This window comes from Salvelinus namaycush, unplaced genomic scaffold, assembly GCF_016432855.1.
Source record: "Salvelinus namaycush isolate Seneca unplaced genomic scaffold, SaNama_1.0 Scaffold407, whole genome shotgun sequence".
NCBI lineage: Eukaryota > Metazoa > Chordata > Actinopteri > Salmoniformes > Salmonidae > Salvelinus > Salvelinus namaycush.
Genome location: NW_024061086.1, coordinates 52,212 through 124,300, shown reverse-complemented (window position 1 = coordinate 124,300; position 72,089 = coordinate 52,212). Strand labels below are relative to the sequence as shown.

Below are 72,089 nucleotides of genomic sequence, written 5' to 3'. Positions count from 1 at the left end.
CTCATTTACGCGTGCCACAAGAGTAGAGTCCTAATGAGGGACACCTTGAAAAACTACATCTACTTGCTAATTTAAAAAAAAACAAGCCTGAAACCCTTTCTAAAGACTGTTGACATCTAGTGGAAGCCCTAGGAACTGCAATCTGGGATGAATTCTTTTGAATATCCCATAGACTAGCATTAAAATGCCATTGACCTCAAATATTTTTTCCCATATGGATTCTCCTTTGGTTTTCGCCTGCTATATCAGTTATGTTACACTCACAGACGTTATTGTAACAGTTTTAGAAACTTTAGAGTGTTTTCTATCTAATGCTACCAATTATATGCATATCCTAGCTTCTGGGCCGGAGTAACAGGCAGTGTACTTTGGGCACATCAGTCATCCGAACTTCCGAATACTGCCCCCTAGCCCAAAGAGGTTAACAAACTATAGCTTTGGCAAGTCGGTTAGGACATCTACTTTGTGCATGACACAATTATTTTTTTCCAACAATTGTTTACAGACAGATTATTTCACTTATAATTCACTGTATCACAATTCTAGTGGGTCAGAAGTTTACATACACTAAGTTGACTGTGCCTTTAAACAGCTTGGAAAATTCCAGAAAATTATGTCATGGCTTTAGAAGCTTCTGATAGGCTAATTGACATCATTTGAGTCAATTGGAGGTGTACCTGTGGATGTATTTCAAGGCCTACCTTCAAACTCAGTACCTCTTTGCTTGACATCATAGGAAAATCAAAAGAAATCAGCGAAGACCTCAGAAAAAACGTTGTAGACCTCCAGAAGTCTGGTTCATCCTTGGGAGCAATTTCCAAACGCCTGAAGGTACCACGTTCATCTGTACAAACAATAGTACGCGAGTATAAACACCATGGGACCACGCAGCCGTCATACCGCTCAGGAAGGAGACGCGTTCTGTCTCCTGGAGATGAATGTACTTTGTTGCAAAAAGTGCAAATCAATCCCAGAACAACAGCAAAGGACCTTGTGAAGATGCTGGAGGAAACAGGTACAAAAGTATCTATATCCACAGTAAAAGGAGTCCTATATTGACATAATCTGAAAGGCCGCTCAGCAAGGAAGAAGCCACTGCTCCAAAACCGCCATAAAAAAGCCAAACTACAGTTTGCAACTGCACATGGGGACAAAGATTGTACTTTTTGGAGAAATGTCCTCTGGTCTGATGAAACAAAAATAGAACTGTTTGGTCATAATGACCATTGTTATGTTTGGAGGAAAAAGGGGGAGGCTTGCAAGCCAAAGAATACCATCCCAACCATAAAGCACGGGGGTGGCAGCATCATGTTGTGGGGGTGCTTTGCTGCAGGAGGGGCTGGTGCACTTCACAAAATAGATAATTTTCTTCCTCATGATACTATGTGGATATATTGAAGCAACATCTCAAGATATCAGTCAGGAAGTTAAAGCTTGGTCGCAAATGGGTCTTCCAAATGGACAATGACCCCAAGCATACTTCCAAAGTTGTGGCAAAATGGCTTCAGGACAAAGTCAAGATATTGGAGTGGCCATCACAAAGCCCTGATCTCAATCCTATAGAAAATTTGTGGGCAGAACTGAAAAAGCGTGTGCGAGTGAGGAGGCCTACAAACCTGACTCAGTTACACCAGCTCTGTCAGGAGGAATGGGCCAAAATTCACCCAACTTATTGTGGGAAGCTTGTGGAAGGCTACCCTAAATGTTTGACCCCAGTTAAACAATTTAAAGGCAATGCTACCAAATACTAATTGAGTGTATCTAAACTTATGACCCACTGGGAATGTGATGAAAGAAATGAAAGCTGAAATAAATAATTATCTCTACTATTATTCTGACATTTCACATTCTTAAATAAAGTGGTGATCCTAACTGACCTAAGACAGGGAATTTTTACTAGGATTAAATGTCAGGAATTGTGAAAAACTGATATTAAATGTAGTTGGCTAAGGCGTATGTAAACTTCCGACTTCAACTGTACTTTCTTTAGGCACTGTAGGTAAGTCAAAAGGAGATTTTGATCAAGAGCTGTTTGACAAAACAAACCTTGTGACACAGTGTGACTAACAGATATCTCACTAGGTTGTATTACCACGCAGCAGTATTGAAAACAGGACTTTTCCATCTGTTTTCCTGCTTTAAAACTCAACAGAGGAACTCAGTCAGCAGAGCAACGCACTGGTTGAGTTAAACGCAGGCTCTCTCTCTCACACACACACATAGTGTATGTCCAGTGTATTCAGGCCAGAGCTCTAGAGTTGAATTGGCCGATTCTCTTCTCCCCCAACACCCTGGCAGGAAGTAATGGGCCTCTGGGCTGTGCCTGGAGCACGTGCATATGTTTGTGAAAAAGCCTGGAGCCTCAGCATGGGTCTTGTAATCAGATCCGTATTATTTACGCACAGCAATGTGGATGTGTGTGGTCATCTTATATGTTCACATTCCTTACAGTGTCTCTATAGCGTGCAGCGTGACACGGCAGTTCTTAAACTATACTGAAAAAAATATAGAAACTAACCCTGTTTGAACCCCAGGAAGAGTAGCTGCTGCCTTGTTGTGAGGTATAACTATTCTAACCCTGTTTGAACCCCAGGAAGAGTAGCTGCTGCCTTGTTGAGGTATAACTATTCTAACCCTGTTTGGAACCTAGGAAGAGTAGCTGCTGCCTTGTTGAGGTATAACTATTCTAACCCTGTTTGAACCCCAGGAAGAGTAGCTGCTGCCTTGTTGAGGTATAACTATTCTAACCCTGTTTGGAACCCAGGAAGAGTAGCTGCTGCCTTGTTGTGAGGTATAACTATTCTAACCCTGTTTGAACCCCAGGAAGAGTAGCTGCTGCCTTGTTGAGGTATAACTGTTCTAACCCTGTTTGAACCCCAGGAAGAGTAGCTGCTGCCTTGTTGAGGTATAACTATTCTAACCCTGTTTGGACCCCAGGAAGAGTAGCTGCTGCCTTGTTGAGGTATAACTATTCTAACCCTGTTTGGAACCCCAGGAAGAGTAGCTGCTGCCTTGTTGAGGTATAACTATTCTAACCCTGTTTGGAACCCAGGAAGAGTAGCTGCTGCCTTGTTGTGAGGTATAACTATTCTAACCCTGTTTGAACCCCAGGAAGAGTAGCTGCTGCCTTGTTGAGGTATAACTATTCTAACCCTGTTTGAACCCCAGGAAGAGTAGCTGCTGCCTTGTTGAGGTATAACTATTCTAACCCTGTTTGAACCCCAGGAAGAGTAGCTGCTGCCTTGTTGAGGTATAACTATTCTAACCCTGTTTGAACCCCAGGAAGAGTAGCTGCTGCCTTGTTGAGGTATAACTATTCTAACCCTGTTTGGACCCCAGGAAGAGTAGCTGCTGCCTTGTTGAGGTATAACTATTCTAACCCTGTTTGGAACCTAGGAAGAGTAGCTGCTGCCTTGTTGAGGTATAACTATTCTAACCCTGTTTGAACCCCAGGAAGAGTAGCTGCTGCCTTGTTGAGGTATAACTATTCTAACCCTGTTTGAACCCCAGGAAGAGTAGCTGCTGCCTTGTTGAGGTATAACTATTCTAACCCTGTTTGAACCCCAGGAAGAGCAGCTGCTTGCTTGTTGTGAGGTATAACTATTCTAACCCTGTTTGAACCCCAGGAAGAGTAGCTGCTGGCTTGTTGTGAGGTATAACTATTCTAACCCTGTTTGAACCCCAGGAAGAGTAGCTGCTGGCTTGTTGTGAGGTATAACTATTCTAACCCTGTTTGGAACCCAGGAAGAGTAGCTGCTGCCTTGTTGTGAGGTATAACTATTCTAACCCTGTTTGAACCCCAGGAAGAGTAGCTGCTGCCTTGTTGAGGTATAACTATTCTAACCCTGTTTGAACCCCAGGAAGAGTAGCTGCTGCCTTGTTGAGGTATAACTATTCTAACCCTGTTTGAATCCCAGGAAGAGCAGCTGCTTGCTTGTTGTGAGGTATAACTATTCTAACCCTGTTTGAACCCCAGGAAGAGTAGCTGCTGGCTTGTTGTGAGGTATAACTATTCTAACCCTGTTTGAACCCCAGGAAGAGTAGCTGCTGCCTTGTTGAGGTATAACTATTCTAACCCTGTTTGAACCCCAGGAAGAGTAGCTGCTGCCTTGTTGAGGTATAACTATTCTAACCCTGTTTGGAACCCAGGAAGAGTAGCTGCTGCCTTGTTGTGAGGTATAACTATTCTAACCCTGTTTGAACCCCAGGAAGAGTAGCTGCTGCCTTGTTGAGGTATAACTATTCTAACCCTGTTTGAACCCCAGGAAGAGTAGCTGCTGCCTTGTTGAGGTATAACTATTCTAACCCTGTTTGAACCCCAGGAAGAGTAGCTGCTGCCTTGTTGAGGTATAACTATTCTAACCCTGTTTGAACCCCAGGAAGAGTAGCTGCTGCCTTGTTGAGGTATAACTATTCTAACCCTGTTTGGACCCCAGGAAGAGTAGCTGCTGCCTTGTTGAGGTATAACTATTCTAACCCTGTTTGGAACCTAGGAAGAGTAGCTGCTGCCTTGTTGAGGTATAACTATTCTAACCCTGTTTGAACCCCAGGAAGAGTAGCTGCTGCCTTGTTGAGGTATAACTATTCTAACCCTGTTTGAACCCCAGGAAGAGTAGCTGCTGCCTTGTTGAGGTATAACTATTCTAACCCTGTTTGAACCCCAGGAAGAGCAGCTGCTGGCTTGTTGTGAGGTATAACTATTCTAACCCTGTTTGAACCCCAGGAAGAGTAGCTGCTGGCTTGTTGTGAGGTATAACTATTCTAACCCTGTTTGAACCCCAGGAAGAGTAGCTGCTGCCTTGTTGAGGTATAACTATTCTAACCCTGTTTGAACCCCAGGAAGAGTAGCTGCTGCCTTGTTGAGGTATAACTATTCTAACCCTGTTTGAACCCCAGGAAGAGTAGCTGCTGCCTTGTTGAGGTATAACTATTCTAACCCTGTTTGAACCCCAGGAAGAGTAGCTGCTGGCTTGTTGTGAGGTATAACTATTCTAACCCTGTTTGAACCCCAGGAAGAGTAGCTGCTGCCTTGTTGAGGTATAACTATTCTAACCCGGTTTGAACCCCAGGAAGAGTAGCTGCTGCCTTGTTGAGGTATAACTATTCTAACCCTGTTTGAACCCCAGGAAGAGTAGCTGCTGCCTTGTTGAGGTATAACTATTCTAACCCTGTTTGAACCCCAGGAAGAGTAGCTGCTGCCTTGTTGAGGTATAACTATTCTAACCCTGTTTGAACCCCAGGAAGAGTATCTGCTGCCTTGTTGTGAGGTATAACTATTCTAACCCTGTTTGGAACCCAGGAAGAGTAGCTGCTGCCTTGTTGAGGTGTAACTATTCTAACCCTGTTTGAACCACAGGAAGAGTAGCTGCTGCCTTGTTGAGGTATAACTATTCTAACCCTGTTTGAACCCCAGGAAGAGTAGCTGCTGCCTTGTTGTGAGGTATAACTATTCTAACCCTGTTTGGACCACAGGAAGAGTAGCTGCTGCCTTGTTGAGGTATAACTATTCTAACCCTGTTTGAACCCCAGGAAGAGTAGCTGCTGCCTTGTTGAGGTATAACTATTCTAACCCTGTTTGGACCACAGGAAGAGTAGCTGCTGCCTTGTTGAGGTATAACTATTCTAACCCTGTTTGAACCCCAGGAAGAGTAGCTGCTGCCTTGTTGAGGTATAACGATTCTAACCCTGTTTGAACCCCAGGAAGAGTAGCTGCTGCCTTGTTGAGGTATAACTATTCTAACCCTGTTTGAACCCCAGGAAGAGTAGCTGCTGCCTTGTTGAGGTATAACTATTCGAACCCTGTTTGAACCCCAGGAAGAGTAGCTGCTGCCTTGTTGAGGTATAACTATTCTAACCCTGTTTGGAACCCCAGGAAGAGTAGCTGCTGCCTTGTTGAGGTATAACTATTCTAACCCTGTTTGAACCCCAGGAAGAGTAGCTGCTGCCTTGTTGTGAGGTATAACGATTCTAACCCTGTTTGGACCACAGGAAGAGTAGCTGCTTTCGCAGCAGCTAATGGGGATCCTAATTGATACTAAATACTATATAAACAAAAATATGAAAGCAACATGTAAAGTGTTGGTCCCATGTTTCAATAGATGAAATAAAAGTTCCCCGAAATTTTCCATACGCACAAAAAAACGTATTTCCCTCAAATTTGATGCATAAATTGGTTTACATCCTTGTTAGTGAGAATTTATCCTTTGTGAAGGTAATCTATCTACCTGACAGGTGTGGCCATATCAAGAAGCTGATGAAACAGCATGATCATTACACAGATGCACCTTGTGCTGGGGACAATAAAAGTCTGCTCTAAAATGTGCACATTTTGTCACACAACACAATGCCACAGATGTCTGAAGTTTTGAGGGACCGTGCAATTGCAGGAATGTCCACCAGAGCTGTTGCCAGAGAATTTAATTTTAATTTCTCTACCATAAGCCACCTCCAACATCGTTTTAGAGAATTTGGTAGTACGTCTAACTGGCCACACAACTGCAGACCACAAGTAACCATGGCAGCCAAGGACCTCCACATCTTCCTCCTTCACCTGCGGGATCAACTGAGACCAGCTACCCGGACAGCTGAGGAAACTGTTTTACACAACCTAATCATTTCTACACAAACTGGCTCAGGGAAGCTCATTTTGTTCAGTATAAGTCCTAAGCTATGTCAGGGGTTCAGGGGTCTGTATAAGTTATGGGATAGGGGTTGGGGGCGGGAGGGGGGGGGGGGGGGGGGGTCCTGTCTAAATACTATAAACTGTGGAATGCATGGGCTGTGTCTGAAATGGAAGACTTTGGGGGTTGGGTGTGTTTACCACCTGGAGGAGAGGACTGGAGGAGGAGAGGAGGTATGGCTGTAATGTTATATCTGTCAGTATCTAAAGCGTTTCCATCCTGTTCTGCTTCATCAGTACGGCCTGACGCTATTTCAGATCCCCGTTCTTAACAGTTGTTTGTAAAATAATGATTGTAAAATCTTCCAACCTTCTGCACGGCTCTTGCACAACACCGAAACAGCTCTGGTGAAAGGTACTAACAATCTGTTGACTGCAGATTCGGAATCTCCCAGCATCCTCTTTTTTTTTTATTTGTTGTTTTTTCTTGAGCGGTTGGTCGGGGGGGACTGGAACATGATTACAAATCATTTGTAGACTGCAAATTGACCGCAAGAAGCCCAGACAGATATGTTTGACGAAAACATAATCATTATAAACCTTGCTTACGTTTCAATACGATCACGTGTCTCTCTATTACGCGTTGGAATACTTGGGAAAATATTTCTTAATTAAAATCACTGCTGATTTCCTGGTGTCTTTACAGTCTATTGATCATCAATTAAAAAAAGATAAAATAAATAAAACATTTGCTCAAAACTTGCGGGGATAAATAAAACGGCCCGTGGGCCACCAGTTGGGGAACCCTGCCGTAGACCACACCATCCTCCTGCCGTATACCACACCATCCTCCTGCCGTAGACCACACCATCCTCCTGCCGTAGACCACACCATCCTCCTGCCGTAGACCACACCATCCTCCTGCGGCGTCTCAGAGCACACGGCTGCTATCTCTAGACCACACCATCCTCCTGCGGTGTCTCAGAGAGCACATCCTCCTGCGGCGTCTCAGAGAGCACACGGCTGCTGTCTAGACCACACCATCCTCCTGCGGCGTCTCAGAGCACACGGCTGCTGTCCAGACCACACCATCCTCCTGCGGTGTCTCAGCGCACACGGCTGCTGTCTAGACCACACCATCCTCCTGCAGTGTCTGAGCACACGGCTGCTGTCTAGACCACACCATCCTCCTGCGGCGTCTCAGAGCACACGGCTGCTGTCTAGACCACACCATCCTCCTGCGGTGTCTCAGAGCACACGGCTGCTGTCTAGACCACACCATCCTCCTGCGGTGTCTCAGAGCACACTGCTGCTGTCTAGACCACACCATCCTCCTGCGGTGTCTCAGGAGTGCACACGGCTGCTGTCTAGACCACACCATCCTCCTGCGGTGTCTCAGCGCACACTGCTGCTGTCTAGACCACACCATCCTCCTGCGGTGTCTCAGGAGCGCACACGGCTGCTGTCTAGACCACACCATCCTCCTGCGGTGTCTCAGCGCACACTGCTGCTGTCTAGACCACACCATCCTCCTGCGGTGTCTCAGGAGCGCACACGGCTGCTGTCTAGACCACACCATCCTCCTGCGGTGTCTCAGAGCACACTGCTGCTGTCTAGACCACACCATCCTCCTGCGGTGTCTCAGCACACACGGCTGCTGTCTAGACCACACCATCCTCCTGCGGTGTCTCAGCGCACACTGCTGCTGTCTAGACCACACCATCCTCCTGCGGTGTCTCAGAGCACACGGCTGCTGTCTAGACCACACCATCCTCCTGCGGTGTCTCAGAGCACACTGCTGCTGTCTAGACCACACCATCCTCCTGCGGTGTCTCAGAGCACACGGCTGCTGTCTAGACCACACCATCCTCCTGCGGTGTCTCAGAGCACACGGCTGCTGTCTAGACCACACCATCCTCCTGCGGTGTCTCAGAGCACACTGCTGCTGTCTAGACCACACCATCCTCCTGCGGCGTCTGAGAGCACACTGCTGCTGTCTAGACCACACCATCCTCCTGCGGCGTCTGAGAGCACACTGCTGCTGTCTAGACCACACCATCCTCCTGCGGCGTCTCAGAGCACACGGCTGCCGTAGACCACACCATCCTCCTGCGGCGTCTCAGAGCACACGGCTGCTGTCTAGACCACACCATCCTCCTGCGGTGTCTCAGAGCACATGGCTGCTGTCTAGACCACACCATCCTCCTGCGGTGTCTCAGAGCACACGGCTGCTGTCTAGACCACACCATCCTCCTGCGGTGTCTCAGAGAGCACGGCTGCTGTCTAGACCACACCATCCTCCTGCGGCGTCTCAGAGCACACGGCTGCTGTCTAGACCACACCATCCTCCTGCGGTGTCTCAGAGCACACGGCTGCTGTCTAGACCACACCATCCTCCTGCGGTGTCTCAGAGCACACTGCTGCTGTCTAGACCACACCATCCTCCTGCGGTGTCTCAGAGCACACTGCTGCTGTCTAGACCACACCATCCTCCTGCGGCGTCTGAGAGCACACTGCTGCTGTCTAGACCACACCATCCTCCTGCGGCGTCTCAGAGCACACGGCTGCCGTAGACCACACCATCCTCCTGCGGCGTCTCAGAGCACACGGCTGCCGTAGACCACACCATCCTCCTGCGGCGTCTCAGAGCACACGGCTGCCGTAGACCACACCATCCTCCTGCGGTGTCTGAGAGCACACTGCTGCTGTCTAGACCACACCATCCTCCTGCGGTGTCTCAGGAGTGCACACGGCTGCTGTCTAGACCACACCATCCTCCTGCGGTGTCTCAGCGCACACTGCTGCTGTCTAGACCACACCATCCTCCTGCGGTGTCTCAGAGCACACGGCTGCTGTCTAGACCACACCATCCTCCTGCGGTGTCTCAGAGCACACGGCTGCTGTCTAGACCACACCATCCTCCTGCGGTGTCTCAGAGCACACTGCTGCTGTCTAGACCACACCATCCTCCTGCGGTGTCTCAGCGCACACTGCTGCTGTCTAGACCACACCATCCTCCTGCGGTGTCTCAGAGAGCACACGGCTGCTGTCTAGACCACACCATCCTCCTGCGGTGTCTGAGCACACGGCTGCTGTCTAGACCACACCATCCTCCTGCGGTGTCTGAGCACACGGCTGCTGTCTAGACCACACCATCCTCCTGGGGTGTCTCAGCGCACACTGCTGCTGTCTAGACCACACCATCCTCCTGCGGCGTCTCAGAGCGCACACAGCTGCTGTCTAGACCACACCATCCTCCTGCGGTGTCTCAGAGCACACGGCTGCTGTCTAGACCACACCATCCTCCTGCGGCGTCTCAGAGCGCACACAGCTGCTGTCTAGACCACACCATCCTCCTGCGGTGTCTCAGGAGCGCACACGGCTGCTGTCTAGACCACACCATCCTCCTGCGGTGTCTCAGCGCACACTGCTGCTGTCTAGACCACACCATCCTCCTGCGGTGTCTCAGGAGCGCACACGGCTGCTGTCTAGACCACACCATCCTCCTGCGGTGTCTCAGAGCACACTGCTGCTGTCTAGACCACACCATCCTCCTGCGGTGTCTCAGCGCACACTGCTGCTGTCTAGACCACACCATCCTCCTGCGGTGTCTCAGAGCACACGGCTGCTGTCTAGACCACACCATCCTCCTGCGGTGTCTCAGAGCACACGGCTGCTGTCTAGACCACACCATCCTCCTGCGGTGTCTCAGAGCACACGGCTGCTGTCTAGACCACACCATCCTCCTGCGGTGTCTCAGAGAGCACGGCTGCTGTCTAGACCACACCATCCTCCTGCGGCGTCTCAGAGCACACGGCTGCTGTCTAGACCACACCATCCTCCTGCGGTGTCTCAGAGCACACGGCTGCTGTCTAGACCACACCATCCTCCTGCGGTGTCTCAGAGCACACGGCTGCTGTCTAGACCACACCATCCTCCTGCGGTGTCTCAGAGCACACGGCTGCTGTCTAGACCACACCATCCTCCTGCGGTGTCTCAGAGCACACTGCTGCTGTCTAGACCACACCATCCTCCTGCGGTGTCTCAGAGCACACTGCTGCTGTCTAGACCACACCATCCTCCTGCGGTGTCTGAGAGCACACTGCTGCTGTCTAGACCACACCATCCTCCTGCGGCGTCTCAGAGCACACGGCTGCCGTAGACCACACCATCCTCCTGCGGCGTCTCAGAGCACACGGCTGCCGTAGACCACACCATCCTCCTGCGGCGTCTCAGAGCACACGGCTGCCGTAGACCACACCATCCTCCTGCGGCGTCTCAGAGCACACGGCTGCCGTAGACCACACCATCCTCCTGCGGTGTCTGAGAGCACACTGCTGCTGTCTAGACCACACCATCCTCCTGCGGCGTCTCAGAGCACACGGCTGCCGTAGACCACACCATCCTCCTGCGGTGTCTGAGAGCACACTGCTGCTGTCTAGACCACACCATCCTCCTGCGGTGTCTCAGAGCACACGGCTGCCGTAGACCACACCATCCTCCTGCGGTGTCTCAGAGCACACTGCTGCTGTCTAGACCACACCATCCTCCTGCGGTGTCTCAGAGCACACTGCTGCTGTCTAGACCACACCATCCTCCTGCGGCGTCTGAGAGCACACTGCTGCTGTCTAGACCACACCATCCTCCTGCGGTGTCTCAGAGCACACTGCTGCTGTCTAGACCACACCATCCTCCTGCGGCGTCTCAGAGCACACTGCTGCTGTCTAGACCACACCATCCTCCTGCGGCGTCTCAGAGCACACGGCTGCCGTAGACCACACCATCCTCCTGCGGTGTCTCAGAGCACACTGCTGCTGTCTAGACCACACCATCCTCCTGCGGTGTCTCAGAGCACACTGCTGCTGTCTAGACCACACCATCCTCCTGCGGTGTCTCAGAGCACACTGCTGCTGTCTAGACCACACCATCCTCCTGCGGTGTCTCAGAGCACACGGCTGCCGTAGACCACACCATCCTCCTGCGGTGTCTCAGAGCACACGGCTGCCGTAGACCACACCATCCTCCTGCGGTGTCTGAGAGCACACGGCTGTCTCTGGAACAACTGGTTCTCCTATCTCTCCAATGGGAAGCAATACATCACGATTGGAGAATCCAGATTGGAGGAGTCTGCAGTCACATGCGATGTCCCACCGGGGTATGTTTCTGTCCCTCATTTACATGCTCCCTCTCGGCCAAATCCTCAGAGACCATAACATCAACTTCCACGGCTGTTTTAAGCTACGCTGACGATACCCAGATATATATATTACCATCACAGCACTATCGTAAATTGGCAGCTGCCTAGATGACGTCATGGTATGGATGAAATGACTTCCTCCAGCTGCAAGACTGAGGCTTATTTGAGACACCCAAGCAGGTCAGCAGTGCTGGAAACATCTGGCCTACAATAGTTGGTCAAGACATCCATCTGTTCCCTGTCATATCCAACCTGGGAGTCAAGTTTGATCCTTCTCTGTCCTTTTAATGCTCATATTGAACATATCTGTTAAAGATAATGTTTCCATCTGTGAAATTCATCCACGCCTTCATCTTCTCCCGAGTTGACTACAGCAATGCTCTGTTCGGGTTGGTGCCTTCCAGCTCTGTTCGGGTTGGGGCCTTCCAGCTCTGTTCGGGTTGGGGCCTTCCAGCTCTGTCCGGGTTGGGGCCTTCCAGCTCTGTCCGGGTTGGGGCCTTCCAGCTCTGTCCGGGTTGGGGCCTTCCAGCTCTGTCCGGGTTGGGGCCTTCCAGCTCTGTCCGGGTTGGGGCCTTCCAGCTCTGTCCGGGTTGGGGCCTTCCAGCTCTGTCCGGGTTGGGGCCTTCCAGCTCTTCGGGGGGAGGGGCTACCAGACAAATCACTTCAGAGGCTTCTCCAGAGTCCTGACCAAGAAGTCAGCCCACATTAACCCCATCCTTTCTGAACTCCTGTGAATACCAGTCCACGATGGGATTAACTTTAAAAGCCTCCAGGTGTTGAAAGCCTTGAATGGATTGAGTCCCACCTACAGCCACCTCACACTCCCTGCTCCACTGCTTGTCTTACTGAATAGACCCCATTTTTAATGTTCCCTCTAAGTGTTTCTTTCATCTGTCTGTCATTAAAACTGCAACATTTTCTTTGCGACCCATGGCAAAATGTGTAGATTTGCAGGAGATTAACATTACAACTTATTTTTCCACCGTGAAGAGGGGGGCGACTAAAATGTTTTGTCGTGAGATGGGGTGGTGGGGGGGGGGGTATGGCTGTAATACATATGACTGGAGGAGAATCTTGCGTAGGGCCCCCAACAGACTAGGGCCGGCCCTGTCTGTGAGCTGTTTGATGGGACTGTGTTGAAGTGAAGGGAGGACAACAGCGTTCTATGCTGAACTGTGTGCAGACAGTCCTCCCTCTCTCTCTCTCTCCATCAATGGGATAAAAAGACCAGGCTGGGGGTATCCCAAATGGCATTCCATTCCCTATATAGTGCACTACTTCTCACCAGATGCACATGGGCCATTTGGGACACGTCCATTCTCGTCTTCTCTTGTAGACAGGACCACCCTGGAGCACCCTGTGTCTAGTACTGATGAGGTCACAGCCTGCCTATTATCCTGTCGCTCCCTATGGCCAGAAGAGACAGAACAAAGCAAGTGTTATCTGGTCGGAGTTACAGTTAAACACAGCCATTCCATGAGAATTCAATGGGTGAGTCCCAAATGGCTCTCTCTTCCGTATTTAGTGCACTACTTTAGACTAGGTCACAGGGAATAGAGTGGCGTTTGGGACACAGTTCCTCAATCCGCCCAGCAGAAGGTAATACATGGATAATATATATGACTGGAGGAGAGGAGGTATGGCTGTAATACATACAGTACCAGTCAAAAGTTAGGACACATCTCCTCATTCAAGGGTTTGTCTTTTCTTTAATTTTACTATTTCATTGTAGAATAATAGTGAAAACATAAACTATTAAGTAACACATGGAATCATGTAGTAATCAAAAAAGTGTTAATCAAATCAAAATGTATTTTATTTTTGAGATTCTTCAAAGTAGCCACCTTTGCATTGATGACAGCTTTGCACACTCTTGGCATTCTCTCATCCAACTTCATGAGGAATGCTTTTCCAACGGTCTTGAAGGAGTTCCCAGATATGCTGAGCACGTGTTGGCTGCTTTTCCTTCACACTGCAGTCCAACTGTTCTCAAAACATCTCTCAAAACATCTCAAATGGGTTGAGGTCGGGTGATTGTGGAGGCCAGGTCATCTGATGCAGCACTCCATCACTCTCCTTCTTGGTCAAATAGCCCTTACACAGCCTGGGGGTGTGTTGGGTCATTGTCCTGTTGAAAAAAATGATAGTCCCACTAAGCCCAAACCAGATGGGATGGCGTATTGCTGCAGAATGCTGTGGTAGACATGCTGGTTAAGTGTTCCTTCAATTCTAAATAAATCACTGACAGTATCACCAGCAAAGCACCCCCACACCATCACACCTCCTCCTCCATGCTTCATGGTGGGAACCACACATCCGTTCACCTGCTCTGCGTCTCAAAGACACGGCGGTTGGAACCAAAAATCTCACATTTGGACTCATCAGACCGAAGGACAGATTTCCACCTGTCAAATGTGCATTGCACCTGTTTCTTGGCCCAAGCAAGTCTCTTCTTATTGGTGTCCTTTAGTAGTGGTTTCTTTGCAGCAATTCGACCATGAAGGCCTGATTCACGCAGTCTCCTCTGAACAGTTGATGTTGAGATGTCTGTTACTTACTCTGTGACCCATTTATTTGGGCTGCAATTTCTGAGGCTGGTAACTCTAATGAACTTATCCTCTGCAGCAGAGGTAACTCTGGGTCTTCCTTTCCTGTGATGGTCCTCATGAGAGCCAGTTTCATCAGCGCTTGATGGTTTTTGCGACTGCACTTGAAGAAACATTAAGTTGTTGAACATTTTCATTATTGACTGACCTTCATGTTTTAAAGTAATAATGGACTTTTGTTGCTCTTTGCATATTTGAGCTGTTTTTGCCATAATATGGACTTGGTCTTTTACCAAATAGGGATATCTTCTGTATACCACCCCTACTTTGTCACAACACAACTGATTGGCTCAAACACATTAACCTTTACTTAACACCCATCCCGGATCCGGGAGCATCCTCATCAGTAAAAGCTGACTAGCATAGCCTAGCATTGCGCCACAAGTAAATAATAGCATATAAATATCATGAAATCACAAGTCCAATACAGCAAATGAAAGATAAACATCTTGTGAATCCAGCCATCATTTCTGATTTTTAAAATGTTTTACAGCGAAAACACTATGTATTTCTATTAGCTAACCACAATAGCCAAGGACTCAACCGCATATTTTCACCATGTTTCTACCGCATAGGTAGCTATCACAAAACCGACCAAATAGAGATATAATTAGTCACTAACCAAGAAACAACTTCATCAGATGACAGTCTTATAACATGTATACAATAAATCTATGTTTTGTTCGAAAATGTGCATATTTGAGGTATAAATCATAGTTTTACATTGCAGCTACCATCAAAAATATCACCAAAGCAGCCAGAATAATTACAGAGAGCAACGTGAAATACCTAAATACTCATCATAAAACATTTATGAAAAATACATGGTGTACAGCAAATGAAAGATAAACATCTTGTGAATCCAGCCAATATTTCAGATTCTTTAAGTGTTTTACAGCGAAAACACAATATAGCATTATATTAGCTTACCACAATAGCCAAACACACAACCGTATTTATTCACCGCATAGATAGCATTCGCAAAAACCAGCAAAAGATATAAAATGAATCACTAACCTTGACCAACTTCATCAGATGACAGTCTTATAACATCAGGTTATACAATACAGTTATGTTTTGTTCGAAAATGTGCATATTTAGAGCTGCAAACCGTGGTTATACATTGTGAATATGTAGCATCGATTCACCAGAATCTCCGGAGATATTTTGGACACTCACCTAATCTGACCAAAGAACTCATCATAAACTTTACATAAAAATACTTGTTGTATGGCAAATGAAAGATACACTGGTTCTTAATGCAACCGCCGTGTTAGATTTTTAAAAATAACTTTACCATAACAAACAGCTTGCGTTATTGCGAGACAGCGCCCGCCAAAACGGCAGAGAATAGGAATAACATTTTCCACAGAAATACAAAATAACATCATAAATTGTTCTTACTTTTGCTGAGCTTCCATCAGAATGTTGTACAAGGAGTCCTAGGTCGAGGATAAATCGTTGTTTGGTTTTAGAATGTCCTTTTCTTCTGTCGAATTCGTGCCACAATGCTAGCCAATGTTGATGACGTTCCCAGTTTCTCTCGACGCAAAGAACGGAAAACTCCAAAAGTCCCAATAAACGTTGAATAAACTGATGAAACTCGGTTGAAAAAACCTACTTTATGATTGTTTTTCTAATATGTATCAAATAAAAACAGAGCCGGAGATATTAGCCGTGTATACCGAACGCTTATCATAAGACAATATGGAGGTGCTTTCCCGCGCCTAGGTAGAGAAAGGAAATTCTGGACACGTCATTCCAAGAGCTCTTGTTCGACCTCAGATCAAGCTAGACACCCCATTCCACCTTCCACTGCCTGTTGACATCTAGTGGAAGGCGTATGAAGTGCATGCATATCGATAAATATTAGGCAATTGAATAGGCAGGCCCTGAAACAGAGCCTCGTTTTCAGATTTTTCACTTCCTGTCTGGAAGTTTCCTGCAAAATGAGTTCTGTTTTACTCACAGATATAATTCAAACAGTTTTAGAAACTTGAGAGTGTTTTCTATCCAATAGTAATAATGATATGCATATTGTACGATCTAGAATAGAGTACGAGGCAGTTTAATTTGGGCACGTATTTTTCCAAAGTGAAAACAGCGCCCCCCTATTGACAAGAAGTTTTTAAGAAGGAAAGAAATTCCACAAATTAACTTTTAACAAGGCACACCTGTTAATTGAAACACATTCCAGGTGATTACCTGGTTGAAGCTGTTTGAGAGAATGCCAAGAGTGTGCAAAGCTGTCATCAAGAAAAGAGAAAAGAGTGGCTATTTGAAGAATCTCAAATAATACATATATTTTGATTTGTTTAACACTTTTGGTTAATACATGATTCCATATGTGTTATTTCACAGTTTTGATGTCTTCACTATTATTCTACAATGTAGAACATTGTAAAAATAAAGAAAAGCCCTTGAATGAGTAGGTGCCCAAACTTTTGACTGGTACTTTATATTTTAAATATACATTTGACATACATTGTACTTTTCTATACAGCGATCACATAACAATAATACGTTACTGAACATAAGATCTTTATCCCAACCCTCAGTCTGTCTTTCTGTGTCCTCAGCCACTGTCAGACCATCCCACCTGTTTGGTTTCCATGTGCCATATATATATTTTTTAATTGTGCTGTGATGTTTTACATTTTTGCCAAAGATCAAAACCTTTACGAGTATTATTATATTTATTTACTATCAGTTTCTTTCATCCTCAGTCATTTGTGTCAGTGCTGAGCATGATGAGTGCCCTTTCCTATAAGCATTTTCTTTTGTGAATTACCTTTGTATTTGTTCAAATACATTTTTTCCCAAAAGTTTACTAAGCACTGGTAACGGGCTGATTGGTCGGCTGTTTGAACTATTAAAGGATGCTCTGCTATTCTTGGGTAGCTGGATGACCTTTGACTCCTTCATGTCTGAAAACACCGTTCTCTAGGCTTAAATTGAAGATGTGCAGAACAAGTACCAATCTCAGTAATTTACCAAAAAGCCTTTCGACCATCTTGAATGGCCTTTTCTATTCAAAACTTTGGAAGCGTTCAACTTTTACAACCTCAATAATAAATGTCATAAAAATATTTTATTACATTTTCCTGAAGTAAAATATACACATTTAATACATTATCTAATGAAATTGCTTTAGAAAGGGGCACAAGACAGGAATGTCCCCTCGTGCCCCTGCTGTTTGAACCGCTTGCAGAAAGAATTCGACAATACCCAAACGTAACAGGTATCAGTATTGGTAAACATTTAAATTAAATAAACTTGTTTGCAGATGATCTCCTTATATACCTGACCAATACTGAAAACTCGATATCCCCCTTGCTATAAATATTTTCAGAATACTCTAAAATCTCTCAATTTATAAAATGAATGTGGAATGTGGAAAATGAATGTGGAAAAAACAGAAATAATGGCAATAGAATTTTTTTTAAGAATAACTCACCATCTACAGCAATGATTTTAAGTGGACGACAAAAAATATCAAATACTTAGAATGCTTAAGGATCAATTTTCGCCTAAAATGACATATCCAAATCTAACTGCCTGTAGCTCAGGACCTGAAGCAAGGATAGGAATATTATTGATACCATTTGGAAACACTTTGAAGTTTGTGGAAATGTGAAATTAATGTAGGAGAATATAACACATTATATCTGGTAAAAGATAATATAAAAACTGTTTTCTATTTGTTTTTTTGTTCCATCTTTGAAATGCAAGAGAAAGAACCATACTTTGAGATGTGATTTTAGGTGTAATTTAGAGGTTGTCCACAAGATGGCAGCAGTGTGTGTGCAAAGTTTAAGACTGATCCAGTGAAGAATTACATCACTACACAATATTTTGTATAAATGTTGCACAAATGTGCTGAATTGGTCAATTTATAGATTCTCATCTACATAACTATAGAGAACATACAAACATGCTATGGTAATACATTTTTTTTTTAGTTTACACACTCCCAGGAATGTCATACATGATGGATCATTAGCTTCCCTACAGAAAATACACTAACCTTCACACATCTAGATGGGTGGGGTGGGTGTGGAGCCAGAGACAGCAGGGGTTCATACTGTAAAACCCAGTTCCTACATTTTAATGTTAAAATTGATTTTTATCAAACAAAACTATGCTGCCTTTTATCTCTGGGACCCTCAGGATGACAAATCAGAGAAAGTTTACTGAATGTACCAAACCAGTTGCCGTGACATGTGTTTTGTTATTTTTGCACCATCCCCGCATGTTATTTTTTTTTTGCTGTGAAAGCTACTGTGGACATTGCAGTTAGATTCACAAGACTTTAAGCTTTCTACCCATATAAGACGTGTCTATGTCCCGGAAAGATAGCTGTTGTTTACAATGTCATTCTAGTCTCAATATCGCATATTGAACAACAACTGTCCTGGTTTAGGGACACCGATCCCGTAGAGGACAACAAATATATAAAGATAACTTTATTCCATTTACTCAACAATATGAAAGCAGATCTAATTAAATGGAACATTCTTCCCATAAATCTTAAAGGTAGAATAAACCTCTTCAGAATGGCATGGCTCCCAAAGTTTTTATATTTATTCTTGATAATACCGAAGACATTCTTTAACCATGTATACTCGGTCAAAACATACTTTGTATATGGGCAAATCAAACTCATAGAATAAATAGGAAAGTTTTACGTCTTCCTGAGTCTGTGGGTGGTTTTAACCTTCCAGATTTGGAATTGTTTTACAAATCAATTAATAATGAAAAATTGAAATGTCTTGAGTCAATAAGTATTCCACCCCTTTGTTATGGCAAGCCTAAATAAGTTCAGGGGAAAAAATGTGCATAACAAGTCACATAATAAGTTGCATGGACTCACTCTGTGTGCAATAATAGTGTTTAACATGAATTTTGAATGACTACCTCATCTCTGTACCCCACACATACAATTATCTGTCAAGCAGTTAATTTCAAACACAGATTCAACCACAAAGATCAGGGAGGATTCCCAATGCCGTGCAATGCCTTGCAAAGAAGGTCACCTATTGGTAGATGGCAAAAAAAAATATTGAATATCTCTTTGAGCATGGTGAAGTTATTAATAACACTTTGGATGGTGTATCAATTCACCCAGTCACTACAAAGATACAGACATCCTTCCTAACTCGGTTGCCGGAGAGGAAGGAAACTGCTCAGGGATTTCACCATGTGGCCAATGGTGACAGTTACAGAGTTTAATGGCTGTGATAAGAGAAAACTGAGGATGGATCAACAACATTGTAGTTACTCCACAATACTAACCAAAATGCTAATTGACAGAGTGAAAGGAAGGAAGCCTGTATTGGATAAAAACATGCATCCTGCACTAAAGTAATACTGCAAAAACTGTGGCAAAGCACTTCACTTTTGTCGTGCATACAAAGTGTTACGTTTAGGGAAATTCCAATACAACACATTACTGAGTACCACTCTCCATATTTTCAAGCATATTGGTGGCTGCATCATGTTATGGGTATGCTTGTAACTGTTAAGGACTGGGGAGTTTTTCAGGAGAAAAAATAAACGAAATGGAGGTAAGCACAGGCAAAATCCTAGAGGAAAACCTGGAGATGAATTCGCCTTTCAGCAGGATAATAACCTAAAACATAAGGCCAAATCTACACTAGATTTGCTTACCCACCTTGCAGCAAAATATTTTATTGCCCCCCCCCCCCCCCCCTTGACGGTGGAGAAAAATTACAATTACAATTCTACAAAAACATTAATTGGGGCGAAGAGAAAATGTTGCAGTTTTAAAGGCCCAGTGCGGTCAAAAATGTGATTTCCTTTGTTTTATATACAGTGCATTTCAGACAGTATTTAGACCCCTTCCCTTTTCCCATATTTTGTTACGTTACAGCCTTATTCTAAAATGGATTAAATACATCTACACACAATCTACACACAATTCTCCATAATGACAAAGTGAAAAAATTTATGTAATTTTTTGCAAATGTATTAAAAATAAAAACATGAATACCTTATTTACATAAGTATTCAGACCCATTGCTATGACTTTGACTTATACCATGCTAATATGATATCTGAGTGAGAGGTCAGGGCCCCTGCAATTAGTATTTGTCCATGATTACTACTAACCCCTGACTCCCTAACAACCTACTGTGACTCTCTAACCTATTGTGACTCTCTCTAACCCCTGTCTCCTCTCCTCCAGACCCCCTAACAACCTACTGTGACTCCCTCTAACCTACTGTGACTCTCTCTAACCCCTGTCTCCTCTCCTCCAGACCCCCTAACAACCTACTGTGACTCCCTCTAACCTACTGTGACTCTAACCTACTGTGACTCTAACCTACTGTGACTCTCTAACCTACTGTGACTCTCTCTAACCCCTGTCTCCTCTCCTCCAGACCCCCTAACAACCTACTGTGACTCTCTAACCTACTGTGACTCTCTAACCCCTGTCTCCTCTCCTCCAGACCCCCTAACAACCTACTGTGACTCTAACCTACTGTGACTCTAACCTACTGTGACTCTCTAACCTACTGTGACTCTCTCTAACCCCTGTCTCCTCTCCTCCAGATCCCCTAACAACCTACTGTGACTCCCTCTAACCTACTGTGACTCTCTAACCTACGGTGACTCTCTCTAACCCCTGTCTCCTCTCCTCCAGATCCCCTAACAACCTATTGTGACTCTCTAACCTACTGTGACTCTCTAACCTACTGTGACTCTAACCTACTGTGACTCTCTAACCTACTGTGACTCTCTCTAACCCCTGTCTCCTCTCCTCCAGATCCCCTAACAACCTACTGTGACTCCCTCTAACCTACTGTGACTCTCTAACCTACGGTGACTCTCTCTAACCCCTGTCTCCTCTCCTCCAGATCCCCTAACAACCTATTGTGACTCTCTAACCTATTGTGACTCTCTAACCTACTGTGACTCTCTAACCTACTGTGACTCTAACCTACTGTGACTCTCTAACCTACTGTGACTCTCTCTAACCCCTGTCTCCTCTCCTCCAGATCCCCTAACAACCTACTGTGACTCCCTCTAACCTACTGTGACTCTCTAACCTACGGTGACTCTCTCTAACCCCTGTCTCCTCTCCTCCAGATCCCCTAACAACCTACTGTGACTCTCTAACCTACTGTGACTCTCTAACCTACTGTGACTCTAACCTACTGTGACTCTCTAACCTACTATGACTCTCTAACCCCTGTCTCCTCTCCTCCAGATCCCCTAACAACCTACTGTGACTCTCTCTAACCCCTGTCTCCTCTCCTCCAGATCCCCTAACAACCTACTGTGACTGTCTAACCTACTGTGACTCTCTAACCTACTGTGACTCTAACCTACTGTGACTCTCTAACCTATTGTGACTCTCTCTAACCCCTGTCTCCTCTCCTCCAGATCCCCTAACAACCTACTGTGACTCTAACCTACTGTGACTCTCTAACCTACTGTGACTCTCTAACCCCTGTCTCCTCTCCTCCAGATCCCCTAACAACCTACTGTGACTCCCTCTAACCTACTGTGACTCTCTAACCTACTGTGACTCCCTCTAACCCCTGTCTCCTCTCCTCCAGACCCCCTAACAACCTACGGTGACTCTCTCTAACCCCTGTCTCCTCTCCTCCAGACCCCCTAGCCAGCCTTCAAGATGGAGGAGGAACAGTGCTTCTACAATGAGTCCATTGCCTTCTTCTACAACCGCAGTGGAAAGTACCTGGCTACAGAGTGGAATACCGTCAGTAAGCTGGTGATGGGGCTGGGTATCACAGTATGTATCTTCATCATGCTGGCTAACTTGCTGGTCATGGTGGCTATATACGTCAACCGCCGCTTCCACTTCCCTATTTACTACCTGATGGCCAACCTGGCCGCCGCGGACTTCTTTGCCGGCCTGGCGTACTTCTACCTGATGTTCAACACGGGCCCGAACACGCGACGCCTCACGGTGTCCACGTGGTTGCTCCGACAGGGTCTCATCGACACGTCCCTCACGGCGTCCGTGTGTAACCTCCTCGCCATCGCCATCGAGCGCCACATCACCGTTTTCCGCATGCAGCTGCACACGCGCATGTCCAACCGGCGTGTGGTGGTGGTGATTGTAGTCATCTGGACCTTGTCTATCGTCATGGGAGCCATCCCGTCGGTGGGGTGGAACTGTATCTGTGACATCAGCACGTGTTCTAGCATGGCGCCGCTGTACTGTAACTCCTACCTGGTGTTCTGGGCCGTATTCAACCTGGTCACCTTCCTGGTCATGGTGGTGCTGTACGCTCACATCTTTATGTACGTGAGACAGAGGACCATGAGGATGAGCAGACACAGCTCTGGACCACGCAGGAACAGAGACACCATGATGAGCCTGCTGAAGACTGTCGTCATCGTATTGGGTAAGAACCTCTACTACCTTCACAACAGACACTATATGTTAGATACTAGTGCTGGGAAGGTTAGAGTTATGACCACGTAGGAACAATCAATCAATCAATCAAGTTTATTTTATATAGCCCTTCGTACATCAGCTAATATCTCGAAGTGCTGTACAGAAACCCAGCCTAAAACCCCAAACAGCAAGCATGCAGGTGTAGAAGCACGGTGGCTAGGAAAAACTCCCTAGAAAGGCCAAAACTTAGGAGGAAACCTAGAGAGGAACCAGGCTATGAGGGGTGGCCAGTCCTCTTCAGGTTGTGCCGGGTGGAGATTATAACAGAACATGGCCAAGATGTTCAAAATGTTCATAAATGACAAGCATGGTCAAATAATATTCAGGAATAAATGTCAGTTGGCTTTTCATAGCCGATCATTAAGAGTTGAAAACAGCAGGTCTGGGACAGGTAGGGGTTCCATAACCGCAGGCAGAACAGTTGAAACTGGAACAGCAGCAAGGCCAGGTGGACTGGGGACAGCAAGGAGTCATCATGCCTGGTAGTCCTGACGTATGGTCCTAGGGCTGAGGTCCTCCGAGAGAGAGAAAGAAAGAGAGAAGGGGAGAATTAGAGAGAGCATACTTAAATTCACACAGGACACTGGATAAGACAGAAGTACTCCAGATATAACCAACTGACCCTAGCCCCCCGACACAAACTACTGCAGCATAAATACTGGAGGCTGAGACAGGAGGGGTCAGGAGACACTGTGGCCCCATCCGATGATACCCCCGGACAGGGCCAAACAGGAAGGATATAACCCCACCCACTTTGCCAAAGCACAGCCCCCCGCACCACTAGAGGGATATCTTCAACCACCAACTTACAATCCTGAGACAAGGCCGAGTATAGCCCACAAAGATCTCCACCACAGCACAAACCAAGGGGGGGCGCCAACCCAGACAGGAAGATCACGTCAGTAAATCAACCCACTCAAGTGACGCACCCCTCCTAGGGACGGCATGAAAGAGCACCAGTAAGCCAGTGACTCAGCCCCTGTAATAGGGTTAGAGGTAGAGAATCCCAGTGGAGAGAGGGGAACCGGCCAGGCAGAGACAGCAAGGGCGGTTCGTTGCTCCAGAGCCTTTCCGTTCACCTTCACACTCCTGGGCCAGACTACACTCAATCATATGACCTACTGAAGAGATAAGTCTTCAGTAAAGACTTAAAGGTTGAGACCGAGTCTGCGTCTCTCACATGGGTAGGCAGACCATTCCATAAAAATGGAGATCTATAGGAGAAAGCCCTGCCTCCAGCTGTTTGCTTAGAAATTCGAGGGACAATTAGGAGGCCTGCGTCTTGTGACCGTAGCGTACATGTAGGTATGTACGGCAGGACCAACTCGGAAAGATAGGTAGGAGCAAGCCCATGTAACGCTTTATAGGTTAACAGTAAAACCTTGAAATCAGCCCTTGCCTTAACAGGAAGCCAGTGTATGGAAGCTAGCACTGGAGTAATATGATCAAATTTCTTGGTTCTAGTCAGGATTCTAGCAGCCGTATTTAGCACTAACTGAAGTGTATTTAGTGCTTTATCCGGGTAGCCGGAAAGTAGAGCATTGCAGACACATTGCAGACACTAACAGACAATATATGTTAGATTCTGGTACTGGGTAGGTTAGAGTTAGGACCACGTAGGAACAGAGACTATATGTTAGATACTAGTACTACGTAGGACCACATAGGAACAGAGACATCATGATGAGCCTGCTGAAGACTGTCATGATTGTACTGGGTAAGACCTTACATTTACATTTTACATTACATTTACATTTTAGTCATTTAGCAGACGCTCTTATCCAGAGCGACTTACAGTAGAGTGCATACATTTTATTACATTTTACATACTGAGACAAGGATATCCCTACCGGCCAAACCCTCCCTAACCCGGACGACGCTATGCCAATTGTGCGTCGCCCCACGGACCTCCCGGTTGCGGCCGGCTGCGACAGAGCCTGGGCGCGTACCCAGCCCAGCCTGGGCGCGAACCCAGAGAATCTGGTGGCGCAGCTAGCACTGCGATGCAGTGCCCTAGACCACTGCGCCACCCGGGAGGTCACAATAGCCTTACCCTTGACATCCCTTACCCTTGACATCCCATAATAACATAACGCAGTGTCCCTGTAAGACTAGGGTCGTGAACCTGGAGTAAGGACTAGGGATGTTGTCATGACCGCAGTAAAATTCCATGTTACCGTTGAGCCCAGGTAATCCCCTCTATTGTCCCTCCATCAGGTCCTAATGGCCTGGTACTCAGGGCTCTATTGTCCCTCCATCGGGTCCTAATGGCCTGGTACTCAGGGCTCTATTGTCCCTCCATCAGGTCCTAATGGCCTAGTACTCAGGGCTCTATTGTCCCTCCATCAGGTCCTAATGGCCTGGTACTCAGGGCTCTATTGTCCCTCCATCAGGTCCTAATGGCCTGGTACTCCGGGCTCTATTGTCTCTCCAGCAGGTCCTAATGGCCTGGTACTCAGGGCTCTATTGTCCCTCCATCAGGTCCTAATGGCCTGGTACTCAGGGCTCTATTGTCCCTCCATCAGGTCCTAATGGCATGGTACTCAGGGCTCTATTGTCCCCCCATCAGGTCCTAATGGCCTGGTACTCAGGGCTCTATTGTCCCCCCATCAGGTCCTAATGGCCTGGTACTCAGGGCTCTGTTGCTACCATCGGGTCCTAATGGCCTGGTACTCAGGGCTCTATTGTCCCTCCATCAGATCCTAATGGCCTGGTACTCGGGGCTCTATTTTCCTCCCATCAGGTCCTAATGGCCTGGTACTCGGGGCTCTATTTCCCCCCCATCAGGTCCTAATGGCCTGGTACTCAGGGCTCTATTGTCCCTCCATCGGGTCCTAATGGCCTGGTACTCAGGGCTCTATTGTCCCTCCATCAGGTCCTAATGGCCTAGTACTCAGGGCTCTATTGTCCCTCCATCAGGTCCTAATGGCCTGGTACTCAGGGCTCTATTGTCCCTCCATCAGGTCCTAATGGCCTGGTACTCCGGGCTCTATTGTCTCTCCAGCAGGTCCTAATGGCCTGGTACTCAGGGCTCTATTGTCCCTCCATCAGGTCCTAATGGCCTGGTACTCAGGGCTCTATTGTCCCTCCATCAGGTCCTAATGGCATGGTACTCAGGGCTCTATTGTCCCCCCATCAGGTCCTAATGGCCTGGTACTCAGGGCTCTATTGTCCCCCCATCAGGTCCTAATGGCCTGGTACTCAGGGCTCTGTTGCTACCATCGGGTCCTAATGGCCTGGTACTCAGGGCTCTATTGTCCCTCCATCAGATCCTAATGGCCTGGTACTCGGGGCTCTATTTTCCTCCCATCAGGTCCTAATGGCCTGGTACTCGGGGCTCTATTTCCCCCCCATCAGGTCCTAATGGCCTGGTACTCAGGGCTCTATTGTCCCCCCATCAGGTCCTAATGGCCTGGTACTCAGGGCTCTATTGTCCCTCCATCAGGTCCTAATGTCCTTGTACTCAGGGCTCTGTTGCTACCATCAGGTCCTAATAGCCTGGTACTCAGGGCTCTATTGTCCCTCCATCAGATCCTAATGGCCTGGTACTCAGGGGTTTGTTGGCCCTCTAACCTAATCTGAAAGCACTGAAATCGAAAATCGAAACCACTTATTATCAAAACAGTATTGTGCTTTTAAAACTTTGTGATTGATCAATTTGAAGGAAGAAGTGCAACAGCGGGTTGATTTGTTAAACATGGTCTTTGTGAATGTTGTTTCAAAGTCCCCCCAAATGAATTAAAAGAATGATTGTGCCTTTATACAATACATAGCCTACTGCGTATTACACACGGCAGAAAAACATTAACAAAAAAAAATACTGATTTTAAAATATATTTTGTACATAATTGGTCTAGCCTAAATTAAAAAATTCAGATGTAGCTTACAATTTATAGTGCATTTGTATTTAATTTCGTATAACCTAGTGAGAGGGCGTTGTTTTATATTTTCATAATTAATTGGGTGACACATTTACCTCTAGCTCCAGAGTATCTCTCCACCATGTGTTTCCATCTCCTCCTCCCCTCTTCTTCATTCCTTTCTCCAGAACATCTCTCCACCATGCGTTTCCATCTCCTCCTCCCCTCTTCTTCATTCCTTTCTCCAGAACATCTCTCCACCGTGTGTTTCCATCTCGTCCTCCCTTCTTCTTCATTCCTTTCTCCAGAACATCTCTCGTGTTTCCATCTCCTCCTCCCTTCTTCTTCATTCCTTTCTCCAGAACATCTCTCGTTTCCATCTCCTCCTCCCCTCTTCTTCATTCCTTTCTCCAGAGTATCTCTCCACCATGTGTTTCCATCTCCTCCTCCCCTCTTCTTCATTCCTTTCTCCAGAACATCTCTCCACCGTGTGTTTCCATCTCCTCCTCCCTTCTTCTTCATTCCTTTCTCCAGAACATCTCTCGTGTTTCCATCTCCTCCTCCCCTCTTCTTCATTCCTTTCTCCAGAACACAGAGATGTGGCTGGCAACAGTTTAATGAAATATGTGTCCTTGTGAAAACATGTTACTATTGATGTTCCCGAACAGATTTCACTTGGTTTCCCACATTAATCACTGGGTAGCTGCAGGAACAGGGTTGGAGAGCCCATGGCATACAGAGTACTGGGTAGCTGCAAGAACAGGGTTGGAGAGCCCATGGCATACAGAGTACTGGGTAGCTGCAGGAACAGGGTTGGAGAGACCATGGCATACAGAGTACTGGGTAGCTGCAGGAACAGGGTTGGAGAGCCCATGGCATACAGAGTACTGGGTAGCTGCAGGAACAGGGTTGGAGAGACCATGGCATACAGAGTACTGGGTAGGAACAGGGTTGGAGAGCCCATGGCATACAGAGTACTGGGTAGCTGCAGGAACAGGGTTGGAGAGCCCATGGCATACAGAGTACTGGGTAGCTGCATGAACAGGGTTGGAGAGACCATGGCATACAGAGTACTGGGTAGCTGCAGGAACAGGGTTGGAGAGCCCATGGCATACAGAGTACTGGGTAGCTGCAGGAACAGGGTTGGAGAGCCCATGGCATACAGAGTACTGGGTAGCTGCATGAACAGGGTTGGAGAGACCATGGCATACAGAGTACTGGGTAGCTGCAGGAACAGGGTTGGAGAGCCCATGGCATACAGAGTACTGGGTAGAGGCAGGAACAGGGTTGGAGAGCCCATGGCATACAGAGTACTGGGTAGCTGCAGGAACAGGGTTGGAGAGCCCATGGCATACAGAGTACTGGGTAGCTGCAGGAACAGGGTTGGAGAGCCCATGGCATACAGAGTACTGGGTAGCTGCAGGAACAGGGTTGGAGAGACCATGGCATACAGAGTACTGGGTAGCTGCAGGAACAGAGCTGGAGAGCCCATGGCATACAGAGTACTGGGTAGCTGCAGGAACAGGGTTGGAGAGCCCATGGCATACAGAGTTTAGGTGGAATATCACCTGTTGAGCAAGAAAATAACCAGAGTAGCCTACGCAGCATGAGTGAAACAAGGTGTCCTCCATTCACTATTGCAGTGCATACAGACAACATGTATTTCCCCCCCTGCCCCTGTTCCTGCCAATTTTGATAATCTAAACTATGTTATGGTATGGGCAGGCATAATAATTTGTTCTTAACGGACTTGCCTAGTTAAATAAAGGTTGAATAAAAAAACGTTTAATTAATAAAAGCTACGGACAACAAACACACTTGCATTTTATCGATGGCGATTTGAATGCACAGAGGTACCATGATGAGGCCCATTGTCGTTCCATTCATCCGCTGCCATCACTTCATGTTTCAGTATGTATAGGCCCCATGTCGCAAGGATCTGTACACAATTCCTGGAAGCTGATAAAGTCCCAGTTCTTCCATGGCCTGCGTACTCACCAGACATGTCACCCATTGAGCATGTTTGGAATGCTCTGGATCGACGTGAATGACAGCTTGTTCCAGTTCCCGCCAATATCCATCAACTTGTCACAGCCATTGAAGAAGAGTGAGACAACATTCCACAGGCCACAATCAACAGCCTGATCAACTCTATGTGAAGGGGATGTGTCACTCTGCATGAGACAAATGGTGGTCACAGCAGATACTGACTGGTTTTCTGATCTACGCCCCTACCTTTTCTTGAAGGTATCTGTGACCAACAGATGAATGTCTGTAATCCCAGACATGTGAAATCCATAGATTAGGACCTAATTTATTTATTTCAATTGACTGATTTCCTTATATTAACTGTAACTCAGAAAAAATCTTTGAAGTTGTTGCATGTTGCGTTTACATAGCGTTTTAGTTAGGTCCTAGCAAAGAGAGATGGACTCTTACGCTTCCTGCTCAGCGGTTAATGTGTCAGGGTTGGGGAGTTGAACAATACAGCTGGTTGTCCGGGACTACCGCAGTGCCTGACACCGTAGCCGCCCTGCTGCCAGAAAAGTTCCAGTGTCTGCATAGCACGGCATAACGTCACATTGTTGAAGCACCAGCACCAGTCGTTACAGTAGTACAGGTCATAGGTCATAGCAAAAGCCAAGCCATGAACCCCAGTATGGCGGAGGCCAGCCCCGGCGCTGCCCCGGCGGAGGCCAGTGGTTTGTCAGACTTACCATTCCAGTTTCAGCATTATCTCGGTCCCTTTCTCACCGGACTGAAGATAATTTAAAGTCAAGCACATCCAATTGTTATTTTTTGTTCTGTCAGATTTATCGCAATCAACCAACACTACAATTTGTTTTCTAAAACGACAGAGCTCTAAGATTAGATAAATTGACCACCAGGTACAATAGTGTTATCTATTGTATTTTGTAGAATGAGTTGTGAGGGTCTCAGTATCACAATATATCACTTCTCAAAGCTATTGTTTGCTTCAGCTGCCTACCATTTTACTAATGGTGTGTATATTTCTGAGGAAGCACGGTGGGTGGATTTGAAGTTTTCTTTCTTCAGCTGAAGTGAGTTTTTAGTTTAATAGTTGGAGGGAAACCTAACATATTTCCAAGTAACACATCTGGAAAGCAGATGAGGAGGGCAGATTCCAGCTTTCTGGTACTGCTGTAAAATCTGTTATTCCTGATTTCTCCTGGGAACATGTATCAGAGGAAAGAGCAGGATCCATAACTAGCACCAAGCCCATAGCTTAATAAACACATTGTGTGCACCCCACAATGATAACCTGTTCTGGGAATAGTGCACTACATTTGACCAGGGCTCTAAAGTGCAATACAAAGGGAAAAAGTTTGCCATTTGGGACGAAGATATAATACCTAGGCACATTCGCATTCACCTGTCACTTCTTATTGGCTAATGGAAGACCAGTGTCACTGTGATGAAGATCCACTCAGGTGTGAAACAAACAGAGCTTTTATTAGGACCAGGTGTGTGTTCCCAGCAGCTCCTAAAGATGACCGAGATGGAGCTATGGGACCTGGGCTGGCTGGCACGGACACTCACACTAACACTCACTCACTCACAACCCAGGACTGTAACCTGAATCTGATTGATTGTCCTTGTTAACGTATCTGTAATAACACCAAATGTAAAGTTTCAGATAACCCTGTCTAATTCACTATTATATCACTCTTTCACACGTGCGCACACACAGAGGGAGAGAAGGAGAGAGAAAGACAATAATACTGTTCTAGATTCTGCCTTTGAAACAATGAGTTGTGTGTTTCTGCCCTGTGAGTTCAGAACAAATGACTGGCTGCGTCACAATTGGCACCAGGGCCCATAGGGCTCCCTACATAATGGCCGCAGGGCTCTGGTCAAAGGTAGTGCTCTATGTAGGAATAGGGTGCTATTTGGGGCACAGACACTGTCCACTAGCCAAGCCCTCCCGTCTCTGGCCTGCCTGCCTTAAACCATGGGCCAAGCCCTCCCGTCTCTGGCCTGCCTGCCTTAAACCATGGGCCAAGCCCTCCCGTCTCTGGCCTGCCTGCCTTAAACCATGGGCCAAGCCCTCCCGTCTCTGGCCTGCCTACCTTAAACCATGGGCCAAGCCCTCCCATCTCTGGCCTGCCTGCCTTAAACCATGGGCCAAGCCCTCCCGTCTCTGGCCTGCCTACCTTAAACCATGGGCCAAGCCCTCCCGTCTCTGGCCTGCCTGCCTTAAACCATGGGCCAAGCCCTCCCATCTCTGGCCTGCCTACCTTAAACCATGGGCCAAGCCCTCCCGTCTCTGGCCTGCCTACCTTAAACCATGGGCCAAGCCCTCCCATCTCTGGCCTGTCTGCCTTAAACCATGGGCCAAGCCCTCCCATCTCTGGCCTGCCTGCCTTAAACCATGGGCCAAGCCCTCCCATCTCTGGCCTGCCTGCCTTAAACCATGGGCCAAGCCCTCCCATCTCTGGCCTGTCTGCCTTAAACCATGGGCCAAGCCCTCCCATCTCTGGCCTGCCTGCCTTAAACCATGGGCCAAGCCCTCCCATCTCTGGCCTGCCTGCCTTAAACCATGGGCCAAGCCCTCCCATCTCTGGCCTGCCTGCCTTAAACCATGGGCCAAGCCCTCCCGTCTCTGGCCTGCCTACCTTAAACCATGGGCCAAGCCCTCCCGTCTCTGGCCTGCCTGCCTTAAACCATGGGCCAAGCCCTCCCGTCTATGGCCTGCCTGCCTTAAACCATGGGCCAAGCCCTCCCGTCTCTGGCCTGCCTGCCTTAAACCATGGGCCAAGCCCTCCCGTCTCTGGCCTGCCTACCTTAAACCATGGGCCAAGCCCTCCCGTCTCTGGCCTGCCTGCCTTAAACCATGGGCCAAGCCCTCCCATCTCTGGCCTGCCTGCCTTAAACCATGGGCCAAGCCCTCCCATCTCTGGCCTGCCTGCCTTTAAACCATGGGCCAAGCCCTCCCATCTCTGGCCTGCCTACCTTAAACCATGGGCCAAGCCCTCCCATCTCTGGCCTGTCTGCCTTAAACCATGGGCCAAGCCCTCCCATCTCTGGCCTGCCTACCTTAAACCATGGGCCAAGCCCTCCCATCTCTGGCCTGCCTACCTTAAACCATGGGCCAAGCCCTCCCATCTCTGGCCTGCCTGCCTTAAACCATGGGCCAAGCCCTCCCATCTCTGGCCTGCCTGTCTTAAACCATGGGCCAAGCCCTCCCATCTCTGGCCTGCCTACCTTAAACCATGGGCCAAGCCCTCCCATCTCTGGCCTGCCTACCTTAAACCATGGGCCAAGCCCTCCCATCTCTGGCCTGCCTACCTTAAACCATGGGCCAAGCCCTCCCATCTCTGGCCTGCCTACCTTAAACCATGGGCCAAGCCCTCCCATCTCTGGCCTGTCTGCCTTTAAACCATGGGCCAAGCCCTCCCATCTCTGGCCTGTCTGCCTTTAAACCATGGGCCAAGCCCTCCCATCTCTGGCCTGTCTGCCTTTAAACCATGGGCCAAGCCCTCCCATCTCTGGCCTGCCTGCCTTAAACCATGGGCCAAGCCCTCCCGTCTCTGGCCTGCCTACCTTAAACCATGGGCCAAGCACTCCCGTCTCTGGCCTGCCTGCCTTAAACCATGGGCCAAGCCCTCCCGTCTCTGGCCTGCCTGCCTTAAACCATGGGCCAAGCCCTCCCATCTCTGGCCTGCCTGCCTTAAACCATGGGCCAAGCCCTCCCATCTCTGGCCTGCCTACCTTTAAACCATGGGCCAAGCCCTCCCATCTCTGGCCTGCCTGCCTTAAACCATGGGCCAAGCCCTCCCATCTCTGGCCTGCCTACCTTAAACCATGGGCCAAGCCCTCCTATCTCTGGCCTGCCTACCTTAAACCATGGGCCAAGCCCTCCCGTCTCTGGCCTGCCTGCTTTAAACCATGGGCCAAGCCCTCCCGTCCCTGGCCTGCCTACCTTAAACCATGGGCCAAGCCCTCCCATCTCTGGCCTGTCTGCCTTAAACCATGGGCCAAGCCCTCCCATCTCTGGCCTGCCTACCTTAAACCATGGGCCAAGCCCTCCCATCTCTGGCCTGCCTACCTTAAACCATGGGCCAAGCCCTCCCATCTCTGGCCTGCCTACCTTAAACCATGGGCCAAGCCCTCCCATCTCTGGCCTGCCTACCTTAAACCATGGGCAAAGCCCTCCCATCTCTGGCCTGCCTACCTTAAACCATGGGCCAAGCCCTCCCATCTCTGGCCTGCCTACCTTAAACCATGGGCCAAGCCCTCCCATCTCTGGCCTGCCTGCCTTAAACCATGGGCCAAGCCCTCCCATCTCTGGCCTGCCTGCCTTAAACCATGGGCCAAGCCCTCCCATCTCTGGCCTGCCTACCTTAAACCATGGGCCAAGCCCTCCCATCTCTGGCCTGCCTGCCTTAAACCATGGGCCAAGCCCTCCCATCTCTGGCCTGCCTGCCTTAAACCATGGGCCAAGCCCTCCCGTCTCTGGCCTGCCTGCCTTAAACCATGGGCCAAGCCCTCCCATCTCTGGCCTGCCTGCCTTAAACCATGGGCCAAGCCCTCCCATCTCTGGCCTGCCTACCTTTAAACCATGGGCCAAGCCCTCCCATCTCTGGCCTGCCTGCCTTAAACCATGGGCCAAGCCCTCCCATCTCTGGCCTGCCTACCTTAAACCATGGGCCAAGCCCTCCTATCTCTGGCCTGCCTACCTTAAACCATGGGCCAAGCCCTCCCGTCTCTGGCCTGCCTGCTTTAAACCATGGGCCAAGCCCTCCCATCTCTGGCCTGTCTGCTTTAAACCATGGGCCAAGCCCTCCCATCTCTGGCCTGTCTGCCTTAAACCATGGGCCAAGCCCTCCCGTCTCTGGCCTGCCTGCCTTAAACCATGGGCCAAGCCCTCCCGTCTCTGGCCTGCCTGCCTTAAACCATGGGCCAAGCCCTCCCGTCTCTGGCCTGCCTACCTTAAACCATGGGCCAAGCCCTCCCGTCTCTGGCCTGCCTGCCTTAAACCATGGGCCAAGCCCTCCCGTCTCTGGCCTGCCTACCTTAAACCATGGGCCAAGCCCTCCCGTCTCTAGCCTGCCTGCCTTAAACCATGGGCCAAGCCCTCCCATCTCTGGCCTGCCTACCTTTAAACCATCGGCCAAGCCCTCCCATCTCTGGCCTGCCTACCTTTAAACCATCGGCCAAGCCCTCCCATCTCTGGCCTGCCTACCTTTAAACCATGGGCCAAGCCCTCCCATCTCTGGCCTGCCTACCTTTAAACCATGGGCCAAGCCCTCCCATCTCTAGCCTGCCTGCCTTAAACCATGGGCCAAGCCCTCCCATCTCTGGCCTGCCTACCTTTAAACCATGGGCCAAGCCCTCCCATCTCTGGCCTGCCTGCCTTAAACCATGGGCCAAGCCCTCCCATCTCTAGCCTGCCTGCCTTAAACCATGGGCCAAGCCCTCCCATCTCTGGCCTGCCTACCTTAAACCATGGGCCAAGCCCTCCCATCTCTGGCCTGCCTACCTTAAACCATGGGCCAAGCCCTCCCATCTCTGGCCTGCCTACCTTAAACCATGGGCCAAGCCCTCCCATCTCTGGCCTGTCTGCCTTTAAACCATGGGCCAAGCCCTCCCATCTCTGGCCTGTCTGCCTTTAAACCATGGGCCAAGCCCTCCCATCTCTGGCCTGTCTGCCTTTAAACCATGGGCCAAGCCCTCCCATCTCTGGCCTGCCTGCCTTAAACCATGGGCCAAGCCCTCCCGTCTCTGGCCTGCCTACCTTAAACCATGGGCCAAGCCCTCCCGTCTCTGGCCTGCCTGCCTTAAACCATGGGCCAAGCCCTCCCGTCTCTGGCCTGCCTGCCTTAAACCATGGGCCAAGCCCTCCCATCTCTGGCCTGCCTGCCTTAAACCATGGGCCAAGCCCTCCCATCTCTGGCCTGCCTACCTTTAAACCATGGGCCAAGCCCTCCCATCTCTGGCCTGCCTGCCTTAAACCATGGGCCAAGCCCTCCCATCTCTGGCCTGCCTACCTTAAACCATGGGCCAAGCCCTCCTATCTCTGGCCTGCCTACCTTAAACCATGGGCCAAGCCCTCCCGTCTCTGGCCTGCCTGCTTTAAACCATGGGCCAAGCCCTCCCATCTCTGGCCTGTCTGCTTTAAACCATGGGCCAAGCCCTCCCATCTCTGGCCTGTCTGCCTTAAACCATGGGCCAAGCCCTCCCGTCTCTGGCCTGCCTGCCTTAAACCATGGGCCAAGCCCTCCCGTCTCTGGCCTGCCTGCCTTAAACCATGGGCCAAGCCCTCCCGTCTCTGGCCTGCCTACCTTAAACCATGGGCCAAGCCCTCCCGTCTCTGGCCTGCCTGCCTTAAACCATGGGCCAAGCCCTCCCGTCTCTGGCCTGCCTACCTTAAACCATGGGCCAAGCCCTCCCGTCTCTAGCCTGCCTGCCTTAAACCATGGGCCAAGCCCTCCCATCTCTGGCCTGCCTACCTTTAAACCATCGGCCAAGCCCTCCCATCTCTGGCCTGCCTACCTTTAAACCATCGGCCAAGCCCTCCCATCTCTGGCCTGCCTACCTTTAAACCATGGGCCAAGCCCTCCCATCTCTGGCCTGCCTACCTTTAAACCATGGGCCAAGCCCTCCCATCTCTAGCCTGCCTGCCTTAAACCATGGGCCAAGCCCTCCCATCTCTGGCCTGCCTACCTTTAAACCATGGGCCAAGCCCTCCCATCTCTGGCCTGCCTGCCTTAAACCATGGGCCAAGCCCTCCCATCTCTAGCCTGCCTGCCTTAAACCATGGGCCAAGCCCTCCCATCTCTGGCCTGCCTACCTTAAACCATGGGCCAAGCCCTCCCATCTCTGGCCTGCCTACCTTAAACCATGGGCCAAGCCCTCCCGTCTCTGGCCTGTCTGCCTTAAACCATGGGCCAAGCCCTCCCATCTCTGGCCTGTCTGCCTTAAACCATGGGCCAAGCCCTCCCGTCTCTGGCCTGCCTACCTTAAACCATGGGCCAAGCCCTCCCATCTCTGGCCTGCCTGCTTTAAACCATGGGCCAAGCCCTCCCATCTCTGGCCTGCCTGCTTTAAACCATGGGCCAAGCCCTCCCATCTCTGGCCTGCCTACCTTTAAACCATGGGCCAAGCCCTCCCATCTCTGGCCTGCCTGCCTTAAACCATGGGCCAAGCCCTCCCATCTCTAGCCTGCCTGCCTTAAACCATGGGCCAAGCCCTCCCATCTCTGGCCTGCCTGCCTTAAACCATGGGCCAAGCCCTCCCGTCTCTGGCCTGCCTGCCTTAAACCATGGGCCAAGCCCTCCCATCTCTGGCCTATCTGCCTTAAACCATGGGCCAAGCCCTCCCGTCTCTGGCCTGTCTGCCTTAAACCATGGGCCAAGCCCTCCCATCTCTGGCCTGTCTGCCTTAAACCATGGGCCAAGCCCTCCCATCTCTGGCCTGCCTGCCTTAAACCATGGGCCAAGCCCTCCCATCTCTGGCCTGTCTGCCTTTAAACCATGGGCCAAGCCCTCCCATCTCTGGCCTGCCTACCTTAAACCATGGGCCAAGCCCTCCCGTCTCTGGCCTGTCTGCCTTAAACCATGGGCCAAGCCCTCCCATCTCTGGCCTGCCTGCCTTAAACCATGGGCCAAGCCCTCCCGTCTCTGGCCTGCCTGCCTTAAACCATGGGCCAAGCCCTCCCATCTCTGGCCTGCCTGCTTTAAACCATGGGCCAAGCCCTCCCATCTCTGGCCTGCCTGCTTTAAACCATGGGCCAAGCCCTCCCATCTCTGGCCTGCCTGCTTTAAACCATGGGCCAAGCCCTCCCATCTCTGGCCTGCCTGCCTTAAACCATGGGCCAAGCCCTCCCATCTCTGGCCTGCCTACCTTTAAACCATGGGCCAAGCCCTCCCATCTCTGGCCTGCCTGCCTTAAACCATGGGCCAAGCCCTCCCATCTCTAGCCTGCCTGCCTTAAACCATGGGCCAAGCCCTCCCATCTCTGGCCTGCCTGCCTTAAACCATGGGCCAAGCCCTCCCATCTCTGGCCTGCCTACCTTTAAACCATGGGCCAAGCCCTCCCATCTCTGGCCTGCCTGCCTTAAACCATGGGCCAAGCCCTCCCATCTCTAGCCTGCCTGCCTTAAACCATGGGCCAAGCCCTCCCATCTCTGGCCTGTCTGCCTTAAACCATGGGCCAAGCCCTCCCATCTCTGGCCTGTCTGCCTTGAACCATGGGCCAAGCCCTCCCATCTTAAACCATGGGCCAAGCCCTCCCATCTTAAACCATGGGCCATGTCCTCCCATCTTAAACCATGGGCCAAGTCCTCCCATCTTGAACCATGGGCCAAGCCCTCCCATCTTAAACCATGGGCCATGTCCTCCCATCTTAAACCATGGGCCATGTCCTCCCATCTTAAACCATGGGCCAAGTCCTCCCATCTTGAACCATGGGCCAAGCCCTCCCATCTTAAACCATGGGCCATGTCCTCCCATCTTAAACCATGGGCCATGTCCTCCCATCTTAAACCATGGGCCAAGCCCTCCCATCTTAAACCATGGGCCATGTCCTCCCATCTTGAACCATGGGCCATGTCCTCCCATCTTGAACCATGGGCCATGTCCTCCCATCTTAAACCATGGGCCATGTCCTCCCATCTTAAACCATGGGCCTTGTCCTCCCATCTTGAACCATGGGCCTTGTCCTCCCATCTTAAACCATGGGCCAAGCCCTCCCATCTTGAACCATGGGCCATGTCCTCCCATCTTAAACCATGGGCCAAGTCCTCCCATCTTGAACCATGGGCCAAGCCCTCCCATCTTAAACCATGGGCCATGTCCTCCCATCTTAAACCATGGGCCATGTCCTCCCATCTTAAACCATGGGCCATGTCCTCCCATCTTAAACCATGGGCCTTGTCCTCCCATCTTGAACCATGGGCCTTGTCCTCCCATCTTAAACCATGGGCCAAGCCCTCCCATCTTGAACCATGGGCCATGTCCTCCCATCTTAAACCATGGGCCAAGTCCTCCCATCTTAAACCATGGGCCATGTCCTCCCATCTTAAACCATGGGCCTTGTCCTCCCATCTTGAACCATTGGCCATGTCCTCCCATCTTGAACCATGGGCCATGTCCTCCCATCTTGAACCATGGGCCATGCCCTCCCATCTTGAACCATGGACCTTGTCCTCCCATGGTCGGTTTGACAGCTGTAAACATTCTCCTGAGCACAACTCATCCGCTTCATTCCGTCTTTCCACGTCTACACTTCTGCAGTCTGCCTAGGTCTGCAAAGCTGTGGATCCTACAACGTTGGTCAGTTATTTATTTATTTTTTTATCCCAAAAGCTGATTCCATAACGTCAGCTATTCTTCCTGGGGTCCAACACAGAACTAAATATACATTACAAACAATTACGTTTTACATTAAGACATTACAAACATTGAACAAGTAGACGTTAGAGAGAAAATACCTTGCATGTAATACACTTAACATTTTATGTGATTTAGTAACTGTCCAGTCATGTGATCGATAGCGTTAGATGTTATTTTGTTGTTTTCTTGAAGGTGGATTTACTTTTTACCTGATTTTGTAAAGAATTCAGTTTAGTGATGGCTCTGTATATTATTGGAGATTTGTCCTTGGTCTGAGGGGTATCAGATTGCCTGAACTTGCCTGTCTGGTTTGGTGGTTATGTTCATTGCTAGTATACACTAATTGGTCTGAAAGATACCTTTAAAAAAAAAAAAAAGTATTACTAAATTATTTAAAAAAAATCAAGACTGGACACTAATTTGCTTTCATCAGGAAACTATGAGCAGTTCAGGTGCATTGAGTTGAAGTTCTAGGGGAAGCCATGAGAGATTAAAATGCATGTGGTTGACCTTCAAGGGGAAGCCGTGAGAGATTAAGATTCATTGGGTTGACATTCATTCATATAGAGCTAGGAAGAGCTAGTCTGGCAGCCATGTTTTGAGAGTTGGAGCTTTTTTAGGTATTTGTTTTGCTGCAGATGACCATATGACTGGACACTACTCTAGGTGTGACAGAACCAGAGCTTGAATCACCTGATTCAGTGTTGGATGTTAGATAGTTAGAACATTTTCTTGTTATGGCAATGTCCTTACCAATTTTAAATACAACGTTCTCTATATGTTCAGACCAGAATAGAGCTGCGTTGGATGTTACTTACTTGCTGTTTTATTGTTCAGTCGTTTCATTCTCAACCAGGATTTCATCATACATGTCAAACAGTGAAGTTTCAGCTCTGTCTGTCCGTGGCTTCTCTTCCTCGGTGCGCACTGTCACTGTGTCCGTTTCCATCTTGTCCAGCTGTGTCTAACATTTCACGTTAACCCTGTTTCTTGTCTGCGTCGAAGTAGCGGTCCTTGTACCTAGCATCGAGCATGGTGGCGACACAGTAAAGAGGCTCAGAGAGACCGCCTAAGCCACCGAATCACTTGTTCACAGCCTTGAGAACTTTTGTAAGTTTTAACCCCACGGTCTGTGTTGGCAGTTTAGTGTTTCAATGCCATGACAGAGGGGTATCACGTCTGCTACAGACACAGTTGATGAGCTTATTTCTCCAGTCAGTTGGTCGAATGGGGCTAGGAGTGTGTTTATGTTTCCAAGTTTCAAACATGTTCTCAAATGCCATTGAAGTGGCAGCAGCGGTATGACAACCAGCACATTCTTGAGCATGCAATACGGCTTTCCTCAGTACGAAATCCTCATCGACCCGCTGTGCTGTCAGACTCAGCATGCTCATGGGGCTGATATCGCTGGTCCAAATGTCAGTCGTGAAGCTCATAGCAGTGACGCTCATAGCAAGTAGCTCAGGGATGTACATTTCAACAATACTGTGTAACTCCGGCAGGGCAACATCTGAAAAATAGTGTGTACCGGGGCTCGACCAGTCGACGAAAGCCAACATCATCCACGACAGAGGACGGTTGATTGTCAAGGTCGATGAAATCCGTTATCTTGGCGTTTAATTGTCTCGCAGAAATGTTCTTACTCTTTCAAATGACTTGAACTTGTTTAGTTGTTGGAAGTGTGTGCTTAGTGTTTTTCTGCTTTTGTTCTGAGTAGCGGTGTATTTTTCATGGCGTCATTACGTCATCTACTTACGTTATATAGGTATGCACGTCAGCTTTGACATCGGTTTTGTACATCGGCATTAAACTAGACATCGGGCCAATGTTGGCATTTTTTGCCTATATCGTCCGATTCCGATACGCTCGCCAATATATCGTTCATCCCTGCTTGTGGGTTATGCATGGGTGTCCAAGCTGTGTGCTCGTAGTTTAAACACCTCTTCTAGATAGGACCCTATATACATCATTTCAAAGGGATTTTCTAATGATCAATTAGCCTTTTAAAATGATCAACTTGGATTAGCTAACACAACGTGCCATTGGAACACAGGAGTGATGGTTGCTGATAATGGTCCTCTATACGCCTATGAAGATATTCCATAAAAAATCTGCCGTTTCCAGCTACAATAGTCATTTACAACATTAACAATGTCAACACTGTATTTCTGATCAATGTGATGTTATTTTAATGGACAAAAGTATGTGCTTTTCTTTAAAAAACAAGGACATGTCTAAGTGACCTCAAACGTGTGTGTGTGTGTGTGTGTGTGTGTGTGTGTGTGTGTGTGTGTGTGTGTGTGTGTGTGTGTGTGTGTGTGTGTGTGTGTGTGTGTGTGTGTGTGTGTGTGTGTGTGTGTGTGTGTTTTTTGGCATCATTAACGGTGAAGACTGTTATTTTATCAAATCAATTCTCTGTAATTATTATTATTACGTGATTAAACTAATCATGTAAATGTAATTAACTAGGAAGTCGGGGAACCAAGGAATATCTTCAGATTACAAAGTTATAATTTTCCTAATATAACTCTTCAGATATTTTAATATCTGATCAATTAGTCTTCTATTAATGAATTATTCTTTACCTCGTTAGTCTCATTCCAAACGCCGTAGAATTCTGGATTATCTGCACGAACCCAGCCTAAATCATGAATCATCAATACACCAATTGGCTTAATCATTTATTTACTAACTAACTAATCACAGAAATGCATAAACAGTAGATATTGGTTACTAACAATGATAGGGAAGATCCCCCAGTGGGCTAGGTCGATATGACGGCTTGGTGGTTCGTATTGGTGGTTCGTATTGGTGGTTCGTATTGGTGGTTCGTATTGGTGGTTCGTATTGATGGCTGACCTTCATGGTGTTGTGAGGATTGCACAGAAACTGAATTTGACCGGGTTAAGCAACGTTTTCCTGATTTATTTAATTTTTTATTTAATTTTTTTAGATTTCATTGTTTTGATCAAGGAGTCGGAATTCATTCAAAACGTTGTATACAACATGGGCCGTGTTAGGATATAAAAACGGATTTTATCAAACAAAACTATGCTACATTTTATCTCTGAGACTCTCAGGATGACACATCAGAGCCAGATTACTGAATGTAAGTACATTGTTCACCGTCAGAGGTGGAATCAAACCAGTTGCCTTTAAGTGTTTTGTTGTTGTGATCCTCAAGCAATAGCAAGCCATTTGTTTTTTAACTACTGTACATTGGACCCTGCAGATTGACACACCTTTTTAAGGTTTCTGATGATATAAGACGTGTCTATGTCCCGGAAAGTTGGCTGTTGTTTACAATGCCATTCTAGTCACATTATTGAGCAAAAACCGTCCCGATTTTTGAGACACTGATCCTGTAGAAGTTAAACAGACACAAAGAAAAGTTGAAATGAAGTCAACCTCTCCTCTACTTTGAGCCATGAGACATGTACATATTATTAACGTGTTCATTACGGGCCCTCTTTGTACCACCTGACCACTACAGGAATGACTGAGTCCATCCAAATCATCTTGGCTCCTGGACTCTGTCCACGCATTTCAAGTCTGCGTTGAAACAATGACTGGTAAATGATCCAAGACCAGCTCAGTAAATGATCCCTACCATTGTGACAATGAGTCGTCATAAGGCTGCATCAAATGTACATGATCTTAGGGGCGTTGGCAAAACACAATGTAAGTAATTTAATTTATGTCCCCCTAACTGCACCGAATACATCTGTTTATCCTACAGCTATTGTAAGCAGTAATCATGAGCCTATAAACCAGAGTTACACTGTTAGCACTGAGGCGGTGTGCCCTAGTAGGAAGACCACTTTATGCAGCTCACCCTGCACTATCAGCTCCAATGTAAATAACATGAGTAAGTCTACCTCTGATAAGCTTCCCGGTAAAGCATTAAAAACAATCAAGCAACCCAGAAAAGTGCTAAAAATAGCCCATGAGTTCTCAATTTGCAGTATGTTTGCCAATCGGTGGTGCAGCCAGACTTAATTGCCGTTCCTTTTGCTTCATCCCTCTCAACCATAAAATGTTTCAATTCCTCATAAATTCATGAAGATTTAACAGTCTTTATAGTCATTTTCTTAATAGCTGCATGCTTATTAGTAACTGGGATAAGCAATTTCATAAATGTGTCAAGTGCAGCGTCTGGTTGCTCCTCATTATACATCAGACCAGCAAATATCACATCACATCATCAACATATGAATCACTACAGAACTTATTGTATGACCTCTTATACACTATATTAGGCCCAGCCTTTGGAACTTTGGTTTTCCTAGATATGGCTGCTATATTGTGATCACTACATCCAACGTGTAGTTGTAAAGATGTGATCAATACATGTTGATGATTTATTTCATTCCTGCGCTGTTTAATTATTATTATTTGTTTTTATTTAACTAGGCAAGTCAGTTATGAACACATTTTTATTTACAATGACGGTCTACCCCCGGCCAAACCCTAACCCTTATGATCCTGGGCCAATTGTGCGCCGCCTTATTGGACTCCCAATCCCGGCCGGTTGTGATACAGCCTGCAATCGAACCAGGGTCTTTAGTGACGCCTCTAGCACTGTGATGCAGTGCCTTAGACCACTGAACCAGGGTCAGTAGTGACGCCTCTAGCACTGAGATGCAGTGCCTTAGACCACTCGGGAGCTCTAACCTGGTTAGTTGACTGATAACCTGAAACAGGGTGCAGGGACTGGTTAGAGTTTTAAAAAATGTCTTGAGTGGGCAGCTTGATGAAAGCCAGTCAATATTTAAATCACCCAGAAAATATACATCTCTGTTGATATCACATACATTATCAAGCATTTAACACATACAGTATTATCCAGATACTGACTGTTAGCACTTGGTGGTCTATAGCAGCTTCCCACCAGAATGGGCTTTAGGTGAGGCAGATGAACCTGTAGCCATATTACTTCAACAGTATTTAACACGAGATCCTCTCTAATCTTTACAGGAATGTGGTTCTGAATATAAACAGCAACACCTCCACCATTGGCTTTTCTGTATTTCTGTAGATGTTATAACCATGTATTACTACCACTGCATCGTCAAAGGTATTATCGGAGTGAGTTTCAGAGTCAGAAAATACATGTCATCTGTTACTGAGAAGTTATTGATTTCATAAACCTTGTTTCTTAAGCTACATTAATGTGGGCTATTTTTAGCAATTTTCTGTGATGCTTGATTGATTTATTGATTGATTGTTATCATTGCTTTACTGGGACAAGCTTTTCCAACAGTCTTGAAGGAGTTCTCACATGCTTTCCCAACAGTCTACAGTCCAACTCATCCCAAACCATCTCATTTGGGTTGAGGTCGGGTGATTGTGGAGGCCAGGTCATCTGATGCAGCGCTCCATCACTCTCCTTCTTGGTCAAATAGCCCTTACACAGCCTGGAGGTGTGTTGGGTCATTGTGCTGTTGAAAAAAAATAATAGTCCCACTAAGCACAAGCGAGATGGGATGGCGTATCGCTGCAGAATGCTGTGGTAGCCATGCTGGTTAAGTTTACCTTGAATTATAAATAAATCACAGACAGTGTCACCAGCAAAGCACCATCACACCTCCTGCTCCGTGCTTCACGGTAGGAACAACACATGCAGATATCATCCGGTCACCTACTCTGCGTCTCACAAAGACACAGCGGTTGGAACCAAAAATAAAAAATGTGGACTCATCAGACCAAAGGACATGATGTCCATTGCTCGTGTTTCTTGGCCCAAACAAGTGTCTTTTTATTGGACACTTAGTAGTGGTTTCTTTGCAACAATTTGACCATGAAGGCCTAATTTCACGCAGTCTCCTCTGAACAGTTGATATTGAGATGTGTCTGTTACTTGAACTCTGTGAGGAATTTATTTTACCTACAATCTGAGGCTGGTAACTCTAATGAACTTATCCTCAACAGCTTAAGTAACTGTGGGTCTTCCTTTCCTGTGGCGGTCCTCATGAGAGCCAGTTTCATCATAACGCTGATGGTTTTTGCGACTGCCCTTTAAGAAACTTTCAAAGTTCTTGAAATGTTCCGGATTGACTGACCTTCATGTCTTAAAGTAATGATGGACTGTTGTTTCTCTTTGCATATTTGAGCTGTTTTTGCCACAATATGGACTTGGTCTTTTACCAAATAGGGCTATCTTCTGTATACCACCCCTACCTTGTCACAACACAACTGATCTAACTGCTCAAACGCATTAAGGAGGAAATATATTCCACAAATTAATTGTTAACAAGGCACACCTGTTAATTAAAATGCATTCCAGGTGACTACCTCATGAAGCTGGTTGAGAGAATGCCAAGAGTGTGCAAAGCTGTCATCAAGGTAATGGGTGGTTACTTTGAAGAATGTCAAATATAAAATATGTTTTGATTTGTTTAACACTTTTTTGGTTACTACATGATTACATATGTGTTATTTCATAGTTTTGATGTCTTCACTATTATTCTACAATGTAGAAAATAGTACAAATAAAGAAAAACCCTTGAATGAGTAGGTGTGTACAAATGTTGTCTTCTATGGTGGCTTCTACCACAAGCACGGCCTAATGTACTGTAGCACAGCCTAATGTACTGTAGCACGGCCTAATGTAGCACAGTCTACTGTACTGTAGCATGGCCTAATGTAGCACGGCCTACTGTAGCACGGCCTACTGTAGCACGGCCTAATGTAGCACGGCCTAATGTATTGTAGCATGGCCTACTGTAGCATGGCCTAATGTATTGTAGCTTTGCCTACTGTAACACAGTCTACTGTACTGTAGCACGGCCTACTGTAGCACGGCCTAATGTATTGTAGCATGGCCTACTGTAACACAGCCTACTGTACTGTAGCACGGCCTACTGTAGCACAGCCTAATGTATTGTAGCATGGCCTACTGTAGCACGGCCTACTGTAGCATGGCCTAATGTATTGTAGCATGGCCTACTGTAACACAGTCTACTGTACTGTAGCACGGCCTACTGTAGCATGGCCTAATGTATTGTAGCATGTCCTACTGTAACACAGTCTACTGTACTGTAGCACGGCCTACTGTAGCATGGCCTAATGTATTGTAGCATGGCCTACTGTAACACAGTCTACTGTACTGTAGCACAGCCTAATGTATGGTAGCATGGCCTACTGTAGCACAGTCTACTGTACTGTAGCATGGCCTACTGTAGCATGGCCTAATGTACTGTAGCACGGCCTACTGTAACACAGTCTACTGTACTGTAGCATGGCCTACTGTAGCACAGTCTACTGTACTGTAGCACGGCCTACTGTAGCATGGCCTAATGTATTGTAGCATGGCCTACTGTAACACAGTCTACTGTACTGTAGCATGGCCTACTGTAACACAGTCTACTGTACTGTAGCACGGTCTACTGTAGCATGGCCTACTGTAACACAGTCTACTGTACTGTAGCATGGCCTACTGTAACACAGTCTACTGTACTGTAGCATGGCCTACTGTAACACAGCCTAATGTATTGTAGCATGGCCTACTGTAACACAGTCTACTGTACTGTAGCACGGCCTACTGTAACATGGCCTACTGTACTGTAGCACAGCCTAATGTATGGTAGCATGGCCTACTGTACTGTAGCACGGCCTACTGTAACATGGCCTACTGTACTGTAGCACAGCCTAATGTATGGTAGCACGGCCTACTGTACTGTAACATGGCCTACTGTACTGTAGCACAGCCTAATGTATGGTAGCACGGCCTACTGTACTGTAACATGGCCTACTGTACTGTAGCACGGCCTACTGTCACACGGTCTTCTGTAGCACAGTGCCATTTTCAAACATTTACCCCCAGTGCCATTTCCAAACATTTACCCCCAGTGCCATTTCCAAACATTTACCCCCAGTGCCATTTCCAAACATTTACCCCCAGTGCCATTTCCAAACATTTACCCCCAGTGCCATTTCCAAACATTTACCCCCAGTGCCATTTCCAAACATTTACCCCCAGTGCCATTTCAAAACATTTACCCCCAGTGCCATTTCCAAACATTTACCCCCAGTGCCATTTCCAAACATTTACCCCCAGTGCCATTTCCAAACATTTACCCCCAGTGTCATTTCCAAACATTTACCCCCAGTGCCATTTCCAAACATTTACCCCCAGTGCCATTTCCAAACATTTACCCCCAGTGCCATTTCCAAACATTTACCCCCAGTGCCATTTCCAAACATTTACCCCCAGTGCCATTTCCAAACATTTACCCCCAGTGCCATTTCCAAACATTTACCCCCAGTGCCATTTCCAAACATTTACCCCCAGTGTCATTTCCAAACATTTACCCCCAGTGTCATTTCCAAACATTTACCCCCAGTGCCATTTCAAAACATTTACCCCCAGTGCCATTTCAAAACATTTACCCCCAGTGTCATTTCCAAACATTTACCCCCAGTGTCATTTCAAAACATTTACCCCCAGTGCCATTTCCAAACATTTACCCCCAGTGCCATTTCCAAACATTTACCCCCAGTGCCATTTCCAAACATTTACCCCCAGTGCCATTTCCAAACATTTACCCCCAGTGCCATTTCCAAACATTTACCCCCAGTGCCATTTCCAAATATTTAACACCAGTGCCATTTCCAAATAGAATTATTGAAAGTGCCTTTTAGACCAAATGAGTTCAGGAAAGAGTTCCCATTTCTGCAGAAGAGGGTGATTATTTAGTCATTCAGAACCATTTCTATATGAGATCTATGAGGAAGTGATTGGTAATGATGCTGTTGATGAGAATGATGATGAGGCAGAGATGGTTCCTTTCAGCACAGTGTATTATCTGTTTGTTATACAGAGCCTTTGTGATATAGGAGGACACCGGACGACAGATGGGTGACTGGCCAATAGCGAGAGTACTATAGCAGCATACTAGAACAGCTTTCAGAGGACATGAGAGGAACAGATGTGTTATTTTAACTCTCCCAGTCTGACATCTGAAGAGAGTTGGACTGGGATATGATATCTTTAAAACAATGTGAATGTTCCTAACTGAATAGACAATGTGAATGTTCCTAACTGAATAGACAATGTGAATGTTCCTAACTGAATAGACAATGTGAATGTTCCTAACTGAATAGACAATGTGAATGTTCCTAACTGAATAGACAATGTGAATGTTCCTAACTGAATAGACAGACAATGTGAATGTTCCTAACTGAATAGACAATGTGAATGTTCCTAACTGAATAGACAATGTGAATGTTCCTAACTGAATAGACAGAGAATGTGAATGTTCCTAACTGAATAGACAGAGAATATGAATTTTAATTTGCTGTGTGTGTTTCTCTGGTGTGTGTGTGTGTTTTCTCGGGGGGTGTGTTTCTCTGGTGTGTGTGTTTTCTCGGGGGGTGTGTGTGTTTTCTCGGGGTGTGTTAGGGTTGGGCTGTGTTGTGTTTTAAATAGTCTCTGTTCATCCCTGTCATCTGGTATAAATTAGTCCTCGTCATGTTCCCATGACTTCCCATGTCTCAGTAACTAGGAGGGAGAAGTGTTCTCACACAGCATCTCTCCCCTCTCATACAGCATCTCTCATACAGAATCTCTCATACAGCCTCTCTTCTCTCATACAGAATCTCTCCCCTCTCATACAGAATCTCTCCTCTCATACAGAATCTCTCATACAGCCTCTCTTCTCAAATACAGAATCTCTCCCCTCTCATACAGAATCTCTCCTCTCATACAGCCTCTCTCCTCTCTCATACAGCATCTCTCCCCTCTCATACAGCATCTTTCATACAGAATCTCGCATACAGCCTCTCTCCCCTCTCATACAGAATCTCTCCTCTCATACAGCCTCTCTCCTCTCTCATACAGCATCTCTCCCCTCTCATACAGCATCTTTCATACAGAATCTCGCATACAGCCTCTCTCCCCTCTCATACAGAATCTCTCCTCTCATACAGCATCTCTCCCCTCTCATACAGCATATTTCATACAGCCTCTCTCCCCTTTCATACAGCCTCATACAGCCTCTCTCTCCTCTCATACAGCATCTCTCATACAGCCTCTCTCCCCTTTCATACAGCCTCTCCCTTCACATACAGCCTCTCTCCTCTCATACAACATCTCTCTCCCTTCTGATACAGCGTCTCTCCGTTCTGATACAGCTTCTCTCCCTTCTCATACAGCTTATATCCCTTCTCATACAGCCCTTCATACAGCCTCTCTCCCCTCTCATACAGCCTCTCTCCCCTCATACAGCATCTCTCATACAGCCTCTCTCCCCTCTCATACAGCATCTCTCATACAGCCTCTCTCCCCTCTCATACAGCATCCTTCCTCTCTCCCCTCTCATACAGCATCTCTCATACAGCCTCTCTCCCCTCTCATACAGCCTCTCTCCCCTCTCATACAGCATCTCTCATACAGCCTCTCTCCCCTCTCATACAGCATCTCTCATACAGCCTCTCTCCCCTCTCATACAGCATCCTTCCTCTCTCCCCATTCACAACCCACAGCTGTATACTACACCGGCTCTGATGCTCGTCAGATGTGGCAGGGCTTGCAAACTATTATAAAACGTATATAAAAAGAGAAACCCAGGCACGAGTTGCCCAGTGATGTAAGCCTACCAGACGGGCTAAATGCCTTTTATGCTCGCGTCGAGGCAAGCAACACTGAAGCAAGCATGAGAGCACCAGCTGTTCCGGACAACTGTGTGATCCCGCTCTACATGTGAGCAAGACCTTTAAACAGGTCAAGATTCACAAGGCCGCAGGGCCAGACGGATTACCAGGACTTGCACTCAGAGCATGCAAGGACCAACTGGCAGGTTTCTTCATTGACATTTTCAACCTCTCCCTGACCGAGTCTGTAATACCTACATGTTTCAAGCAAACCACCATAGTCCCTGTGCCCAAGAAAGCTAAGGTAACCTACCTAAATGACTAACGTCCCGTAGCACTCATGTCAGTAGCCATGAAGTGCTTTGAAAGGCTGGTCATGGCTCACATCAACACCATTATCTCAGAAACCCTAGACCCACTCCAATTTGCATACCGCCCCAAAAGATCCACAGGTGACACAATCTCAATCGTACTCCACTGCCCTTTCCCACCTGGACAAAAGGAATACCTATGTGAGAATGCTGTTCATTGACTACAGCTCAGCATTCAACACCATAGTGCCCACAAAGCTCATCACTAAGCTAAGGACCCTGGGACTAAACACCTCCATCTGCAACTGGATCCTGGACTTCCTGACAGGCTGCCACCAGGTGGTGAGGGTAGGTAGCAACACATCTGCCACAATGATCCTCAACACTGCGGCCCCTCAGGGGTGTGCACTTAGTCCCCTCCTGTACTCCCTGTTCACCCACGACTGCATGGCCAAGCACGACTCCAACACCATCATTAAGTTTGCTGACGACACAACGGTGGTAGGCCTGATCTCCGACAACGATGAGACAGCCTATTAGGAGGAGGTCAGAGACCTGGCAGTGTGGTGCCAGGACAACAACCTCTCCCTCAACGATGAGACAGCCTATAGGGAGGAGGTCAGAGACCTGGACTTGTGGTGCCAGGACAACAACCTCTCCCTCAATGTGATCAAGACAAAGGAGCTGATCGTGGACTACATGAAAAGGAGGGCCGAACACATCCCCATTAACATCAACGGGGCTGTAGTGGACCGGGTCGAGTGTTTCAAGGTCCTTGGTGTCCACATCACTAGCAAACTATCATGGTCCAAACAAACCAAGACCATCGTGAAGAGGGCACGACAACACCTTTTCCCCTCGGGAGACTGAAAAGATTTGACATGGGTCCCCAGATTCTCAAAAATTATACAGCTGCACCATCGAGAGCATCCTGACTGGTTGCATCACAACCTGGTACGGCAACTGCTCATCATCCTACTGTAAGGCACTACAGAGGGTAATGCGTACAGCCCAGTACATCACTGGGGCCAAGCTTCCTGCCATCCAAGCTTCCTGCCATCCAAGCTTCCTGCCATCCAAGGCCCAAAAATGTGTCAGTCACCCCAGTCATAGACTGTTCTCTCTGCTACCGCATGACAAGCAGTACCGGAGCGCCAAGTCTAGGTTCCAAAAGGCTCCTTAACAGCTTCTACTCCCAAGCCATAAGACACCTGAACAATTAGTTAATTGGCCACCCTGACTATTTACCTTGACACCCCCCCTCCATTTGTTTTTACACTTCTGCTACTCACTGTTTGTTATCTATGTCACTTTATCTCTACCTATATGTACAAATTAACTCAAATAACCTAATATTTTCTAAACTCTAATTTCTGAACTGCATTGTTGGTTAAGGGCTTGTCATTAAGCATTTCATGGTATTTACATGTTGTATTCAGCGCATGTGATAAATAACATTTGATTTGATTTGACAGCTGTCTCTCTCGCTCTCTCCTCATTGACAATTCACAGCTGTCAATTCAATTGGTTTTATTGGCATGGGAAAGATACTGTATGTTTACATTGCCGAAGCAAGTGAAATAGATAATAAACAATATAAAATGAACAGTAAACATTACACTCAAAGTTCCAAAGAAAAATTGATATTTCAGATGTCATTATGTTTCTCGCTCTCTCAATCATTCACAGTCCACAGCTCTCTCTCATCTTCTCTCTCCTCTTTCTCTCTCTCTCTCATTCACAGTCCACAGCTGTCTCTCCATCTCCTCTTTCTCCTCTCTCTCTCCTCTCCCTCTCCCTTCCTCTCTCCAGTTGGTTGGGAGAACCTAAAGGTTATTTTGGGTTCCAGGTAGAACCCTTTCCACAGAGAAAAGGGTGTAAAACATGTGAGTCGGCTGCTCTGCTCTCTTACAGCTTGTTTAACTCCTGAGAGCCTCTCTCGGCATATCTGAGACATGAGGTGTACAGTCAGACCCGCCGAGCAGAACATAAAGCAGAGAGAAAAGCTTTAACAAAAGATCTGCTCTCTTAAAAATTAACATCGGAGTCTGAATATTGTTATTTTTTAACACAGAGATTTTCAGCTGAATGACATCGTAGAGCGTAAATCTTCATGCATCTTTGTCAGAATGTTATGTTGACAAAAGCAGAATTGTAGCTATATGTGTAAATGATGTTGCTGTGATGGTCAAGAACATGTTGTCTTTAGTTGGAGATAAGAGGAGGATAATATTGTGTCAGAGGAACCAAGGAGAAGCCTTGTCCTTAACAGAGAACTACTCAGAGGAACCAAGGAGAGGCCTTGTCCTTAACAGAGAACTACTCAGAGGAACCAAGGAGAGGCCTTGTCCTTAACCGAGAACTACTCAGAGGAACCAAGGAGAGGCCTTGTCCTTAACCGAGAACTACTCAGAGGAACCAAGGAGAGGCCTTGTCCTTAACAGAGAACTACTCAGAGGAACCAAGGAGAGGCCTTGTCCTTAACAGAGAACTACTCAGAGGAACCAAGGAGAGGCCTTGTCCTTAACCGAGAACTACTCAGAGGAACCAAGGAGAGGCCTTGTCCTTAACCGAGAACTACTCAGAGGAACCAAGGAGAGGCCTTGTCCTTAACAGAGAACTACTAACTATACAGTATATCACAAAAGTGAGTACACCCCTCACATTTTTGTAAATATTTGAGTATATCTTTTCATGTGACAACACTGAATAAATGACACTTTGCTACAATGTAAAGTAGTGAGTGTACAGCTTGTATAACAGTGTAAATTTGCTGTCCCCTCAAAATAACTCAACACACAGCCATTAATGTCTAAACCGCTGGCAACAAAAGTGAGTGCACCCCTAAGTGAAAATATCCAAATTGGGCCCAAAGTGTCAATATTTTGTGTGGCCACCATCATTTTCCAGCACTGCCTTAACCCTCTTGGGCATGGAGTTCACCAGAGCTTCACATGTTGCCACTGGAGTCCTCTTCCACTCCTCCATGACGACATCACGGAGCTGGTGGATGTTAGAGACCTTGCAGTCCTCCACCTTCCGTTTGAGGATGCCCCACAGATGCTCAATAGGGTTTAGGTCTGGAGACATGCTTGGCCAGTCCATCACGTTTACCCTCAGCTTCTTTAGCAAGACAGTGGTCGTCTTGGAGGTGTGTTTGGGGTCGTTATCATGTTGGAATACTGCCCTGCGGCCCAGTCTCCGAAGGGAGGGGATCATGCTCTGCTTCAGTATGTCACAGTACATGTTGGCATTCATGGTTCCCTCAATGAACTGTAGCTCCCCAGTGCCGGCAGCACTCATGCAGCCCCAGACCATGACACTCCCACCACCATGCTTGACTGTAGGCAAGACACACTTGTCTTTGTATTCCTCACCTGGTTGCCGCCACACGCTTGACACCATCTGAACCAAATAAGTTTATCTTGGTCTCATCAGACCACAGGACATTGTTCCAGTAATCCATGTCCTTAGTCTGCTTGTCTTCAGCAAACTGTTTGCGGGCTTTCTTGTGCATCATCTTTAGAAGAGGCTTCCTTCTGGGACGACAGCCATGCAGACCAATTTGATGCAGTGTACGGCGTATGGTCTGAGCACTGACAGGCTGACCCCCCACCCCTTCAACCTCTGCAGCAATGCTGGCAGCACTCATACGTCTATTTCCCAAAGACAACCTCTGGATATGACGCTGAGCACGTGCACTCAACTTCTTTGGTCGACCATGGCGAGGCCTGTTCTGAGTGGAACCTGTCCAGTTAAACCGCTGTATGGTCTTGGCCACCGTGCTGCAGCTCAGTTTCAGGGTCTTGGCAATCTTCTTATAGGCCAGGCCATCTTTATGTAGATCAACAATTCTTTTTTTCAGATCCTCAGAGAGTTCTTTGCCATGAGGTGCCATGTTGAACTTCCAGTGACCAGTCAGTATGAGGGAGTGTGAGAGCGATGACACCAAATTTAACACACCTGCTCCCCATTCACACCTGAGACCTTGTAACACTAACGAGTCACATGACACCGGGGAGGGAAAATGGCTAATTGGGCCCAATTTGGACATTTTCACTTAGGGGTGTACTCACTTTTGTTGCCAGAGGTTTAGACATTAATGGCTGTGTGTTGAGTTATTTTGAGGGGACAGCAAATTTACACTGTTATACAAGATGTACACTCACTACTTTACATTGTAGCAGAGTGTCATTTCTTCAGTGTTGTCAGATGAAAAGATATACTTAAATATTTACAAAAATGTGAGGGGTGTACTCACTTTTGTGATATACTGTATATGCGTCCTATTTGGGACACACCTACTCATCTCAGGGTTTTTCTTTATTTTTACTATTTTCTACATTGTAGAATAATAGTGAAGACATCAAAACTATGAAATAACACAAATGGAATTATGTAGTAACCAAAAAAGTGTTAAACAAATGAAAATATATTTTATATTTGAGATTCTTCAAAGTAGCCACCCTTTGCCTTGATGACAGCTTTGCATTCTCTCAACCAGCTTCATGAGGTAGTCAACTACTGCATTTCAATTAACAGGTGTGCCTTGTTAAAAGTTCATTTGTGGAATGTATTTCCTCCTTAAAACTTCTTCGGGATAGGGGGCAATATTCGGATGACTGAGGTGCACAAAGTAAACTGCCTGTTACTCAAGCCCAGAAGTTAGGAAGTTAGGATATGCATATAATTGGTAGTATTGGATAGAAAACACTCTGCAGTTTCTAAAACTGTTAAAATAATGTCTGTGAGTATAACAGAACTGATATGTTGTTGAGGTGTCTGCCCATTCAAATGCTTGTTTATGGGAAAATCAAAGGAATACCTCCCAGATTGCAGTTCCTAGGGCTTCCACTAGATGTCAACCGTCTTTAGAAAGAGTTTCAGGCTTGTTTTTTGAAAAATGAGCAAGTTTTCAAGGTGGCTTTCATTTTGACTGTAGTCTTGTGGCGCGCGTGGATGAGGGCGCGCACTTCATTATTTATCTCCGGTAATGAACATACTATTCGCCATCTTAAATTTGATCGTTTATTTACATATTTGGGTACCTGAGGATTGATTTAGAAACGTTGTTTGACATGTTTGGATGAAGTTTATTGTTAACTTTTGGGATTCCTTTGTATGCATTTTGAACGAGGGGAACAGGTGGATTACTGAATCAAGCGCGCCAACTAAACAGACTTTTTTTGGGGATATAAAGAAGTACGTTATCGAACAAAACGACCATTTGCTATGTAGCCGGGACCCTTTCCCAGCACCCCACCTTTCCCAAAGAGCTTAATGTGTTTGAGCTAATCAGTTGTGTTGTGACAAAGTAGGGCTGGTATACCAGGGCTCTACACTAACTTTATCCAACAGGAGTACATGCGCTCCTAAATGAAAAAATGTAGGAGCACAGTGAAAAATGTAACAGAGTTTATTAACAAACAATTTATTGTCAACATGGTCTCCCACAGGCCACTGTAGGACTTGTCCTTGAAATTGTTGCTGACCAGGATTTTCAAGCCCCTGCCACTAATCCTGGATTGCAGCCATGTTGATCTGGAGGATTGAACAGAGCAAGTGAGTTTGCAAAATATGCAAACATAACATTGTCTCATATGGCAATGCAGTGTCAAATAAATTATTACCTCTCTAGAAGCTCCTTGAAATGCCTGCCACACCATCATCGCCAAAGGTGAGAAGGCTGGCCTGGTCTTCTGGTCATGTGTCAGGGTTTAGCACTCTGAAAGACTCCACTGGGGTCTGGACACCCTCATCCTTCAGCAAAACACCAAACCTGGCTTTGAGATCATCCACGCCACCTTCTGAATGGTCAGTAGTTCCAGCTCTAGTCTGTGAAAGTCAGAACAGAATCTTCCTAACAATTCACCATCTCCCCCCTGTCTCTTGTGCCAACAGAAAACAATAATTATGTGGTATTTACCGTTCCAGCACTTAGCGCACACACACAGACAGTATTGTTTAACATTGTCTGCTAGTAAATAAAACTAATTCATAGAGAATTTATTAGTTACAAACCTATGTGGCATACAGTGGATTGTGGATTAAATGCCCCCCTGCCTCTCTCTGGTCAATCACTCCCAAACGGTGGGGCATGTTCACGGATACACCATCTGCCCCGAAGGAGATGCCCCTCTTCTTCTTCTACCCTCCATCCTCCTCTGGGCAAACAGCACGAAATGTGGCCTTGGTGGCATCCAAAACGCCTCGAATGACAACACAAATAAAATAATATATACAAAAGTATTTCTGACAAACTAAATTAAATTATCCCAATTATGAATAACGATTAAACTTTACACAAGAATAAAGCCTATAAAGAGGAACAATTTACCAATGGCACGGGTCAAGGGTCTGCTGTCCGACCAGGAGATTGACTGGCGTCCCAATTCCCCAACAAGCGTACGTAGACAATCTCGCGTTCGGTGTTGGATATATCTGTGTCTCCGTCTATTAGAACAGCTAGATACATTGCGGCTGACAGCTTCATTAGTTGAGCGGATTCCTCTTTCTCCTCGTCTCTTTTTCGCTTAAAATAAAATTGAATGGGCTTCATTTTTAGCGATGTCTGCACGTTAACTTATAGCCTATACCTATATAGCCATCCCATCTATTTTCCAGTGGTTACCTTTCTCTCACTCTGACTGGACTGCGTCATCACAGAAAACTCTATGGTGGATGGTGCATGCCGCTTGTGGAATGTGGGACTTGTAGTTTTTAAACAATTAGCAGCAGGGGAAAAATAGATTACGTAAGGTTGTAATCTTTAATCGCACACTGTGCTCGTAAATATTTTTTTCTGTTCGCACATATCTATTTTTAGGGGCAATGCGAGTGAAATACTCGCACTGTAGAGCCCTGTATACAGAAGATAGCCCTATTTGGTAAAAGACCAAGTCCATATTATGGTAAGAACTGCTCAAATAAGCAAAGAGAAACGACAGTCCATCATTACTTTAAGACACAAAGGTCAGTCAATCTTGAAAGTTTCTTGAAGTGCATTGGCAAAAACCATGAAGTGCTATGATGAAACTGGCTCTCATGAGGACCACCACAGGAAAGGAAGACCCAGAGTTACCTCTGCTGCAGAGGATAAGTTCATTAGAGTTAACTGCACCTCAACTTGCAGCCCAAATAAATGCTTCACAAAGTTCAAGTAACAGACGTCAACAACATCAACTTTTTTTATTGAAATGTAACCTTTATTTAGCTAATCAAGTCAGTTAACCTTTCACGAGTATCAATCCCGGATCCGGGATCACCCCCCACCCCCCCCCACACTGATTAGCATAGCTAGCATAGCGTCACAATTAAATAGTAGCATCTAAATATCATTAAATCACAAGTCCAAGACACCAGATGAAAGATACAGATCTTGTGAATAACCCCATCATTTCTGTTTTTTAAAATGTTATACAGGGAAGACACAATATGTAAATCTATTAGCTAACCACGTTAGCAAAATACACCATTTTTCCTTTGTCCACCATTTTCTCTCTCCACCAGTAGCTATCACCAATTCGGCTAAACTAAGATATTGATAGCCACTAACCAAGAAAAAACCTCCTCAGATGACAGTCTGATAACATATTTATGGTATAGGATAGGTTTTGTTAGAAAAATGTGCATATTTCAGGTAGAAATCACAGTTTACAATTGCACCCACAGTCACAACTGGACTAGAATTACTAGAGAGAGCAACGTGTATGACCAATTTACTCATCATAAAACATTTCATAAAAATAGACAAAGCATAGCAATGGAAAGACACAGATCTTGTGATTTCAGACAATATTTCAGATTTTCTAAGCGTTTTACAGCGAAAACACAATAAATCGATAAGTTAGCATACCACATATGCAAACAATACCAGAGCATCAATTCAAGCCAAATAGCGATAACGTAATCATCGCCAAAAGATATTAATTTTTTCACTAACCTTCTCAGAATTCTTCCGTTGACACTCCTGTAACATCATATTACAACATACATATATTGTTTGTTCGAAAATGTGCATATTTAGCCATAAAAAACCGTGGTTATACAATGAAGATGGTAGCAAAACCAGCATGGAAAAGTCGGTCGCCATCTTTCAGAGTGATCTAGTTTAATCAATAGCTAATCATATACTTGACTAAAAAATACAGGGTTGACAGGAATCGAAAGACAAATTAGTTCTTAATGCAATCGCTGATTTACATTTCTAAAATTATCCTTACTGTGCAATACAGGGTTCGCCAAGCGAAGGGATAGAAAACAAAATGGCGAAATATGCGTTTAAAATATTTCGACAGAACAACGATTTATCATATTAAATATTACTTACTATGAGGTGATTTTCCATCAGATTCTTGGGCAATGTATTCTTTCTTGGGTCTAATCTTCTTTTGGTCGAAAGATGTCCTTTGTCCGTCTAAATGCCCGCTAACGTTCGACCGGGACCCCGAAATGTGCCCGGTGCTTCACATAGAAATGCATCAAAATCGCACTAAACGGATATAAATTGCTATAAAACGGTTTAAATTAACTACCTTATGATGTTTCTAAGTCCTATATCGAATTAAATTACAGACGGATACATTTCACGTTGATAACCGAGCCTGTGAAAATGGCATCCGGAGGTCCCTTCCTGCGTAAGGGCGAGCGTCGAAAGGGGGGCTACTCTCACTCCTTGGTCTTTTATAACCTCTGAGAGCTACCTAGAAGGCCCATTCCACTTCTCATTGGTTACTGACATCCAGGGGAAGGCGGGTGCAGTTCGTGTCGTTCCATAGGATACACAGAGACCTTAAAAACTGATCTGAAACCAGAGCTTCGCTCTCAGACCTTTCACTGTCTGTCATGGATTTCGCTGTAGAAAGAGTTCTGGGTCACCCACAGACATAATTCCAACGTTGTATGAAACTAGAAAGTGTTTTCTATCCAATAGAATTAATAATATGCATATTGTACGAGCAAGAATTGAGTACTAGGCAGTTTAATTTGGAGACGACAAAATGCTAATTCGGAACAGCACCCCCTGTAGTCGCAAGAATTAAGAACAGATTCTCATTTACAATGACGGGAACAGTGGGTTAACCTCTACTTCCTCAGAAACCCGGGTCCGGGAGCACCCCCACCAGTAAAAAAGCTGACTAGCATAGGCTAGCATAGCGTCACAAGTAAATAGTAGCATCTAAATATCATTAAATCACAAGTCCAAGACACCAGATGAAAGATACACATCTTGGTAATCAAGCCATCATTTCTGATTTTTAAAATGTTTTACAGGGAAGACACAATATGTAAATCTATTAGCTAACCACGTTAGCAAAAGACACCATTTTTTTTACTCCACCAGTTTTTTACTCCATCAGTAGCTATCACAAATTCGACCAAATAAAGATATAAATAGCCACTAACCAAGAAACAAATTCATCAGATGACAGTCTGATAACATATTTATTGTATAGCATATGTTTTGTTAGAAAAATGTGCATATTTCAGGTATAAATCATAGTTTACCATTGCAGCCACCATCACAACTCGACTAGAATAACTACAGAGAGCAATTACCTAATTACTCATCATAAAACATTTCTTAAAAATACACAGCGTACAGCAATTGAAAGACACAGATCTTGTGAATCCAGACAATATTTCAGATTTTCTAAGTGTTTTACAGCGAAAACACAATATAGCGTTATATTAGCTTAGCACAGTAGCAAACCACACAACAGCATTGATTCCAGCCAAACATAGCGATAACGTATTCACCACCAAAATATATTAATTTTCCCTAACCTTCTCAGAATTCTTCAGATGACAGTCCTGTAACATCATATTACACAATGCATATAGAGTTTGTTCGAAAATGTGCATATTTAGCGGCACAAATCGTGCTTATACAATGAAAATAGTGTCCAAATACTCAAGCAATCTGTCCGGCGCCATCTTGGAAAGACACCTATTCTTATCGAAAACTATACATAAACTTGACTAAAAAAATACAGGTTGGACAGCAATTGAAAGACAAATTAGTTCTTAATGCAATCGCTGAATTACATTTTTAAAATTAACGTTACTGTGCAATACAGGGTGCGATAACGCAAGGCTACACGGCAAATAATGGCATCTTATGCATTTTACTTTTTCAACAGAACAACGAATTATCAGCATAAATAGTTCTTACTATTAGCTGAACTCCCATCAGAATCTTGGGAAAGGTGTCCTTTGGCCAAAATAATCGTTGCTGGGTTGGAGAATGTTTTCTTCCACGTTGCAATTAGCAGTACACAATGGCATGCGAGAGAGAGATACCCAACTACATACAACGGCAGAAAATGAAATGCCCGAAAATCGCAATATACTGACATAAACTGATATAAATCGGTTTAAAATAACAAGATTATGATGTCTTTAAAGCCTATATCGAATAAAAACAGAGCCGGATATAACTAGAAGCTAAAACGGGAGCTTCTAAAACGACATCCCAATGTCCTTAGTGCGTCAGCGCGAAGAAGCAAAAGAAGGGACACCTCGATTCCAATCAATTTATAGACTTTCTGAACTGCGTAGAGACTCCATTTCAAGGCCCTCTATTCGCTGACACCCAGGGGAAGGCGTATGCAGTGCATCTCAACCAATAGAAGACAGGCAAAGTTATACACAGGTCTGAGAACAGGTTTGGAAAAATCTGCATTCTCAACTCCACATAGGGAAATTGCTCTAAGTCCAGTTCTGTTTCACTTACAGACATAATTCAAACGGTTTTAGAAACTAGAGAGTGTTTTCTATCCAATAGTAATAATAATATGCATATTGTACGAGCAAGAATTGATTGAGGCAGTTTAATTTGGGAACACCAAGAAAAAAATAGTGCTAACAGCTCCCCCTATTGACAAGAAGTTATTAACTGCCTTGTTCAGGGGCAGAACGACAGGTTTTGACTCAGCTCTGGGATTCGATCCAGCAACCTTTCTGTTACTGGCCCAACTACCTGCCGCCACTGTTCAAAGGAGACTGTGTGAATCAGGCTTTCATGGTCGAATTGCTGCAAAGAAACCACTACTAAAGAACACCAATAATAAGAAGAGACTTGCTTGGGCCAAGAAACACGAGCAATGGACATTAGACCGGTGGAAATCTGTCCTTTGGTCTGATGAGTCCAAATTTGAGATTTTTGGTTCCAACCGCTATGTCTTTGTGAGACACAGAGTAAGTGAACGGATGATATCTCCACCGTGAAGCATGGAGGAGGAGGTGTGGATGTGCTTTGCTGGTGATACTGTCTGATTTATTTAGAATTCAAGGCACACTTAACCAGCATGGCTTCCACAGCATTCTGCAGCGATACGCCATCCCATCTGGTTTGCGCTTAGTGGGACTATCATTTGTTTTTCAACAGGACAATGACCCAACACACCTCCAGGCTGTGTAAGGGCTATTTGATCAAGAAGGAGAGTGATGGAGTGCTGCATCAGATGACCTGGCCTCCACAATCACCCGACCTCAACCCAATTGAGATGGTTTGGGATCAGTTGGACCGCAGAGTGAAGGAAAAGCAGCCCACGTGCTCAGCATATGTGGGAACTCCTTCAAGACCGTTGGAAAAGCATTCCTTATGAAGCTGGTTGAGAGAATGCTAACAGTGTGCAAAGCTGTCATCAAGGCAAAGGGTGGCTATTTGAAGAATCTAAAATATACTTTCATTTGTTTAACACTTTTTTTTGGCTACTACATTATTCTATGTGTGTTATTTCATAGTTTTGATGTCTTCGCTATTATTCTACAATGTTGAAAATGTGTCGTGTTTTGACCCGTACTGTATATGTTAGTGAATCCACAGACATTAAAGACACACACTGGCAGCTCATGAGAAGTTATGTCATAACTGCACTTGGAATAAAAGCTTAGAGACTAAAAGGTTTGTGGATTAGGTCAGATGACGTATGAACCCACTGGGCACACACTGGCTGAATCAACGTTGTTATCGAGTCAATTCAATGTTGAACCTACATGGAATAGACGTTGAATTGATGTCTGTGCCCAGTTGGAAGTGTTTTTAGAAGTAATGTGGATTATGTGATATATGGTATCAGTAGTATAGACCTATGCTTCCTGTTTCTAATAATATATATTAACTATAATAATAATAATAATAATACACTTGAAACGCAGCCATATATTCTTGTCTCGTATACTTTGTATTAGGTAAATTCATTTGAATTCAGTCACTTTTTGACAGCATCCCTTCTGATTTAAATAAAAAACTTTCCATAAATGTTTGCCGATGGGAAAAAATGTAGTCAGGAAGTGATTTTAGGACCTGAATACCAAAACATTCAGGAGATGGAGGTGCTTAAAGTGGACTCATTTTGCAAAACCCACCATATCACGAGACATGTTTTTGTCACTGGAAAAGATAAAACTCAACTGTTAATATCATTTAGAAGCTTATAAACAGGGTCGTCCCAAAAAATACAAATAAACTGACTTCTTGCTTTTACCTTTTAAAGTAAATTATCTAAAAACGTGTATACTCAGATTTTTTCCATATGCGTCTATGTTGTAGCTTTGACCGTACTTTACATCATTTGAGGTTTTTGTGTTCGCTCCATCGGTTGAGACACAGCATGCTCTTGAATACAGGGCGGGTGTCATTTCAATCATAGAAACAGAATTCATAGAATGGACCTATCCCTTCAGAACACTGTCATTTAGTTGGTACACCATTGAAATTAAATAGAATTTCAACTTTGTAATTACTACCACAAAGATGGCCGCCTGTCCACCCACCATCAAATGTCAACTTAAATGGTCATGTCCAATGTTCCCTCTAACGTTTTGGGGCACTAAGCAAATTGTAGGTTTTGTGAGAGGAAACATGACCGTTGTGAGAATTTTGTGCAACTTCCGGTGTGTGTTTACAGTGAACACTGAGGCTGTACCCTGACAGTTTTAGACAGTAGCCAATAGGTTATTGTGGATATTGGAGTGTAATGTAGGCCTACGAACAAAACCAATGGAGTAAATCACATAACATTTTCACATGGAAACAGCTGTTGATTTGTATGATATAGTCTATAGTAGTCTATATGAGGTATTCAATACAGGCCTACAATGCATGAGACTTTTAAAAACGTTTTTACATTTTACCTTAGCTGTAGCACCACGGGCCAAATACGTGACTGTACATTGTATTGTGGTGAATGCAGGAAGCCACTTTACAAAATACAATTATTTATTATTACCATACTGATAATTAGACAATGTAGGCTACCCCTCTGCCTATTGGCTTATTTGCATATTCATTTTGTCTCAAAATACAACACTGCCCCTTTAATTAAGACATACGCTTTTTACCTGACTGGTTTTTGTGCTCTTGTAGGAAGCAGTAACTCCCAATCTATAATTGGGCTAATAACTTGGCTAACTAGCAAAGAATATCAACACATGTGCACACGCACGGCTCGCGCTCTGTTCTTAACTGATCTGAAAAGCCCGTTCACTTTGCGGATGATTGAAAGACCTTTGCGCTCTGCCTGCGACACAATCATACTCAATCTAGTACATTTGTTTTGGTTTGTTGCATTCAAATGGGGCTGATATAATGTTGTTGATTCGATCATAGAAACAACGCGGATCTAATACACCACAAACTAATGGGGCGGATCGCTTGCGTCTCTTGCGCAAGCGCACAGTTCAGAGGGACCATAGAATAGACATGAACAATGATTCAGTATGGTTTCCTATGGAGTATTGACAGTATAATTTAAAACAAAAGATATTCAATTCCCATTCAAGTCAACATTCTCTGTGTTGACCTTCATCATTTTTTTGTGGTACCGTTTGTAAATTACATTTAGTAAAATGATCAGCCAAAATATGACACCCCCCTGTATTCAAGTGCATGTTGTGTCTCAACTGATGGCACAACACAAAAACCTCCTGACGTAAAATAAGGTCAAAGCTACAACATATGTAACACATCATTTAGATACTTTTAACGTTAAGAAATTAAATGTTTCTCAAGAAATTATAAAACAGTTTGACAATCCCTGCTTGTAAGCTTTTAAAATATACCCATCTCAGTGGTTGATATTTTCCAGGGATGAAGACGAATGTTTCATGGTGAGGTATATAGAAGAGGTCAACTTTGAGCACATCTCCTGAATGTTTTGCCATTCAGGTCCAAATATCACTTCCTGTCCACTTCTACAATGGAAAAACATGTACGGTAGGTTTCATTCAAATCAAAAAGGGTGCTGTCAAAATATACAAGACCAAGAATATATGGCTGCGTTTCAAATGTCTTTTCTATAGAGAAATCAACAATTTTAGGCTGAGTCAGACTAATTTCTGGCCACACTGAACAGTCCCATTCTCTTACTAGTCATCTCCTGATGGTCAGATTAACTGAACAGTCCCGTTCTCTAACCAGTCATCTCCTGATGGTCAGATTAACTGAACAGTCCCGTTCTCTAACCAGTCATCTCCTGGTGGTCAGATTAACTGAACAGTCCCGTTCTCTAACCAGTCATCTCCTCCTGATGGTCAGATTAACTGAACAGTCCCGTTCTCTAACCAGTCATCTCCTCCTGATGGTCAGATTAACTGAACAGTCCCGTTCTCTAACCAGTCATCTCCTGATGGTCAGATTAACTGAACAGTCCCATTCTCTAACCAGTCATCTCCTCCTGATGGTCAGATTAACTGAACAGTCCCGTTCTCTAACCAGTCATCTCCTCCTGATGGTCAGATTAACTGAACAGTCCCGTTCTCTAACCAGTCATCTCCTCCTGATGGTCAGATTAACTGAACAGTCCCGTTCTCTAACCAGTCATCTCCTCCTGATGGTCAGATTAACTGAACAGTCCCGTTCTCTAACCAGTCATCTCCTCCTGATGGTCAGATTAACTGAACAGTCCCGTTCTCTAACCAGTCATCTCCTCCTGGTGGTCAGATTAACTGAACAGTCCCGTTCTCTAACCAGTCATCTCCTCCTGATGGTCAGATTAACTGAACAGTCCCGTTCTCTAACCAGTCATCTCCTGGTGGTCAGATTAACTGAACAGTCCCGTTCTCTAACCAGTCATCTCCTCCTGATGGTCAGATTAACTGAACAGTCCCGTTCTCTAACCAGTCATCTCCTGGTGGTCAGATTAACTGAACAGTCCCGTTCTCTAACCAGTCATCTCCTGATGGTCAGATTAACTGAACAGTCCCGTTCTCTAACCAGTCATCTCCTCCTGATGGTCAGATTAACTGAACAGTCCCGTTCTCTAACCAGTCATCTCCTCCTGGTGGTCAGATTAACTGAACAGTCCCGTTCTCTAACCAGTCATCTCCTCCTGGTGGTCAGATTAACTGAACAGTCCCGTTCTCTAACCAGTCATCTCCTGGTGGTCAGATTAACTGAACAGTCCCGTTCTCTAACCAGTCATCTCCTCCTGATGGTCAGATTAACTGAACAGTCCCATTCTCTAACCAGTCATCTCCTGGTGGTCAGATTAACTGAACAGTCCCGTTCTCTAACCAGTCATCTCCTCCTGATGGTCAGATTAACTGAACAGTCCCGTTCTCTAACCAGTCATCTCCTCCTGATGGTCAGATTAACTGAACAGTCCCGTTCTCTAACCAGTCATCTCCTCCTGATGGTCAGATTAACTGAACAGTCCCGTTCTCTAACCAGTCATCTCCTCCTGATGGTCAGATTAACTGAACAGTCCCGTTCTCTAACCAGTCATCTCCTCCTGGTGGTCAGATTAACTGAACAGTCCCGTTCTCTAACCAGTCATCTCCTCCTGATGGTCAGATTAACTGAACAGTCCCGTTCTCTAACCAGTCATCTCCTCCTGATGGTCAGATTAACTGAACAGTCCCGTTCTCTAACCAGTCATCTCCTCCTGATGGTCAGATTAACTGAACAGTCCCGTTCTCTAACCAGTCATCTCCTGGTGGTCAGATTAACTGAACAGTCCCGTTCTCTAACCAGTCATCTCCTCCTGATGGTCAGATTAACTGAACAGTCCCATTCTCTAACCAGTCATCTCCTCCTGATGGTCAGATTAACTGAACAGTCCCGTTCTCTAACCAGTCATCTCCTGATGGTCAGATTAATTGAACAGTCCCATTCTCTAACCAGTCATCTCCTCCTGATGGTCAGATTAACTGAACAGTCCCGTTCTCTAACCAGTCATCTCCTCCTGATGGTCAGATTAACTGAACAGTCCCGTTCTCTAACCAGTCATCTCCTGATGGTCAGATTAACTGAACAGTCCCGTTCTCTAACCAGTCATCTCCTGGTGGTCAGATTAACTGAACAGTCCCGTTCTCTAACCAGTCATCTCCTCCTGATGGTCAGATTAACTGAACAGTCCCATTCTCTAACCAGTCATCTCCTCCTGGTGGTCAGATTAACTGAACAGTCCCGTTCTCTAACCAGTCATCTCCTGATGGTCAGATTAACTGAACAGTCCCATTCTCTAACCAGTCTCCTCCTCCTGATGGTCAGATTAACTGAACAGTCCCGTTCTCTAACCAGTCATCTCCTCCTGATGGTCAGATTAACTGAACAGTCCCGTTCTCTAACCAGTCATCTCCTGGTGGTCAGATTAACTGAACAGTCCCGTTCTCTAACCAGTCATCTCCTCCTGATGGTCAGATTAACTGAACAGTCCCGTTCTCTAACCAGTCATCTCCTCCTGGTGGTCAGATTAACTGAACAGTCCCGTTCTCTAACCAGTCATCTCCTCCTGATGGTCAGATTAACTGAACAGTCCCGTTCTCTAACCAGTCATCTCCTCCTGATGGTCAGATTAACTGAACAGTCCCGTTCTCTAACCAGTCATCTCCTCCTGATGGTCAGATTAACTGAACAGTCCCGTTCTCTAACCAGTCATCTCCTGGTGGTCAGATTAACTGAACAGTCCCGTTCTCTAACCAGTCATCTCCTCCTGATGGTCAGATTAACTGAACAGTCCCATTCTCTAACCAGTCATCTCCTCCTGGTGGTCAGATTAACTGAACAGTCCCGTTCTCTAACCAGTCATCTCCTGATGGTCAGATTAACTGAACAGTCCCATTCTCTAACCAGTCATCTCCTCCTGATGGTCAGATTAACTGAACAGTCCCGTTCTCTAACCAGTCATCTCCTCCTGATGGTCAGATTAACTGAACAGTCCCGTTCTCTAACCAGTCATCTCCTGATGGTCAGATTAACTGAACAGTCCCGTTCTCTAACCAGTCATCTCCTGGTGGTCAGATTAACTGAACAGTCCCGTTCTCTAACCAGTCATCTCCTCCTGATGGTCAGATTAACTGAACAGTCCCGTTCTCTAACCAGTCTCCTCCTCCTGGTGGTCAGATTAACTGAACAGTCCCGTTCTCTAACCAGTCATCTCCTGATGGTCAGATTAACTGAACAGTCCCATTCTCTAACCAGTCTCCTCCTCCTGGTGGTCAGATTAACTGAACAGTCCCATTCTCTAACCAGTCATCTCCTCCTGATGGTCAGATTAACTGAACAGTCCCGTTCTCTAACCAGTCATCTCCTGGTGGTCAGATTAACTGAACAGTCCCGTTCTCTAACCAGTCATCTCCTCCTGATGGTCAGATTAACTGAACAGTCCCATTCTCTAACCAGTCATCTCCTGGTGGTCAGATTAACTGAACAGTCCCGTTCTCTAACCAGTCATCTCCTGATGGTCAGATTAACTGAACAGTCCCGTTCTCTAACCAGTCATCTCCTCCTGATGGTCAGATTAACTGAACAGTCCCGTTCTCTAACCAGTCATCTCCTGGTGGTCAGATTAACTGAACAGTCCCGTTCTCTAACCAGTCATCTCCTCCTGATGGTCAGATTAACTGAACAGTCCCATTCTCTAACCAGTCATCTCCTGATGGTCAGATTAACTGAACAGTCCCGTTCTCTAACCAGTCATCTCCTCCTGGTGGTCAGATTAACTGAACAGTCCCGTTCTCTAACCAGTCATCTCCTGGTGGTCAGATTAACTGAACAGTCCCGTTCTCTAACCAGTCATCTCCTCCTGATGGTCAGATTAACTGAACAGTCCCATTCTCTAACCAGTCATCTCCTCCTGGTGGTCAGATTAACTGAACAGTCCCGTTCTCTAACCAGTCATCTCCTCCTGGTGGTCAGATTAACTGAACAGTCCCGTTCTCTAACCAGTCATCTCCTGATGGTCAGATTAACTGAACAGTCCCGTTCTCTAACCAGTCATCTCCTCCTGATGGTCAGATTAACTGAACAGTCCCGTTCTCTAACCAGTCATCTCCTGGTGGTCAGATTAACTGAACAGTCCCGTTCTCTAACCAGTCATCTCCTGATGGTCAGATTAACTGAACAGTCCCGTTCTCTAACCAGTCATCTCCTGGTGGTCAGATTAACTGAACAGTCCCGTTCTCTAACCAGTCATCTCCTCCTGATGGTCAGATTAACTGAACAGTCCCGTTCTCTAACCAGTCATCTCCTCCTGATGGTCAGATTAACTGAACAGTCCCGTTCTCTAACCAGTCATCTCCTGGTGGTCAGATTAACTGAACAGTCCCGTTCTCTAACCAGTCATCTCCTCCTGGTGGTCAGATTAACTGAACAGTCCCGTTCTCTAACCAGTCATCTCCTCCTGGTGGTCAGATTAACTGAACAGTCCCGTTCTCTAACCAGTCATCTCCTCCTGATGGTCAGATTAACTGAACAGTCCCGTTCTCTAACCAGTCATCTCCTGATGGTCAGATTAACTGAACAGTCCCGTTCTCTAACCAGTCATCTCCTGGTGGTCAGATTAACTGAACAGTCCCGTTCTCTAACCAGTCATCTCCTCCTGATGGTCAGATTAACTGAACAGTCCCATTCTCTAACCAGTCATCTCCTCCTGGTGGTCAGATTAACTGAACAGTCCCGTTCTCTAACCAGTCATCTCCTGGTGGTCAGATTAACTGAACAGTCCCATTCTCTAACCAGTCATCTCCTCCTGATGGTCAGATTAACTGAACAGTCCCGTTCTCTAACCAGTCATCTCCTCCTGATGGTCAGATTAACTGAACAGTCCCGTTCTCTAACCAGTCATCTCCTGATGGTCAGATTAACTGAACAGTCCCGTTCTCTAACCAGTCATCTCCTGGTGGTCAGATTAACTGAACAGTCCCGTTCTCTAACCAGTCATCTCCTCCTGATGGTCAGATTAACTGAACAGTCCCATTCTCTAACCAGTCATCTCCTCCTGGTGGTCAGATTAACTGAACAGTCCCGTTCTCTAACCAGTCATCTCCTGATGGTCAGATTAACTGAACAGTCCCATTCTCTAACCAGTCATCTCCTCCTGATGGTCAGATTAACTGAACAGTCCCGTTCTCTAACCAGTCATCTCCTCCTGATGGTCAGATTAACTGAACAGTCCCGTTCTCTAACCAGTCATCTCCTGATGGTCAGATTAACTGAACAGTCCCGTTCTCTAACCAGTCATCTCCTGGTGGTCAGATTAACTGAACAGTCCCGTTCTCTAACCAGTCATCTCCTCCTGATGGTCAGATTAACTGAACAGTCCCGTTCTCTAACCAGTCATCTCCTCCTGGTGGTCAGATTAACTGAACAGTCCCGTTCTCTAACCAGTCATCTCCTCCTGATGGTCAGATTAACTGAACAGTCCCGTTCTCTAACCAGTCATCTCCTCCTGGTGGTCAGATTAACTGAACAGTCCCGTTCTCTAACCAGTCATCTCCTGATGGTCAGATTAACTGAACAGTCCCGTTCTCTAACCAGTCATCTCCTCCTGATGGTCAGATTAACTGAACAGTCCCGTTCTCTAACCAGTCATCTCCTGATGGTCAGATTAACTGAACAGTCCCGTTCTCTAACCAGTCATCTCCTGATGGTCAGATTAACTGAACAGTCCCGTTCTCTAACCAGTCATCTCCTGGTGGTCAGATTAACTGAACAGTCCCGTTCTCTAACCAGTCATCTCCTCCTGGTGGTCAGATTAACTGAACAGTCCCGTTCTCTAACCAGTCATCTCCTGGTGGTCAGATTAACTGAACAGTCCCGTTCTCTAACCAGTCATCTCCTCCTGATGGTCAGATTAACTGAACAGTCCCGTTCTCTAACCAGTCATCTCCTCCTGATGGTCAGATTAACTGAACAGTCCCGTTCTCTAACCAGTCATCTCCTGATGGTCAGATTAACTGAACAGTCCCGTTCTCTAACCAGTCATCTCCTGATGGTCAGATTAACTGAACAGTCCCGTTCTCTAACCAGTCATCTCCTGGTGGTCAGATTAACTGAACAGTCCCGTTCTCTAACCAGTCATCTCCTGATGGTCAGATTAACTGAACAGTCCCGTTCTCTAACCAGTCATCTCCTCCTGGTGGTCAGATTAACTGAACAGTCCCGTTCTCTAACCAGTCATCTCCTGATGGTCAGATTAACTGAACAGTCCCGTTCTCTAACCAGTCATCTCCTCCTGATGGTCAGATTAACTGAACAGTCCCGTTCTCTAACCAGTCATCTCCTGATGGTCAGATTAACTGAACAGTCCCGTTCTCTAACCAGTCATCTCCTGATGGTCAGATTAACTGAACAGTCCCGTTCTCTAACCAGTCATCTCCTGATGGTCAGATTAACTGAACAGTCCCGTTCTCTAACCAGTCATCTCCTGATGGTCAGATTAACTGAACAGTCCCGTTCTCTAACCAGTCATCTCCTGATGGTCAGATTAACTGAACAGTCCCGTTCTCTAACCAGTCATCTCCTCCTGGTGGTCAGATTAACTGAACAGTCCCATTCTCTAACCAGTCATCTCCTGATGGTCAGATTAACTGAACAGTCCCGTTCTCTAACCAGTCATCTCCTCCTGGTGGTCAGATTAACTGAACAGTCCCGTTCTCTAACCAGTCATCTCCTGATGGTCAGATTAACTGAACAGTCCCGTTCTCTAACCAGTCATCTCCTGATGGTCAGATTAACTGAACAGTCCCATTCTCTAACCAGTCATCTCCTCCTGGTGGTCAGATTAACTGAACAGTCCCGTTCTCTAACCAGTCATCTCCTCCTGGTGGTCAGATTAACTGAACAGTCCCGTTCTCTAACCAGTCATCTCCTGATGGTCAGATTAACTGAACAGTCCCGTTCTCTAACCAGTCATCTCCTGATGGTCAGATTAACTGAACAGTCCCGTTCTCTAACCAGTCATCTCCTAGTGGTCAGATTAACTGAACAGTCCCGTTCTCTAACCAGTCATCTCCTCCTGATGGTCAGATTAACTGAACAGTCCCATTCTCTAACCAGTCATCTCCTCCTGATGGTCAGATTAACTGAACAGTCCCGTTCTCTAACCAGTCATCTCCTCCTGATGGTCAGATTAACTGAACAGTCCCATTCTCTAACCAGTCATCTCCTGATGGTCAGATTAACTGAACAGTCCCGTTCTCTAACCAGTCATCTCCTCCTGATGGTCAGATTAACTGAACAGTCCCATTCTCTAACCAGTCATCTCCTCCTGATGGTCAGATTAACTGAACAGTCCCATTCTCTAACCAGTCATCTCCTGATGGTCAGATTAACTGAACAGTCCCGTTCTCTAACCAGTCATCTCCTGGTGGTCAGATTAACTGAACAGTCCCGTTCTCTAACCAGTCATCTCCTGATGGTCAGATTAACTGAACAGTCCCGTTCTCTAACCAGTCATCTCCTGATGGTCAGATTAACTGAACAGTCCCGTTCTCTAACCAGTCATCTCCTGATGGTCAGATTAACTGAACAGTCCCGTTCTCTAACCAGTCATCTCCTCCTGATGGTCAGATTAACTGAACAGTCCCATTCTCTAACCAGTCATCTCCTGATGGTCAGATTAACTGAACAGTCCCGTTCTCTAACCAGTCATCTCCTGGTGGTCAGATTAACTGAACAGTCCCGTTCTCTAACCAGTCATCTCCTCCTGATGGTCAGATTAACTGAACAGTCCCGTTCTCTAACCAGTCATCTCCTCCTGATGGTCAGATTAACTGAACAGTCCCGTTCTCTAACCAGTCATCTCCTGGTGGTCAGATTAACTGAACAGTCCCGTTCTCTAACCAGTCATCTCCTCCTGATGGTCAGATTAACTGAACAGTCCCGTTCTCTAACCAGTCATCTCCTGATGGTCAGATTAACTGAACAGTCCCGTTCTCTAACCAGTCATCTCCTCCTGATGGTCAGATTAACTGAACAGTCCCGTTCTCTAACCAGTCATCTCCTGGTGGTCAGATTAACTGAACAGTCCCGTTCTCTAACCAGTCATCTCCTCCTGATGGTCAGATTAACTGAACAGTCCCGTTCTCTAACCAGTCATCTCCTGGTGGTCAGATTAATCAATAAAACGTATATTCAAAGTGGTCTGTATAAATGCAGCCCCTGAGTCTTTGTTTAAATCTGATTTTACTGAAAAGTCTTACTTTCTCACGTGTTCCTCCTCCAGGTGCGTTCATCGTGTGCTGGACTCCAGGCCTGGTTCTCATCCTCCTCGATGTGTTCTGTGCCAACTGTAACGTCCTGGACTTTGAGAAGTTCTTCCTGCTTCTGGCTGAGTTCAACTCTGCTATGAACCCCATCATCTACAGCTACCGGGACAAGGAGATGAGCGCCACCTTCAAGCAGATCCTGTGCTGCCAGCGCCAGGAGAATGTTAACGGGACGGCAGCCGAGGGCTCCGACCGCTCAGCCTCCTCTATCAATCACACCGTGATGAGTGGAGGGAAAAAAAACAATGATCACTCAGTGGTCTGAGGAGAGGGGCTGGAGACAGGAGGAGAAGAGAGGGACTGGGGCTGGAGACAGGAGGAGAGGAGAGGGACTGGAGACAAGAGGAGAGGGACTGGGGCTGGAGACAAGAGGAGAGGGGCTGGAGACAGGAGGAGAGGGACTGGAGCTGGAGACAGGAGGTGAGGAGAGGGACTGGGGCTGGAGACAGGAGGAGAGGAGTGGAGAGGGACTGGGGCTGGAGACAGGAGGAGAGGAGAGGGGCTGGAGACAGGAGGAGAGGAGAGGAACTGGAGACGGGAGGAGAGGAGAGGAACTGGAGACGGGAGGAGAGGGACTGAGAGGAGAGGAGAGGGACT

At 46.2% G+C, this 72,089-nt stretch overlaps 1 protein-coding gene across 1 annotated transcript; it reads left to right on the top strand.

Annotated features, from left to right (window-relative positions):
• Positions 1 to 22,036: 22,036 nt before the first annotated feature.
• On the top strand, positions 22,037 to 71,757 carry lpar1 (lysophosphatidic acid receptor 1). The gene is made up of 2 exons (XM_038986076.1): positions 22,037 to 22,821; positions 71,450 to 71,757. Exons 1-2 carry the CDS (start codon positions 22,083 to 22,085, stop codon positions 71,755 to 71,757), a joined length of 1,047 nt encoding a protein of 348 aa, XP_038842004.1. The 5' UTR covers positions 22,037 to 22,082.
• Positions 71,758 to 72,089: the final 332 nt, after the last annotated feature.

Bases quoted from the DNA above. Each gene is read 5' to 3' on its own strand.
- lpar1 (XM_038986076.1), top strand. From the start codon at position 22,083: ATGGAGGAGGAACAGTGCTTCTACAATGAGTCCATTGCCTTCTTCTAC. The intron at 22,822-71,449 runs GTAAGAACCTCT...TTCCTCCTCCAG, and splicing joins GACTGTCGTCATCGTATTGG to GTGCGTTCATCGTGTGCTGG.